The sequence below is a fragment of the Manacus vitellinus genome, unplaced genomic scaffold (assembly GCF_001715985.3).
Source record: "Manacus vitellinus isolate BGI_N305 unplaced genomic scaffold, ASM171598v3 scaffold_43_pilon, whole genome shotgun sequence".
Taxonomy (NCBI): domain Eukaryota; kingdom Metazoa; phylum Chordata; class Aves; order Passeriformes; family Pipridae; genus Manacus; species Manacus vitellinus.
This window is the reverse complement of record NW_021940560.1, coordinates 1,834,893-1,892,106: the sequence shown is the minus strand read 5'-3', so window position 1 is coordinate 1,892,106 and position 57,214 is coordinate 1,834,893. Positions and strand designations below refer to the sequence as shown.

General features: G+C 48.9%; 1 protein-coding gene across 1 annotated transcript; it reads right to left on the bottom strand.

Moving 5' to 3' along the window:
* Nucleotides 1–20,923: 20,923 nt before the first annotated feature.
* RND3 (Rho family GTPase 3) lies at nucleotides 20,924–34,268 on the bottom strand. The gene is made up of 5 exons (XM_008919888.4): nucleotides 34,057–34,268; nucleotides 33,858–33,945; nucleotides 27,060–27,169; nucleotides 25,477–25,611; nucleotides 20,924–22,723 (listed from the first exon to the last, which is right to left on the bottom strand). Exons 1-5 carry the CDS (start codon nucleotides 34,204–34,206, stop codon nucleotides 22,472–22,474), a joined length of 735 nt encoding a protein of 244 aa, XP_008918136.1. The 5' UTR covers nucleotides 34,207–34,268; the 3' UTR covers nucleotides 20,924–22,471.
* Nucleotides 34,269–57,214: the final 22,946 nt, after the last annotated feature.

The window sequence follows — 57,214 nt, the reverse complement described above, 5'->3', positions numbered from 1 at the left end:
GAGTGGAGGCAAAGCCTTCACCGAGCGGGTATCCTTCACCAGCAGGGTATCCAGCTCTGTTTGCATTTCATTTCTGAGGAATGAGGGGGGATGACACTCCCAAATCAATAGTAAATAGAGCCGGGTGTGTCATTGTGTGTCATCCTTCCCGAACTGACCAACGGGGCTTTTCGCGGCTCTTCTTTGCTTTGTCTCAGTCAGCTGAGCCTCCCAAAGGCCCAAATTAACGCGATCTGATGATCTGATGAAGGCTTGTTCGGCAGCACAAAGGCTCCCATTCAGAGAGTTTCAAGGAAACAATCCAAGGAAATGTTCCTTTCAAACACGTCTCCTCTGCGAGCGCATTCAGGCAGCTCCTGGAACTCCCAACACTCATTTAATCCCCTGTTTGTTTGGGAAGATTTATCTATTCAAGCGATCCTGATAAAGGGAGGTGCTCCAGGGCTGGTGAGGTTATCAGCACCTCGCCTACAACCTGTTCCAATTAGAAATTGCATCCTTAAAATCCTTTTGTCCTGGTGTGTTCTCATGCAGTCGGTCCTTAACGAGGAGATTCTTAACGAGACAGTTCTTCGCTGGCAATTAAAGATTTTTGTCCTTGAGCAGAGGGGTTGGGAGCACAGGAATTGAAAGGAGGGAGAAATAAAGCTCTTCGCTCAGGCTTTCATGGCCTGGGTGGCATCTCAACATCTCCATATCAATCCCTCTTGCTCTGCCAGCTGAGGAATATTTTTGCATTCTTCAGGCTCCCGGACCCCTCTCTCAAAACAAGACATCTCTGGAGATCTGTTTGCTCGGGCTCAAGGTCGTGTGTAAACCAGAAAAAATGGAAATAATCCTCCTCTTTGGGAAGTCCTTTGAATAAATGATTCAATCTGTTTCCTGACCAAGTGCTTTGAAGACTCCAATTTGTGGTGATTTAACAGCACTTGAGAGGAGAAGCCCAATAAAAAGCTCATTCAAGGTGGAAATCACAGCAGCTCCCGCAGATGCATATTTCAAACATCAGAATGGAATAAAATGACAGAGAGGAGTAGCAAGAAATAGAAAACAAACACTTCCATTTGAAGGCAAAAATAGAATAAAAACATTTTACGGAAATAATACAATTCTGCTTAACAAAACCAAGAATTGCTTTTATTTCTCTGCTGGTTTTGGATCCATAAACCAAGAGCCACCACGGTTCTGCTCAGCAGTGGTGTAAATATCCCCCAAAATTCTCTCAAGGGTAATGAACAGGTCGAAACAACGGGGCAAAAATAATTCCAGCCTTCCTGCTGGGATAACGTGCCCTGATAACACCCCTGGAATTCCACCCCCCCGGGAGAAATTCCCGCGGGAGAAAACTGAATTTATCCCTGGTGGGGGTTCCCCAGAGGAGCCAGGCTGTGGGTTTGGGGCAAGAAACTGGGGGTTTTTTTACATCATATCCTTCCCCTGAATTCCAGTGAAAGTCCCAGCTGGAGCTGGTTAAGTCTTGGAAAAGCTGATGCCAAAACGATAGGGATTTATCCAAACACAGGAAAGATTCCTCCATTTCCAATCAGGACGTGGCAGGAGCTGCCACACCGCAGGAATTCCCAGATTTGCGAAGGGAAGCTCCAACACGGGCGTGGCTGTGGAGGGCGAATTCCCAGCATCCCGTTTTTGTGAGCTTAAAAAAAAAATGCCTGGGGGGAGGTTGGGCCATCCCATAATAGCCAGGGGGATGTGGTGGAGCTCAGGAGGTTTTTTTCTCCAAGGAGGATTTTGTGTCTGTCACCTCTTCTAATTCCATGAGTTCTCCGGGCTTCCCAAAGTCTGTGTCTTCAGCTGTGCTCAGTTAAACACCACAGCACGCTCAGCCTCCCGTTTCACCCCTAAAATTCAAATTAAACACGGTGCTCTCCAGCTTAATTGGTGCTAAACCTGACTCACGGTGTATTTAAATATGGTTTGTCAGCAAAACACGTGCCATTTTATTTTATTTTATTTTATTACACTTTATTTTCAGTGACCATTATAAACACATTAATTGGGAGTTAAATTTCCTGAACTGATTCCTAGTGGTTGTCCCTGGCCAGAGGTGAGGAAAAGTTGAGCAAAAGGTCACTGCCAGGTTATTTGGGCTGGAAAAATCCACCCAAATGCTTCATTTTACTGACAAGCAACAAGTGGGCTTTGAGAAATACACTCCAATAATTCAGCTAATCCAGCTGGTGCTGGCACACCGATATCTTCACAGAAGGTTTTGCAGGCACAGAATTCCGTATCAAACTTGCATAAATACATTTGAAATTACCTCAGATAAGGGTCACAGGTATTTGACAACTCTTATTAAGCATTCCAGCTCCTTCTCCCTGTTTTCCTCGTGAGATAACCGTGAAAAACCAGCATCTCAGTGTCTGAGTCACCGCTGACTCACAAATAAAACTTGCTTTTTGGATAAGCCAAGCTCAGTCTGTGGCACTGGGAGACACCTCAGAGCATCTGTCTGCCCCAAGAGAAATCAAACTTCTTGGCATGAAGCTGCTGCCAATCCATTTAAGGAGCTGCTGGGGTATCAGCCCCACTCTACACCTGCTTATCCTCTCACCCAATGCTCTCCAGTGACGTGTTTGGGTTTAACAGCCACCAGTTTCTGGGGTGAAAGATGTTTTCTCCTCCTTTTTTTTTTTTTTTAAAGCTGCAAAGCTTCCTTGCCACAAAGATGCCTAAGGAATGCTGTGCCTCTTTGAGGAGGGACATTCCCTCCGGGATGGGCTGAGGGTTGGACTGGATGGTCCTTGTGGGTCCCTTCCAACGCAGCAGATTCTGGGATTCTGCGACTTTGGGATCTGCCAATCCCTTCCAGTGACATTGGGATCTGTCAATCCCTTCCAGCCACGTCACCAGCAGGATCTGGAGGAGGAGAACACAATCAGGCTGGGTTTGTGGGAGAAAACAGCAGGATGGAAGGTTCTCCAAGGAGCAGGAAAGCAAAGCCAGGGGCAGAAACTGGTCAGAGCCCCCTCCATCCCAGGTGATGTTCAGAGGGAGAACACCTTCATATTCAGAGGGATAACACCTTCATATTCAGAGGGAGAACACCTTCATTTTTGCAGGCAGTTGGCTGGAACATCACTGGTTGTCTCCTGAGGGCTCAGCTCAGAACAATCTGCCCTGTAAAAAAAAAAAAAGTCCAAGGAATAATTTTTAAAATTATACTTAAAAAGTTATTATTTCCTTGATTTTCTAATCTAGGCGTCCAAACTGCAGCGAGAGAGGGGAGAAGGGCTGCTTATCCCTGCTGGGAAAAGCAGAAAGTTTGGAAGATTTCATGAGGCTGGATCAAATCTAAGCTTCAGCCCTCTCTGGATCGATTTTTGTTAGGGTGGAATTATTTTTTATTGCAAGCTTTCCCCCAGTGCACCTTGTGTTGCATCTCTTCAGCCCAGGCTATTTTCTTTTTTTTTTTTTTTTTTTTTTTTATTTTTTATTTTCCCACTTTATTATTCCCTCTGTGAGTTGCTCAAGGCCAGGTCTCCCTTGGCAGTGAACAGACCCTCAAAGGCACTGGAAATTCCCAGTTGGAGCATCATTCCCTTCCTCTGACTCTGGCTCTCAGGCTCTGCAGAAGACCTTTGAACACTCTGGACTGTGAATTATGGTGGGACAAGGTGGTTTGGTGGAGAAAACCTCTGCCTGACTTTCACTGGAGCTCATCCCAAAATTCCCAGGTGCCTCCAGCCAGCAACGTTCCTGTTGTGGGATTAAGCAAATTCTCTTCCTGTCAGAGGATCTTCTAATTTAAGGGTTATTTGTGAACTTTATTGGAGCTGGGAAGTAGAGGGGACCAAGAATGAAGGGCTGGTAATGTCTGATATCCAGCTCTGGGGGGTTTTGAGCACTGAGGATTGGTTGTAAGGATGGCCCAAAGGATCAGTGGGAACACTGGCATGGTGACACCATCATGCCAGTGCCCAGCAAAAAGCTGGAAAGAAAACATATGGAAGAGCTGCCCAAGAAATGGGATTTTCCTTTTTTTTAATCTCATCTAGCAGTGTTTGAACATTCCAGGTTAGGAAGTGCTGTCTCTCACAGAAACCTCCCAAAAGCTTTGGATAATCTGGTCTCCAGTGCCCTCAGGAGGGTTCAAGGCTGGGTTTGCTCCTGTGGCCCCAGCAAAACATCCTGGGACATTCTGGGGTGGCCACAGGCACAGCAGGATGGCAGGGGGATGATTCAGGGATTGATTTTTCCCTGCAAACAGCCAAAGTTCAGGGTGAGTCACACCAAGCTCCTCCCAGGCCGTGCAGGAGCAGAGCTCTGCCCTTTGCACAGGGGCAACCAGACTGGGAAAGAGCAAATCCCTGGAGCTTTATCCACTAGAGCATCAGTTCACAGCCAGAGGGTTTTTCCTCTCGCAGCAATGATGAAATCTTGGATTGCATTGTCTTTTTACACAAGGCTGTCACACACTTTCCTAGAAGGAGAGCTTTTAAAAAGAGGAGAAAATGAGAGTTTTCCTCCAAGGGGTGAAAGTCAAGACCTGAGGGGTCACCCAGTAGTCCTTCAGCCTGAGAAAGTGCCGGATTTCTCCCTGTGATGTTTCCACCAAGGTTTTGTCTAGTCTAGTTTTCAGACTCTCAAGTGGGGAGGATTTACTGGAGCTCTGGCATCGCTCACTCGCCTCTCTGGGTAATGTTGAGGCTTCCCTGCCAACAGGGCTTTAATCTCCATCTCTGGGAGGGATTATTATATTTAGGCAGGAGTGAAATAAAGAGGGAAGACAAATAATCCACAGTGAAAGGAAAATAAGAGCTCGCCAAGCTCTGCTCGCCGCGAGTGAAACGGATCCCGGCGGGATTTGGAAGTGGTGGGAATCACAGGGGGGTTGTGACTCCCTGGGATCCTTCTGCTTGGGGGGACTGTGTTTTCCCATGGGCAGACAGTGAGAGGACAAGGGGGAATAGTTTTTAACTAAAAGAGAAGAAATTTAGATTAGATTTTAGGAAGGAATTGCTGGCTGGGAGGGTGGGGAGGCCCTGGCACAGGTTGGGCAGAGAAGCTGTGGCTGCCCCTGGATCCCTGGAAGTGTCCAAGGCCAGGTTGGATGGGACTTGGAACAACCTGGGCTAGTGGAAGGTGTCCCTGCCCATGGCAGGGGGTAGGACTGGATGGGCTTTAAGGTCCTTTCCAACCCAAACCATTGTGTGATCCATGATTTTGTGTGATGTCCCTGTGGGAGGGGTTTGAAAGGACATTCCCAGGACCAGCCATGGGAAAGGTGGGATTGGCTCCATTGGATGATATCAGCCATGGAAAAGAAAAACTCTAAAGGAACATCATTATAATTGTCTACTTTATTCTAATTCTACTTTTTCTTTTTGCTGTAATGATGGATTCCTGTGGGAGAGCAGGGAATGGGCACCTGGCACCGTCCTGCACCCCTTCCCTGCTCCTGAACCTCTCATTCCTAGGTCTGAAACAGAGCAAACATCAGCACAGCCCAGTCCCACCAAACCCATAAACCTCTGCCCCACTCAAGGTGAACACCATCCGTCTGTTTATTTGTTTGCTTTTACAATTAAATTAAAACATCCCAGGCAATTATTGCCTCGGAATGGCTTTGCAAACACCTTTTCCTGGTGGATAAAGTGCCACCGAGGTCACCAGATTGAAGGCAAAGCCCTGTCTTTGACTCTGCCCTTGCTGGAAGATTCCTGTTTCATTAGCACAGTGTTAATGAGGCTGGATTTGAAAGCAGGTGTTAAGTGCAATCAGAGCAGCTTTATTAGGCTACAAATTGCGGTGGAGCTGACAAAGGGGCTGTGCTCAGTTAACCTTTGCCTGCGTGCATGACTTGGCTGATTAAACAGCCATTGATAATGACCTTCAGCCCCGGAGCTTCTAAAGGTGAGGCCACACAGACTGAATGCAAATCTGCAGAGGCTCATCACCTTTTTCAATTTAGGAACCCAGACAATCACTTGAAAATTACGCTCCAGCCACGTTTACTGGTGCTAAACTGGGATTTTGAATGCGGGCTGAGAGAGGGGTGGGAACGTGGTTGTGTTTAACAGAGATGAATATTGAGGATTCAAGGGTGCCAACATCTGAAATGATGGGTGGTGGATTTATGGACGCTTTATGTGTCTATAAAAATGAAGATACAGGATGAGGGAACGGCCTCAGGTTGGAGCTGGGGAGTTTTAAGTTGGATATTAGGGGTAATTTCTTCACAGAAAAGGTTGTAAAGCCCTGGTACAGGTTTCCCAAGGCAGTGGTGGAGTCCCCACCCCTGGAAGGATTTAAAAGCCCTGTGGATGTGACACCTGGGGACGTGGGTCAGTGGTGGCCTTGGCAGTGCTGGGGAATGGTTGGACTTGATGATCTTGGAGGGCTTTTCCAACCTAAACCATTCCATGATTTTAAAATACAATTAAAATCTAATTTATCTCGTACCAGCCATGGATGCACTCACTGGCATGGTGAGCTCTGGAAACCTGGGGGGTGGATGAGACCAGGGTGGCTCTTGCCTGGTCACCACAGCCAGATCTTCTCCACCACCCCCACCCAGGGTCTGCCTCCCTGGAAGGATCCTCTCCTGAAGGATGGTGGCTGGATTTTGCTCCAGTTAAAGGAGATAAAGTCCAGTTGCACTTTTCTAGCTGGGATGGGAACAGTAAGGGGTGGCATCCTGGAAGCTGTGTTTTCCCTGCCCGTGTCAGCGCTCTCCAGGAGCACAGGTAGGGTGAGCATCACCAAGAAAAGGTCTTTTTCCAAAGAAACGCTTTTAAAAATCCCTGTGTTGCTTCCTGAAACATCCAGGCCTGTTGAGAGTGTGTCCATGGGGATCCATCAGGCATTTGGAGGGTCCCTGGGGGAGCCAAGCTGTCCCTGTGCCTGCCCCACACCGGCTGTGCCACCTCGTGTCCACAAACCACCCCCTTTTGGGGCACACAGACCTCACCTTCATCCTTGCTGATGTGCTCCAGCTTTGGAGCATCCCCCAATTTTTGTGTCCACTGTGTCTTTTCCCTCAGGCATGGCTCTCCCAGGCTGTAGGGAGGCAGCAGGGACAATGCCCTGGAGCAGCCCCTGCTCACCCAGCTGCCATGGGCAAATCCCCGCTGGCAGCCCCGCCGAGCTCCTTTCGCTCCAACAGCAACAGCAGGACATCACAAGTTGGGTGGGGTTTTTTCTAGCAAAGCTTCTTTTTTCCCCCTCTTTTCCCCCCTCCCAGGCCAGCTGCTGCCCATTCATCAGGAGCTGTGACTCCCATGCAGTGAATGAGGATGATGGATGAGCCCTGGCCGTGATCCCCTGGTGTCACCCTGGCTCGTGTGATGCTTGTTGGAAGGGGATTGGAGCAGCCTGGTCTGGTGGAAGGTGTCCCTGCCATGGCAGAAGGTTGGACTAAATGACCTTTAAAGGTCCCTTCCAACCCAAACCCTTCTGTGACTCTCTGATCCTCTGTGAGGTGATTAAAGGCGGGTGTTTGCCGCAGTCCCAGCAGGAAGGAAGAGGCAAAGCCATGGCAAAGCACCTGCTGGCCCTTTTCCCAGGGCCAGAGTGGACCTTTTCATGCATTTCTCTCCCAAATCCAGGCTCTTGGCTTGCTTTTAGGCTGCAGAGCCAGGCCAAGCTCTAACTCAGCTCCGCACTCGTCCCCCCTGCCTGGCCAAAGCCCTCTGCAAAGCTGATCCCTCACAGCCAAAACGTCTCTCTCCTCTCTAATCCTGGCACACAAGATTATCTGGGAATAAAGGGCCGTAATGAAAGAGGAGAAAAGCGGAGTTCACTCCTGGAAATGTCGATTGTGTCTGGCTGAAAGGCTTTTCAGGGCTGGGTGACACTCCGGTCACACAACATGAGGAGGCTGATTTATCCCGGTTTTCCCGCAGCAGCAGGGCGAGAGGGAAGCTCCTGTGGGCTCCTGCAGGAGCAGGCAGGGAAAAGCATCCTCCAGCACCACTAATGAAGGAGTTAGAAGTAAATTAAGTCTAGAGGCTGAAAGCCACAGGGCTTTTTTCCCCTCGCTGCATCATCCGTTTGCATCCCTGAAGGCTTGGAATGAGACTCTGGGAGGGTGGTGGGAGCAGAGATCCAGCTCCTCTGCTGATTTATAACCAGACTGTGGCTGGCAAAGAGATGTTTAAGGAAGTGCTTTTATATATGGAGGGTCTGGTATTCCCAAAGACACGCAGGGGCTGCTGCAGGGACACGGCCACACACAGGGCTGGGGGTGGTAGAGACAACCAGGCTGACCCCAGAAATGTTGATTTTTTTATGGGCTATGAGTAAACACAGAGATGAATATGATCGACTCTTCCTTTACAACTCTGCTGAGACCCACACACATCCCTGTGAAATACAGCCCACCATTAAATCCAGAGTGTTGGAGCAGCTCTTTCCCACCTCTGCTTGGGAGAAGAAGCTGAAAAATTGGCTGCAGGTCCCGTGCAAAGGGAAACACGCAGTGCCAGGCACAGCAGCATAAATCAGGCTTTAATTTCAGCTGTGTTATTCCTTCATTAGTTCATTTATTAGCTCATTGATTGAACCATGCCCTCCCAGAATATAAATGGGGATCTCTGTTAAGACAACTGTGCTCCCCAGCTTAGCTCTGCACTAATGTGGACACCACCTCTTGCAGCAGGGAGGAAAATGGCTTTTCCCTGCTTTAGTGCTAAGGAAAAAAATAAGGATTAATTAATTTTGGAGCTTCCAGAGCCAGATGCACCATGGCCATGCACAGCCCTTCCCCTGCCTGACATCTGCCCATTAAACTTTGCTGCAGAGACTCAGATCTGCAAATGTAATTACACTGCTCAGTTCTAATTTGAAACTCTCATTTAACAACTGACTTAGCAGCATCCAAACAGTTTAAGTCCCATGGTTAATGCATGAAGATACACGACTCCAAAATAAACTCAAACCCCTCAGAGACTCCCCTGCTGCCTTGGAAATATTCCTGCAGCAAGTGTGGAGCGAGGGGATGCTGGTCCAGAGGCTGAGCCTGGCTTAGAGCTGCTTTTCCCAGGAAAGGGTCCAGCCTGGGGGCTGTGGGGTTTGACCACCATGGCCCTGCTTTGGGACTCCTGGAGATCCATTTTTGGGAAGATGTCAGGCCACGGGGGATTATAAAATCAGGGAGATGTGTTTCTCCCATCCAACAGGTTTATTGTGAGTCACCCCCAGCAATGACCTCATCCTGTTTGATGGCAAACACCGGCCTTTGATCCCAGAGATCCGGGTCAGGTCGGGAATAGCTGGCTCTGAAACACACTGTTGGACACCTCTGAAGTGAGAGACACCTTTAAAAACCCTCCTTACCTTCTGTATCACAGGGACCAAAAGGAATTGGCTCAGTGCTATTCCCGAGGCTCACTGAGGCAGCAACAGAGAATCCCAGAATCCAAGACTGGGTTGGGTTGGAAGGGACCTTAAAGCTCCTCTTTTTGCACCCTCTGCCATGGGCAGGGATACCCTCCACTGCACCAATTGGACCTAAACCCCCTGGCATTTATTTCCTATTCATACATCTGCCTACTTCAATGTATTTTGCTGGTTTAATAATTTTCTAATTACAATCCATTCTCCTATTTCCATTTTTCCAATTTAATGCATTCCCCTGTTTCATAACACCCTCCTCTCTCAGTGCATTCTCCTGCTGTAACACATGCCTTGCCCTCCAGCTCCATCCCTACACTTTCCTCCACCTCCAAGCATCCAAAGAGCCTTTCCCTCTTTCCTCCACCTCCAGGATGCCCAGCAGCAGCATCTCCAGCTGTTTTGGGTGCTGGGGTGTGTCCAGGGAAAGGCAACAGAGCTGGGAAAGGGTCTGGACCGCAAGGAGTGACTGAGGGAGCAGCTTACATATTTATTTTTAAAAAGGGATATTATATCTATATGTGATAGATATATGTGTGTATATACACATAAAATACAATATATAGGTGTATAGAAAGAGAAAATACAAGATATCTATCCCAGGAAGGCTCTTCAGCATCCCAGGAAGGTGCTGCAGCATCCTGGGAAGACACTGTAACATCCTGGAAAGGTGCTACAGCATCCCAGAAAAGTGACACTCCTGGAATTTACACCCCTGAAACCCAACAGATGAGAGCAAGGGAAAGAAATCCCCCACACTCTGGTGCACCACAAAAGGAGTGGAACATAAATCCAAGGAATTCCCACTTTAAACAACTTATTTCTGGGCTGAAGTCTCCCAGCACAGCGAGGGCCACAAAATTTAACCGGGATACAAGAGAGGCTTCCCCTCTTTCCTCCACTTCCAGGCACCCAGAGAGGCTTTCCCTGGAACTTCTGCTGCCCCGAGCACCCAGGCCAAGCAGCGCCATCCTGGTTTTTCCTAAATCCATCCCGGTGTGGGGACCACCCGCTTCCCACCTCTGCTCCCGGAGCCGCCCGTGCCGGCGGCGGGTGTTTAATCTCCGGGAGATGAGTCACGGGGCAATGCCAGCCTCATCTGCCGGGAATGTTAAACAGAGGCTTTTTTTTTAAAAGGGAATGGGAGAAAGCAACCATCTGTCTGCAGGGAAACGTGCTGTTTTCCCCTCTTTCTGCTGGAGAGGGGACAGAGGGAGGGAGGCAGAGCCGTGCCAGGCGCTGGGTCTCACCCACCGAGAGTTTTGTCACCGAAGCCACTCCAGCCCCGGCTCTCTGTGTGCTCGTGGCAGGGGTTGTCATGACAATAGACCCCTGATAAAAAAAATCTTGGGGAATTTAATGGGGATTAAAGCTCCCTGGGTCCATAGAAGCGAGCCAAGATGTGCCGTGGGACTCGCTGGCACCTGCCCACGGGCTGCTCTTCCCGAGGCTCCATCCCAAGGCTGTCTGGGGTGGGTTTGTGTCTCCCCCCATCCCAGGGCCGTGTCCAGACTTGCCACTGGATTAGGGGGATGGTTTGCTGTCCCTTCAGAGCAGGAGGAAGGGCGAAGCCACGCTCTCCCCATGCTCCGTTTTAGGTTTAAAGCCGGATCTTGCTTTTCCTTTCTGCTCCTACAGCAGAAATGTGAAAGGGAAAAGAGTAGCTGGAAAATCACAAATGATTAATTGGGGAACATCCATTGCACGGAATCAGCTTTTATCTTTTTGCTTGAATCAGGGCCTGAGGAAAAGGCCCATCTCAGCAGCTCCTAAAAACAGATTACAGGGAGTGGGGGAACTGGCTCTGATTTATCTCAGTGCTCCCTCAGCCCATCCCACATCCCAAACCATCACAGGGCTCCAGCTCTGCTCCCACCCCTGCTGGAAGGGACTTGCCCAACCTGCCCTTCAGATCCTTGTCTCAGGCACAGCTGCCCTGACTCTGATGCTACAAAGCCAAAAGGAAAATACCCAGAGCTGTAAATAAGTAATAAACAAAAGAAATCCTTAGGACCTCTGTAAAATGGTTGGGAAAACCAAATCCCTCTTTTTCCCGGTGCTGGTGGCACTGAGCCAGGGCCAGGGGTGCAACAGGGAGCTGGAGAAAGGCACAGGCCACTCTGGGAGAGACAGTGAGGGGGAAGGAGCTCCTTTTGCAAAGGCTGTTAAAATTCCCAGCACACGTGAGGGATAGGCTGAAGGGTTGAGTTTATTCCAAAGGCTCCCTCACGCCTGATATACATTCGGGGCTGGCACTGGGGAGGCTTTCAAGTTAACACAGAGCCAGGGAGTTCTGGATAAAGGCAAATATTACCATCTGCTTTTCCTCAGGGTGGTCATTTGGGACACTGTGATCCCACCTCAACCCCAGCACCCCAAGCACCCCTGGCACAGGAACCCACACGGGTGGATCACACTGGTTTGCTCCAAAATGCAACTGGGAAAAGCTGTTTTCCAACAAATTGCATCAAAAAAGCTCTTCAGGATCACAGGTTTGGGTTGGGGGGGACCTCAAAACTCATCCCATTCCACCCCACTGCCATGGGCAGGGACACCTTCCACTATCCCAGGTTGCTCCAAGCCCTCACAGAGGCCTTGAAGGAGATGCCTGTGGAAGGGTGGGAGGGAGCAGGTCTCCTGGGCAGGACAAATTTTGGGGGAAAAAATTCCCTCTGCAAGATGCTAATGCAAATTCAGAGCCTCTGCTCAGAGGGAAAAGGTCTGGGAAAAAAAATCACATTCAGTTTTTAAGGTTGATCTTTTGGGGGGGCTTCGCTATTTTTTTTTCTTCTTTTTTTTTTTTTTTTTGCTCTTCCTTTCTCACTGGAAAAACGGGGAGTTCTGTGATCTAATTCTTTCCAGAATGACTGTCAGCTCCTGCCCCTCAGGAATTCAGCCAGGGGCTCCATGACCACTCTTCACTTCTGTGGGAGCACAATGAGATGGAGAGGGCGCTTAAAACCGTGAAAAGCTTCCAAAGGATCCTGCAGCTCTTCCCATCTGTGCCCGAGCAGCGAGGGCTGGCCTTTCATCTCCCTGCTTCCGAAATTTTAGGAGAATTAAGGGACTCCCTGCCTCTGGAAGTCTCTGCTCAAGCGCTCACGGAGCTGCTGTGGGGCTGGTAGGATAATCAGGAGATGGGGGGACACTGCTCTGTGCTCCAGGGTGGCCTGCCTGGAAATCCCCCCCCTCACTCCATGGCTTTCCCATCCCTCTAACTTGGAAAAAAACCAAGTGGCTCTGGGGGAATCATCCCGGGGTTTTGACAGACCTGAGTTATATCCCAGTTAAACCCTCGTGGCCCTCGCTGTGCTGGGAGACTTCAGCCCAGAAATAAGTTGTCAAAGTGGGAATTCCTTGGATTTATGTTCCACTCCTTTTGTGGTGCACCAGAGTGTGGGGGATTTCTTTCTCTTGCTCTCATCTGCTGGGTTTTAGGGGTGTAAATTCCAGGAGTGTCACTTTTCTGGGATGCTGCAGCACCTTTCCAGGATGTTACAGTGTCTTCCTGGGACCTTCCTGCAGCATCTTCCTGGGATGAGCCTTCCTGGGATAAATATCTTGTATTTTCTCTTTCTATACACCTATATATTGTATTTTATGCGTATATACACACATATATCTATCACATATAGATATAATATCCCTTTTTAAAAAATAAATATATAAATGGCTCCCCCAGTCACTCCTTGTGGTCCAGACCCTTTCCCAGCTCTGTTACCTTTCCCTGGACATGCTCCAGCACCCAAAACAGCTGGAGATGCTGCTTCTGGGCATCAGGGAGGGGGAGCAGAATAGACCCCTGTGCCCCACTGAACCTGAGCTGTGAGAGATAAACCCAGAATTATGATTCAAACTGGATATATCCTGCAAATATAAACTGCTCAAATGATCCCTGCAAAGCTGTTCTGAGATTTTTCTCTTCCATTTCTGCCATGAAATATATACTTTGGGGAAAAAAATAAAAGGAAAAAAAAAGTAGAAAAAGTGACTTTTAATATCCCCGAGTGCTGGAAACGTGAACATCTTGAAAATGCCTTGAAAAGACTGGAAAGGATCCAGTCCTGGAGCACAAAATCTCACGCTCCAACCTCCAGCAAGGGTTTCAGAGCCGTAGTCATGGTGAAGAGTTTGCAAAACCAAAATATATTGGGGGGAAAAAAAAAAAACCAGAAGAAAAAAGATGGGAAAAGGGGATTAAGGGCAGCCTGGATGGGAATCGTGGGAGGCTGCCGTGGAAATCTGTCAGTGGGGAGGAATCAGAGGCACAGAGGGGGATCAAAATACCTCGTGGCAGTGACCTGAGCAGCAGAAATAGGATCAGATTAATGGGGTAGGAATGTGCTCTGTGGGGGGATGAGTGGTGGAGACCTGTGATGACACGTGGTGTCCACGGGAGAGAGCAAGTACCCTGCCCAAAATTCCCCCAGACCAAAATTTCCACGGCAAAGTGGACCAGACTCGTTCAAGAGGAGTGGCCAAGTCCGAGGCTTTGTGTCAGAATGTCAATAACCTTTTAAAGTTTGGGTTGGAAGGGACCTTAAAGCTCAACCCCTGCCAGGGAATTGGGATCCACGGAGCCAGGATGCCACCATGGATGGGTGAAACCCTCTGGTGCTCTGTGTCCAGGAGTGCTGAGCCAAGTAAAGGAACCTTCATATTGAGGGGGGGTGTAAATCACAAAATCATGGGGTGGTTTGGGTCGGAAAGGATCTTAAAGATCATCTGTTTTCAAAGAGATGAACAGGCAGGGACACCTTCCACTATCCCAGGTTGCTCCAACCCAGCCTTGGACACTTCCAGGTTGAAAACTGTGAACTGGGAGCTGAGGATGGACCAGAAAAGGCATCCTGAGGGAATTGGCTGAGCATCATCCCCAGGCTGGCACGGAGAAGATGCCTGTTGGCTCCTGGGGGTGCCCACTGCCAGCCCTGCCTGGTTGGCACCACAGGGAGCGACTGGTATTTTCCCCAACGTGCCATATGCAGAAAACTGGAAAAAAGGGGAGGGATAACGACCTTTAACACTAAAATTAGAAAAGGGAAAAATAAAAAAAAATTAAAAAAAAAAAAAAAAAAAAAAAAAAAAAAAGGGAAAAGCAACCAACCCAAGCCATTACCACGGGCATTGTAGCATGAAACACAAGCCCTTCCTCCCGCAGCCACACAAAGCCGTGCCGGGCACACCAGAGTAATTAATAAAATGAAAGCCCCGGTCCTTGCAGATGGAGATGTGGGGAATAAAGGAGCTCCACTGCGCTGGGCTGTCATGCATCACATGCTACATCTGTTATGGAAATCAGGGGTGGTGGGGCCCTTTGTTCGGGCTAAAGCCCTCCCAACAGGGATTTGGCTGGAGTAGGTTTTCTTGTTATTAAACATGATTTCTGGCTAGTTGAGAGCAGATGCTCCTGCAGCATTTGGAACTAATAACCAACCTTCAAGTGTGCAGCATCCCTGAAAAGTCTGGGATCGCCCGCAAGAGCGATTTCCAGCTCGGAGCTAATGCGCTGCCCTGGGTCCTGCTTTGCACATGAATGGTGCCGACACCAGATGAGCCTTCTGGGCTCCCCTGCCAGCGCCCCCCACACCCCCTCCCAGCCTTTTCATGGCTGCGAGCAGAGTCACACACACACACACACACACAGAGCCCTGCCCTCACACATCCCCCACCGCACAAAGCCCTCCTCGCTCTGGAAAGGCACCAAACCCCACCCTCAGCATCTCCAAATCTTCATGAAATCACTCCCATGCACTGTTGGCTCAAGCCATGACCTGTGTGGAGCGGGGAAGGAGTGGAGCAGCCAGCACGGAGCTGCCTGCATTGCCCGGAGTCACTGGAGTGGGAATTGCAGAGGGAAGGGACAAAGGGAAGGCAACAAAAGCTCATCAGCCCATCCTTCCATCAGCACCGCGCTTTGGGCAGCAAGGTGTGGTGTTTTGGGACGGAATTTCCTTTGTCAGCACTGGAAAAAAGGTCCTGAGGTGTGGGATGTGCGACAGCTCAGTGTTTTTAGGGGTGTGTGTGCAGAGAGAAGGGTGCAGGTCACCAGTGTGACCCCAAATTTAGGTGTAGAAGCACATCACTGTGTGTTTGCTCAAAGTGGTGCTCCCAGTTTATCAGGGGTGGGTAAAGCTATGGAAATGGAGGTGGAGAAAGGGCATTTTGCAACCATGGAATGGTTTGGGTTGGAATCTTAAAGGTCATCCCATCCCCTGCCATGGGCAGGGACACTTTCCACTAGCCCAGGTTGCTCCAAGGCCCATCCAACCTGGCCTTGGACACTTCCAGGGATGGGGCATCCACATCTCTCTGGGTAGAAGGGTTTCTCATGGCTGAGATACCCCATGCAATGCTGCCCATCCATCCTGTCACCTCCCTGCTGGGAATTGGGGTGAAAAAGCAGGACAAAGAGCACCAAAACACCTCCTGAGCAGGACAAAGAGCACCAAGGCACCTCCAGGAGCAGATGAACACCAACAAACCAGTGATGTCAGCAAGCAGAGGGTGAGGGTGAGCTCACAGTGCTGCAGTGCAGAGGGCAGTGCCCCCATCCCCACGTCACTGCTCCCATCCAGGATTAGTCACCCGAGCTGGCAGGAGCCCAGGGAAGAGATTTCCCTAAACACCAGCCATGCTGTAGAATAAATGACTCACCGTCTGCTTTAAGGCAAGCCTTGAATCTAATTTGCAGCCAGGAGAAGGTTAATGGCTCTGCTCTGGGTAACTTGAAACTCGAGGAGCCACCTACAGCTCCCAGTCCTGCCCTGACTTCGGGAGGTCCCGTTTTTGGGGGCAGAAAGTGCCCTGAGGCCCCACAATTCGCTTTTGTTCTCTGCCCGTGCAGGAAGGCTTGTGCAGCCCGATGGCATCAGCACATTCCCGAGGAGGGGAACTGCATTCCCAGCACTCCAGCTCCAGTCCCTGCCCCTGCAGCTGTGGAAGGTGTAGGGAAGAGGCTGAGATTCAGCTCCTTTGCTGCCACATCCCCTCATCCCTCCGTGGTCCTCACCGCCTTGTCCTCAGCACTGAGGTCACACGAGGACCTGTCACAGCTCCTCAAGCAGCAGCTGAAGGTGCCCCAGGGTGTTCCAGCCCCTTGTTCACTGATTATTTTTCATGGTGACAACACACCCGGCGCCGGTGGCTGAACGAGCACCCTCTGCCCTGGGACACCCCAGGGCACCCCCAGGACCACCAGTGCCATTTGCTGGCCTGGATTCCAGCCTTGGGATGACACCTCAGAGCCATCCACAGTGTTCATTTATTCTTCTGCTCCTCGAAATTGTGTGTGTGCTGAAGTCAAGGCTCCTGGTGCTGAGGATGAAGCTTTTCTTCGGGTTTTCCCCTCAAAAAGCCACGTGGCCTTGGCAGAGGCCACGTACACAGGCCTACAGCCCTGCCCCTGCTGCTCACAGGCCCCCAGGGGCCATAACTTTACTCCCTACCTATATTTATTTAATAATATTTAATAATATGACCATTATTTCATTGCAAATACACAGAAACCCCACTTTATCTCATGAGCACCCTGCAGAGAGTTATTGACAGCTCCACGCCCCTATTTTATATTTTCCTAGTAAAACGTGTAAAATAGCTCCTTTCACCCCAAAGTGGCACCTGGAGGCTCAGAACTGGCCCCAGGGGGGCTGTTCCCACCCACAGCCAGAGGCTGCAGGAGCAGGACCCCCAGGAATGTGGTTTAACCAGGGGATGTCTCCACTTGCAGGGTGAGGAGCTCTGGGAGTGCCACAGGGGGTGGTTGGGGGGGCTTTGTTCAGCCCCTCTCCTTATTCCCATGGGATTCTGGTGCTGTTGTCACCTTCTGGACCCGGGGAAGCGGCCAGGGCACAGCAGGGACGTCCCTGTGCTACACAAAGGGGATTCACCCCCTTTGACAGCCCTTCTACAAATTAAATACAGGCAACTTCTTACCAACCTCAACAGCAAATTGCAAGAGGAAAAGATCTGGGAGAATCCACAGAATTTGTGCCGTGGTGTGTGTAAATAACAGGGAAGAGCTGGAGCTGGCAGGATTAGTCCTTCTGTGAGGTGTGTGAGCCTGTGGGCTGAAAAAGCCATTTCCCCGCTTGGCAGCTGCAGGAAAACTTCCTTGTTCACAGATCCTTTTGAAAATTGGATGAGATCTTTGCTCTTCTCCTCAGATTGCTTCTCAGCCCTAATCCTCCAAGCTAATTTAGGGAGGATAAAAAAAACCAAAAGAGACACTTGGTAGAACATCACTCCTTGACAGAGAACAAGGACCATCACAAGGCTCTTGTGGCAGGAGTTTGGTCCCCAGCACACCCTCACTGGGGCTCAACACGATCCAAGGACATTTAAGGGCCTCCTGGGGAGAAGAAGCAGCTGAACAGGCTGCAGGAAAATATAAAAAAAGATATAAAAACCATTCTGTTTGAGCTTAAAAACTGGCAACTGCTGCTGTTGCAGCCCAGGGACTGCAGCTCTGCTGCAACTCTCCGTGGCTTTTGCAGGAAAGCTGAGTTAGAACAAGAGCCAAAAGAGATGGAGAATCCCTGGGAAAGCAAAAAGGTTAATAAATCTTTTGTTCTAAGAAGGCAGTTTGGTAGGAAGAAATGCAATGATCTGAGAAGTACTAATGACTTGCTTTTCAGGCAGTAATCCCTCCCTGAGGAGAGGCAGCTCCGCTACGTGAGGATTAGGCAACAAAATGCCACACTGACAACTTTAAACTACTCAAGAGCCAAGTTATTCTTATTTCTCTCTGCAGGTCAGCCATGAGAACCAGCCCAAGAGACAAGGAAGGGGCTCAGTCTCCTTTTTTGAGCTCTTTTTCCCTCCTGCAGCAGCCCCAGAGGCAGGTCCTGCCCGGAGGGTTCAGCACCACCAGCCTGATCCACCAACGTGCCACGATAACTGTCTGTGTAGAGCTTTGAGGAGCTCCCAATCTGGGTGGAAATACCAGTTTCTGGAGCTCCCAATCTGGGTGGAAAGAGCCATAAATATCCACCCAGCAGCACAGCTCAGACAGGTTCAGTTTGGCGTCGTCACCCGCCCCCTCCCCTGCTGGCCCCGAAGGATCGCGCGGGGGCCGCGCTCGTGACAAACGCTCTGCAGAGCAAGGAGGTGTCGAGTCCCACGTCCTCGGCGCGGTGGGGAGGCTGCCAGCTCTATTTCTGCACCACAAACCGGCCCACCTTGTTTAGGAACACGGCTCTCCTGGGGATCCCCCGGGATCTGCTGCAGGGGACGGGGCTCGGGAACGCGCCGCGATTCCCGTCAGCGGTTGCACAACGCAGTCGGGTCACAAAAGAGCCAAAAGAAGGAATTGCACAAGTGAAGAGCTTTTTGGAAGGGAACCCGGTCGTGGCCACCTGCCAAAGTTGTTTTCCAGGGATCAAATGGTGCTGAAGTGAAACATCTGACCAAGTCCAGCCCACAAGTGGAAATACTTCCGATTTACCCCTTGCTCGCTTTGGCAACTGGGGAGCTGTGGATCGTCTCACTGGAGCAGGAGATCATCCTACTGACCCCCAAATCCAACTGGGCTCCTCCTGCGCATGTCACCTCAGCCCAGGTTCTTGTTTTAGAGGGGTAAACCTCCGGGCCTTGCCCCCCTGCTCAGAGGTTTCAACCACCAGCGGCCAAAGCTGGCAAGAAACATGTTCTCATGTGAACAACAAAACTGGCAGTTCTGGTCTGAAGGAAATGGTAAAACTGGGAGCAGTAAGAGAAAAAGAAACCTTGCCAAGGCTAGTGGCTTTGGACAGAATGAGCAGCTTTCTTTTTTAATGTTAAAAGAAAAATGTAGATAAATCAAGACATTTCCATCTTTCGTCCCCTCAGAGTGAAATAAAGGAGGGAATAAATTCCACTGTGCTGGTGGAATTAAAGAAGGGCAGTGATTAACACTGGGAAATTGAAAATGGGGTTTATCTCCTTTCTGGAGGAGCCTAAGGATGTTTTCAGAGTACATTTACCAGTACCTTCCCAATCCACCCCATCTGACCTGTGACCACACTTGGGTGTGACACAGGAGTGATGTAAAACCAAGGCTGTGCCCATTGAATGGGCCAAAAATTCATTACAAACTTTGGGGGGTGGAGGGGGGGGCTCTCAAAAGTAAAACTGAGGCTTCCAAGAAGTTATTCCCTTGTCCTAACCTACTCCTCAGCCTCACCAAGCCCAAGGAAGCAGCAGATCAGAGGTCGGAAAAGAGAGAACAGAGGATCTGCTGAGGGTCTACAAACTCCAGGAGAAGGTCTGTGGGTCATGTTGCTCTGCCAAGTGTGAACAAACACCAGCTGTGCCATGGGCAGGTGCCAGGAAAACCACCCAAGAACAACCTGGATTGGGGAACTGGTGATGTGGGACCACAAGGGTTAAGATGAAGACAAAAGCACCACTGAAATAGTGGCCCAGCTGCTCCTCCAGCACTTGGGAGTTCTGGTAAAGACACCAAAAACCTACAAGAGCACCGAGAGGAACCACAGAGCTAGTTAAATATTAATTGGGAACACCCTTTCTGGACAGAGATTCCAAGTCACTGAAGGAGGAGTGGATCTGTTTGGCTCCTGGTGACTCAATTCTGGACCAGTGACCTACAAGGTGTAGTTAAGCTCAGTAATCAGGAGCTCATCAATCTGACACATGGACTCACCTGCTGGAGAGACCAAAGGCTGAAACAAGACAAGTTCAGATGTCAAAGACAAGGGAGATTTTTAGGCATGAGGCTAATTAACCCCTCACTCCTGTAATTAGAGCATCTACAAACCTGCTTGGTCATGAGAAATGGGAGAGAAAGATCAAGGGCAGTGCAAGGATGTCACAAGAATGAGGGAGATAAACAACTGCTGGGATTTCTGCCTGACTTCAGAGATGCAGAGTGAACTCACAGACCTCAGGAGACCCAGAAGTGAGACAACTGGAAGCTCTCCTGCCTCAACTTCCAGCTGCCCCAACAGTGGCAGACAACAGGCACATCCCTGGGCTGGGAATGAGCCTTTGCTGAACTCACAGCACAACCTGAGCACATGAAGCCCCTCAAAATTCACCTTTAGAGGCAAAGCAAAGCAAACCACACTTGTTTTCTTGCTCCAGTCTCCTCTTCCTCTGGCATTTTCGGGAAATAAGTTGGATAAGTAACCCACGCTACACCCTAAAATATAATGTACAGGAGCCCAAAAGGCTGTTCAAGGGGAAGAATGATTCCCATTCAAATCACACCCCCCTTCCCAGCCTGTAGCTCAGCACAATTATGCTCAAATCACACAAGTGTTAATGAACTACCACACAAAGGCCATTTCCACTACAAGGCAATTACTTGTTTTTTTTTTTTAATTCAAAGAAAAAAAAATGGTATTTTAATAAATACTGCAGAAACATTAACCAAACATACAAAGTGACTTCAACAATTTAAAAAAAAAAAGTAATGAATGTCCTGCTTTATGACAGTTATAACTTATTTTTTTCCACAATATTTAAATACAGAAAGAAGCACTTACCAGCTATTTTGTAATACTGCCCTAAGAGCACTGTTGCATCAGTTAAAAGCTTATTATGGTGGCAAAAACGTCTTTTAGTGGGAAATAACCAGAATGGGAGTGGTTTTTTTTTTTTTTCTTCTTTTCTCAGCTGAAACAAAGTGCCAGGAACACACACACAGAACTGAGTTTTAATTAAGGAGTTAATAATCATGGCAACCCTTCACCTTTGCACAAGTGAACGCAGCTTTTAACACTTCAAAAATGAAGCATCACCCTTGGGAATGAAATGCTTGTCCTCCACAAGCAGCAACCACACTGGGCAGAGCTTAAGAGTCTCCTTCTTTTGAGAGAAGTTTAGTGGGTCAGGGAGTTGCAAACACACTTTAAAAAGGCTGATTTATTCAGTGGAACAACATTAAGCCAAAAGGAATTTGCCTCAACCGGTTCCCCCGTGTTCCATGACTGGTGTCTGGATACTTGTGGGTTCATTTGAAAGACTAAGGGTAGCATCCAGTTCCCACTGGGGACCTCTTAAGGCCTCACAGTTCTTCAGACCCCATTTCCTCACCCATCTGCAGCAGGAGATGGCTGCTCCCCCCCCCCCCCCAAGTTGAAGAGCATCACCAAAGATGCCCTGGTTCTGCTGGCTCATTTGCAGATTTTTTTGGGGGGGTTCCTTTTGCAACCACATCCCAGAACAGCCCTTCTCTGCAGGGTTTATCCCGGGATCCCTCCCAGCTCTCCAGCTCCTGCCAGGAGCACAGGAGGCTGGTGGGGCTTCTTCCCCAGGTGGGCAGTAAGGCTTTAGGGAATTCTCCTGGTTGTAAAACCAAGGATCATTAGTCAATCCTAGCTCTTAGCACCTTGCACTGGGACCTACAGCAACGTACCCACACACAACACCACGACTGGAGGCCACTGCCACCCCACGCCACGACCACAGAGAGGAACAGCGAGCCAGAGTCCTGCAAGGGGGGCAGGAGCTGTGCCCCCACACCCCCAAAATTCCATCCATTTCCACCTAGAATGCTGGGAATCCTCCAACAGGTGTCTTCATCCCCAGTGTGGATCACACAGAACTCCAGACTCTTCCCACACAGTGTTTTCCTCCAGGTGACACACGAGCCTCGGAATCCTCTCCATTTTCACAACGAGCTACTAAAAAAAAATTAAGATCATATCCTTTGGAAAACCAACTAGAAGGTCACAGGGGTAAGTTCCTTAATGAGAAGGGCACGTTAACAACGTCTTCATTAAAAAAAAAAAAAAACCCCAAACATTAAAGTATTATTTTAATGAAATCAAAGTGGTAGCATCCAGGAGCAGAGCGTTAATAAAAAGAAACGAGCACTGTCCACGACATCTCTCCTTTGCAGTGTTGTTTTCCCATTCACTCTTCTCTCAGCAACATTCAAACATTTTGTTTCCCTTTTATTCTTTTTTTGGCATTTTCTTCAACGTGTCATTTCCTGATGCCACCTCAAGAGCCTTTTTTTTTTTTCTTCTTCTAAGCACAGTCTCACCCACCAGGCGAAGTCTCCATTAAAGCCCCTCATTAAAACACCACGTGGCTTTTGTACTTCATTGAGCCTCCAACCCCCTCCTGGACGTTCTCCTCCTCCTCCAGGGAAAAATCCAAAGGTCCTTCACATCACTGTGCAACTCTTTGCTTTGTCCTTTCTCAAGTCTGTGGCCACTGTGGACAGTTCTGGCCTGCCGGGCATGTGTGAGATTCGCTTTGTCGCCCTCTGCGATTTGTTCCGTTTCACGTTTTTGTTTGTTTTGTTCACACAAGCCAAGGTGGCGACGTGGAAAATGTCTCTGACGCTGTTTTCTGACTGTAAGGCTGAGCATTCGATGTACGTGGCTGCTCCAATCTGCTTGGCCATATTTGCACCCTGAGGGGAAACACACAAAAAAGACCCAAAAAACAACATGTGATCAATACTAAGGTTCCGAGGGAGCCAAAGCAAAGCTCATAATTACTTTGCAGAGCTTTTTTTTCTTTTCTTTTTTTTTTTTTTTTGGTGAAAACCAAAGCCAAGTCTCCAGCAGCTAATTCTGCAAAATAAACAGTTTGGCTTCCCAGGATGAGTTGAACAAGTATCCAACCATTTAGACAGAAACTGGAAGAGGAGAGAAACTCTTGCCAACAAGTGCAAAAAGCCTAAAGAGTCTTAGTCTGGCCTATTTAGCACTCTCCCCTTAATTTGCCTGTTTAGCACTTTCACCTTTAGCAATATCACCTTAACATGGGATCAATACTAAGATTTGGAGGGAGCCAGAGCAAAGCTCACAATTCCTTTTCAGTGCTGAGGGTTTTTTTTTGGTGAAAACCAAAGCTAAAGCTCCCAGCAGCTAATTTTGCAAAATAAAATAATTGTGAGTTTTGCTTCCCAGGATGAGTTGAACAAGTATCCAACCATTTAGACAGAAACTGGAAGATTAGAGAAACTCAGTGACTTACAAACAAGAGCAAAAAGCTTAAAGAGTCTTAGTGGGGTCTCTTTAGCAGTTTCACCTCAGCTTGAATCCATGAATTACATGCTCCTGGAAAAGGTCTGGAGCTGGCAGCTCCCAGATTTAAGCCTATCTCCAAGGAAAAAATGGATTCTGGGCCTTAGGGAATAACCAGCTGCCCCTGTTAAAGCAAAGTTCATAGGGAAATGTGCTGTGGGCTGTTGGCTCAGGGATGGTTCTGTCAACATCTAACCAGGGAGTAGGGAAGAGATGGAAAAAAAGGACATTAGGGGTTAGAGGAGCCCTTCTGCTTTGAGTTTGAGGGCACTAAAAGTCAAAGCAGGGATGTTTGTTCCAGCAGCACAAAGAAAACAACACGTGACACCCACAGATGACAATGACCCAATATCCTGTTGTGGATTTTGCTCCTGGGACACAATACAGCATTATGTGAAAAAATGGAGTTGTCACAGTGGAATTTTACTTCTGGGGGATGAATCTTTGGTGAAGTTATGAAACCCAACCACATCCTTGACGTGCCACTCCTCACATATTCATGGGCACGAGCTGGTCCAACCCCTCCTCCTTGTTCTTGGCCAGGCTGATGGCACCAACCTCATCAGATCCAGTTGTCAATCCTCACTGTTTACCCTGCAGTGATGCAGCCACTTTATCAATTTGAAGTGGGAGTGGCTGATAAAGGAGTATTGGCTTGCAGGACAAGCCCTCCCCACAGTCAAACACCTCAGCTCCTACCAACCCACGCCGTGGAGCCTCGGCAATGTTTGCTCAGGTGTAGCTCAGTGGAAGTGGGTAACACACAGGAGGAGGGTGTCACCACCAGGCCTTTATCCTCCCAGTGCTTCCTTATGAACTCCAGAGGAATGGGAAAGCCCCACTAAGCTCTCTGATCCCATGTTGACTTAGCCAGGGGAGGGAATTTAAGATTAAGCCGTGTCTCGACCCCGGAGGACCCAGCGCAGGAGTGTTGGGTTTGTTTCGTGCCACCAGGAATTTGGCAGCCACAAAACACACCAAACACTGCTCAGTCCAAGCTTTTGCTTACAAAGACTAGAGAGGAAATTATGGGCTTCCCTGGAACACAAACAATTTTCCCTTTGGATGCCAAGGAGTAGCTCCTGGCTCAGCCCTTGGTCTTCAGCTGACTCCTTTTCCTCAGGGCTACAGGCTGAGCTGTGAGTCCAGGGGTGAATCCACCTCCAGGGGAAAAATTCCACCTGCCAGCAGATTTTTGATCACTCCCTGATCACTCAAGGGGTGAGACTCGGTGATTTTACTGAAGTACTGCAATTTCTCAATTTAAACATGCTGCAGGAGCAGCAGTAGCAATCCCATATTAGGAGCTGTTGGTTTGGGAATCTCAGATCGTGAATAAAACATCAAAAACTGGTTGATAGCACAGGATAAAGACACTGAAGTGGTTTCTGGAGGTACCACTCTCCCTCCTACAGGGTGGATCTGTCACCACCACTGTGATTCAGCTGCAGTGATCACACACATGTGAGTAATAAAGGCAAGCTGACCTCAGAGCCCAGTTTTCCCATTCCTGCTTTCCCACGACCTGATTCCTTTCCCTTTCACACCTCGATTTTTCTATCCTCTAACAGCTCCAGACTTCTCACTTCCCCAGCAGCTCAGAACACTTCCAAGAATTAAGGTGCTTTCTGGCTTTGCTGCCACCTTCAGAGGGGCTACAAGGTGCCTTCCCAGGTATTTTAAGGTATCAAGATTTTAAAAGGGACAGATTAGATGCAAACACCTGTTGTGATGACAAGTCAAATGAATGCCATTCAAACATAAGACATTTTGGGCAATTTTACCAATCTGTCAGTAAATAAGATGTGTCAGCTCTCAGTTCCTTTTTGGTGTCCTCAGGGGCAGAATGAGTTAAGTTTATTTACAATTCATTTAAAAATCTCTTGGCAATCATTAAGGCTACAATCTTATGGTGTTTAAAGCCATGATGTGTTGTGGGGCTGCAGGATTTCCTGCTGCATCCAATCTGTGGGCAGGCTTTGCCTTTGCTCATCCCTTTCGAATTCACCTCCTAGAGCACATCTCCTTTCCAGGATGTCAACAAGGGGGGAGAAACTGTTCCTAAAGATGGTTACAGTGACAGAAAAGGGGTTTATCTTCCACCCTTCAGTCCAAGGAAGGCTGTGGCACACACCTGGTCGTAGGACACGGGGGTCTGCCTGTGGTTGGAGAGCTCCACCAGCGTGGTGACGTCCGTGCGCAGATCCGACTTGCAGCCCACCAAGAGCATCTTGGTGTTGGGGCAGAACTCCTGGATTTCACCTTTCCACTGTAAAATTAAGTTGTTGTTGTTGTTATAAGCCAGGTGGTTAAATGTTTAAATCCACAAGCAGCAATAGATAGGAGATGAAGTTTAATAAGCCATGACATCCCACACAGAAATATTCTCCCGTAATTGTTCTGCCTCGGAGCTGATTTCTGAAGGCATCAGCTCCAGCACAACCCAGTCAGGGATGAAATCTTAGTATCTCACAAACTCATTCATTCCACTGACTTACTAAGCAAGAGGAAATGAGATTATTTACCTACATGAGTAAAGGTTTGCAGACCTGTTGCTTCTCACACCCAGCCAGAGATATTTGATATCTGGTGTCGCCACGTTCAGTGGGTCCTCAAGACAGAGCTACCACAAAATAAGCACTGCTAAATATTGGCTCAGGGCTAAATCCTCACACCTAGAACTGGACAAATCTGCCAAAGGTTCAACCTGTGAACCATCAAAATGCCCTTCAGACAGAACTTGTGATATATCCCTTGTTTTCCTCCCTCTCTACAAAGTCATTCTGAGAACACAAGAGAGCCAAAAATTCAGCAGTATGATGTGAACAGATGAGAATCCCTAATAGGTTAAAAACACAAGAAAGTCAAAAATTTCACAGCATAACCTGATCAGATGATAATCCCTAAAATCTAAGGTTATAATTTGGGTTTAAAAGCATATTAAGAAAAATTTACACAATGAGGCGACCTTATAGTAACCAACATTATCAGAGAGAATAAAACCACAGTTCTGGATGGTTCTTGGCACAGTTTGTAGCTGGGAGAATAGTTTTTGAGCGTTTTCTGTAGGCTATTCAGAGCATTGTATGCCACTTTATCCCAGTGAGACAAGAACCACTGGCCCCAGCTACAGAAAAAAGAGGAACTTCAGGTCATTAAGCCTTAAAAAACAGTGCAAAGTTGAGTCATGCTCAGCAAGGGGAGCACCAGGACCACCTTGAACACAGAGCCTGATTATCAAAATTCAATGTTTTCCCTCATGGAAAGTCTGACTCTGAATCTTGGGTCACTGAGATTGTATTTCCATGCCACTGCTTGGTCTGCTGGTGGCTTCCAGAGGCATTTGTCACTGGCTGAGGAATTATGTAAAGCCATGGCAGGAGTCCAAACCCTTGGCTGGCACGTTTTAACCACCTGTACAACACGGCCAAGTTTCTCAATCCTGTCTCTTACAGGAGCATCACCTGAGAGACAATTCCTTGCTGCACCTCACACCACCCTCAGCAACTCCCTGCTGTCTAAGGGCTGAGGAATGAGAATTTCCTTCAGCCCTCAACATCCATTAGCAGAGCTTTTGTTTCCAATTAATTCACCCCTTTCAAACAAACAGAGCTCGAATTCCAGCCCTGAAGTTTCCAGTGGAGGAACAGCAGCACTGATTTAAAGAGGAGAAAACACATCAAACAGTTTTATGCTCAAATGTTTCCCAAAACTTGCCTTTTTTAGGACACTGTCGAGAGTTTCTGGCCTACTGATGTCAAAGCAGATCAGGACAGCATCAGAATCTGGGTAGGAGAGGGGACGGACGTTGTCATAATAGGGAGACCCTGCAGGGAAACAAACAACATTTTTGTTAGTTTATATTTTATTTTCTGCACTTACTCGAGCTTATTCAGAAAGTTTAGAGAAGTTCTCAGTTAAACTCTTTAACAGCACCCAGCTGGTTTTTTTCTCCAACAGAACAGTATTCCCCAAACACTCATCATTGTTCATTTTCCCCACTTTCCTATTGTGTCTCACCTCCAAAAGCAGCAGCTTTCCCAAGTAATTCAGAGTGATGGCACCCCAGTGATCCATCTCCCACCAAAAGCCTCCCAACAACAAGGAGAGGGAAATAGGGTCAGCCTAAGTTTAAGTCCCAGCATTAACCTGCAGGGATTTGACTTGGGAGAACAAATCCTTGAACTCCAAAAGGCTTTCTCAAAGGAGATTTGCCACACTTGTGCTTCCATGGAAAAACAAAAACCACACAAAGCTTTGAAATTCAGCAGTTTTGATTTGTCTAACAGTTAATCTAAAACAAACAGCTCCAAGGGCAAAAAAAAGCATCATTAGTTGTCATGGATATTGGGAATTTTTAGATGAAATTCTTGCTTCCACTTAAAGCATTTATTGCAGGAGTCCAGCAGGAAGGAATCCCAGTCCTGTAGGCAGGCAAGTTGTCTGTCACAAAAAGCCTCATTAATCTGTAAACCAATAAATGCTTGCAATAAATGTTTATGTTTAGCCCATAAACCGGATTTTTATCAAGGAGATCAAAGCTAATTTAGTGATCTGGGGGAACAGATGCAGGCACAATATTGCACTTGGGGCATGTTTTACTTGCAGAGCTGGGAAGGGCTTGCTTTGAGAATGCTCAGGATGTGCAGAGTTACAAATACATCAGAAATGTCATTTTAATCAGCTGGTGAATCTGGCGACAGGTTTGGGGAAATAAAATCTTCCTTTTTTTTTTCCCTAAGAAAGAGGAAGCCAGCATCTGGTTTGGCCTGAAGTCTGCTGTGCTTCACCACCTGAGGAGAACCCATTTCTGATTTAAAAAGGTGCTTAAACCAGTTAAGTGGCTCAACAGGGCAAGAGCTTGGGCTTTAAAATGCATGCCTGGAACTTAAAACTCATAACACACCCTTATTTCTGTATTTATTTTTTTTTTCTCACGAGCCTCCAACCCAGCACAGGACACACTCAACAAAACCACGGCTTTTGGGGGGGTTATCAGCTAATTATGCCACCAGTTTCCCAGCTCTCTGGGACTAATTGGCTGGAAGGCCTCAGAGGCTGAGGGATTAGGGAAATTCTTTGAGTTTTTAAGTGACAGGCATTGCACAAGGCAGAGCAGGGGATGGTGTGAACAGTATGACTTCAGTTGGGCAGCTTCTACAGCACGGAAAGGAGTCAAGAATCCCAGGAATGTTGTTTTTGAAGTGAAGGGTAACACATGGGGAATGAAGCCTTACCAAACTAGGTAGCAGAAGGTAATTTGTTGCACTAGGCTGTTTTATTCAAATGCTCATCTTCATAAATGATGTCAAGCTGACAAAGAGGCAGCTGTCAAGAATTGCTCTTCACACCACAGTTAACTGAATTCAGCACTAAATGACATGTTGGGGACAACTCTGAGGGAGGTGACCCGTAGTAAACTACTCACTGGAGCTCAGCTCCGCTCCCAGGGACTATCAATAAGCATTTTCCCTACTAATTACTCCCCAGCTATCTCCAGCACTGCTATTACAGCTCCATCCTGCAGCCCCAGGGCCAAGTTATTCCTCCTGGAGCCCCAGGGGCCAAGGGAATGTGCCCTGGCCAGAGGAACTGCAGGACAATGTGCCATAAACTGGCCAAAGCCCAGCCCATCTCCCCGCTGAGCTCCAGCGTGTAAGGGCAGGATGGAAGAGCTTTAATGCCAAGTGGTTGCTGGCTGGAAAGGAGGCTCAAAAAAAAAAAAAAAAAGCCTCACCCAGAAACTAATTCCTCAGACACATACCTATCTCCTCACTCAGCAGGCTCCAGGGATACAACACACCATATATGTCCACCAGCACGTATTTATGTATACACAGAGTCACCACCTCCAGCCCTGAGACTCCTTCCCACCCCGTCAGCTGGAGCTTTGAGGGTTTTGCTCCTCAGCTTTTCCCTCTGGAGCTCTCCTGGTAAAGATGCTGAGCTGGGATAAATGTATTTTTCGAGGCCAAGAGGAATATCCAACACCTTTTCTCTGGCAGAACAAACAGGAACCGTTTAAACTACTCGGGCTGCAGGATCCACAAAGGAAATTTCCTGCTCCCATTCAGCAGCAATAACTGAGCTTTTATTGCTGTGCAAATAAAGAGGGGCTGCAGCTCTCACTGTGCAGGCCTATTCAGGCTGGCATTTCATCCTGGAGCCCAGAGAAACCCTCAGAAGGCAGGAATGCCAGGAATGAGGCTCACTCAAGTCTGAACAGACAACTCCAGCTCGCTCTTTTTCATGTTGAGTTTGCAGAGTTGAAGCCATGCCAACCCTCGAAAACAGAAGGAAAATGTAGGGCTGGAGCAGTGGTATTTGTGGAGGAAAAAAAAGAAAAATCAGCCTATTTGTTTTTGGGATCCTGCTCCTACAAAATAAAACATTTTTGGCGAGGACAACACGGGTGATTTTTCAGTTTTAGCAAGGAATTGCTGATAGTTCATCTCCCTCTGTGCTGGGAGTCTATTCCAGCTGCAACCCTCCTTTTTTTATTTGTTTGGCAGCTTAAATAATTTAAGGTAAAATACTTGAAACATTAAGAACGATCTACTCTTGAACCCTTAGATTTGGTGCAAAGTCCAACATAAATTTAGCTTTTAAACTGAAATCAAACCCCTCCCTAGCAATGTTGGTCTAGAGTAGATACTCTAGACATTTAAGCTTAGGCTTACATGTTGCTATCTTAATAAATAATAGAATTATATCATTACTAGCTAGAGAATACTGAATTTTTTGGTGGTTTGGCACTGCTCTAAGGTGCTAAATCAGGGAGAGCTGTTTGTCTGGAGGATCCAAAGCCACCAGCAGCTCCAAGCAGGAGGTTCAGCCCCACGTCCCACCACTTGCCCCTGGGCCTTCAGGCAAGTGATGCTCAGTAACAGGCAAGACTTTCCTATTTCCACACCACCAGGCTTCAGGTCTTTGTAGCCTTTTGGAGTCCAGTCAAGTGAAAGAACAACAGATGAGCAGCAGCATTTTCACTCCCAAACCCTTGGGCTCACTTAATTATCAGCTCCAGAGAAAACACATCAAACACACAGTGGCTGCTCCAAGGAGCTGATTCACTGCTGCTGGTTTTCCTCCTTCCAAAAAAACTTGGCTGGTCTGGAGTTCAGGTGATTTTTCTGGGCTACCACAGAACCTGTGATCTCCAAGCACACGAGGATCACAAAATCCAGGGCATCTTCGGCGTTCTCATCAAAGAAAACAGGACTCTGGGAGGTGATTTGATTTTAATTCCAATTGAAATGAAAAACAAAAAATAAGAAAACTAGTTACTGTTACTCTGCCATTAAAATAAGAAAATCACACGGTTCAACTTCCAAGTGGGACTGGAAGGCAAAGAAAGAAACTGGACATTTCCTTTAAAGTGGTTACTGCCAGGGAACTTTGGGAATTAGGAACTTTAATTCCTTTAAGTTTCAGTCTCGGGAAAGAGAGACAGCACAAACTTCATAATTAATATTCTGCTTCTCTATGGACACTGAGTACATTGTATACATCCAAATCCCAGCAAAACCAACTTGACTTAAAGCTCCAAGGCCCTTCTGGATTTAATTACCTGCTAATCCCCAGCAGTGCCCAAGTATTTCTGGCCCTGTTGTGAATTATTTTATTGGAGTATCCAGTGCAGTTTCCACGGTTCAAGCAATAAAAAAAGCCCTAAAATACATTTTAGGGAGACCCAGGTATGAATACCTAATTAATGTATGTGATTCCTATGCCACAGCTGCTGTTGTCCAAGCAAGAAATATAAATATCACTTTCAATGGAAAAAGCCAAAAAACTTGGTAATTAGATTAGACCATGACAGATGAAGATAGATAACTAATAGAGAAGTGTTCCACTACTGTGCAAGTACAAAATGAAGCTTTAACCTGGAGAAATTCTAACACTGTACCTCCCAAAACAAGCCCACAGCTCTCAAACAGCTCAAAACTACCACATGTTACCACAGAGTGGAATAATTTATGGTGCAGGGAGATTGCAACCAGACATTCCTGCTTTGAGAGGAGGCTTGGTAGTCCAAAACCCAATTGAAATTCAAGTTGGCAAGTGCTTCCCTTAATGCTGTGGCTAATTTAAATCCTTCTAATGACTTGCAGAACTAGACAGTACCAGAAAACATTTGAATAATGAACCTTCCCATTCCACTCTTTACTTCTAAGAGTGTGTTGTGTCTTGGATATGCCCATAGGAATATGAGACAACAACAGCTTCCCAATAAACTGCCAGTCAGCTCTAAACTTTCCTATCAGCTGCATGACTCCTAAACTTTGTACCTAAGGGTCCTCTAGTAAAAAAACACACTGTTATTATACAATAAAGAATTATAAACAGCAGGGCCTGTTCTCACCCTGACACGAGACTGTTTTAACCCACAGCTGGAAGTCAAGTATATCCTTCCAAAGGATTCACTGCAAAACCCAATTTTAATTCAAGGAAGGGAATAAAAGGTAAGGCAGCCTGTTAGATGCTCCCAGTTGGAAAAGAGTTAAAGAAAAGATGGATAACAAGCACTTGAAAGTATCTGCAATGTATTGCAATCAAATACCATCTTTCCCCCTCTTTCAAGAGATCCTGAAGCACCTCACCCTGACTCCAGCCAGGTTGCAATGGCCATGATCTTCCATTAGCACTTGGCAGTCAATCAGTCATATTTTTAAGTTAATTAGACCTAGCCCTGCTTCAAAAACGTCATTCAGACACATATTCTAATTCAGTAGAGGACCAGGACAAAGACTTGTAAAAATTAAATTACCAAGACTTGAAGATAATGCTAAAACACTATCTTATCTCCTGTTGGCTCTTATCTGCTGATGTGATTTTGCTCTGGGTTAATGGGTTTGGGGACTGCTGCTTCCTGCAGATGGTGAGAAGGGATGTTTATGGAGACAAAATTCCCCATCCAGACTCCTACAGGCAAAGGATCCACTCAGCAACACTTTATAAGACCAAGTATTGGCTTTTTGAAATATTTCCTCTTAGTTTTTGGATGCCAGACAAATTACCCACTTGATCTCAAGCTTCTGACTCAACCAAATTTTCTGTTAGTTCAGGACAGTCCCAAGAGGACAAAAGGCTGCCAAAGTGTTCCTTCCACTGTATTTGCCTTTTGAAGTGCTATGGAATATTTCATTACATGGGTGTCTCCAGCCTTTGACATCCAGATCCCAAACAGCTTCACCTGTGTATTTTAATAGCTAAAGATAAAATTTTCCAAAATAACCATTAATTTTTAATAAGCCCTCATTCCACGGTTAAAGCCAGCTTAGTAATGAGGATGAAAGCTCAAACCAGACACACTCTGGAAGTCTGCAAGTCTCACTTGGCATAAGATGAAGAAAAAAAATCAGCTCAGAGCCACGCTGATACTGGTTGTGGGCTGAGACTGCCTTTTCCCAGTAATCGTGTTGCAAGAATTTGGAATCATTTCCTCAAGAGCACGAGGAAAGCCAACCCGCCTCCTGAACTCCTTTTTTTAAAGAGGGATTAACATTTTCATTTCTGGTAAGAGAACTGCTGTCACATTCAGCAGAAATCGCTGCCTCCAAATTCAGCATTAACGGGCTGCCTGAAGAAGAAAGGGGGTTGTGTGTCCTGGCAGGTTCCTCCGGGTTTTTTTTCCTCAATCAGTTCTGTGGATAATGATGCTCCCACACCTCTGTTAATGGTTCATGGTGTCACTCACCCCTGGACACCTCAGAGTTCTCAGTTATCCAGAGCAGAGACACCCTGGCTGCCCACGCTCCTCTGCAGCAAGTTTGGGGTGCATCCTCACCCCCCTGGCTCTAAGCTCAGTCCAAATTATCAAGATCTAGGAGAGTTCATGTCTTAACATGTCTTAAAATGCCTTAACATGTCTTAACATGTCGACTGAGATAGCCAAGCACCAAAAACCTCAACCTTTCAGCCAGTTTTTGGCATGGGCACTGAAGATGCAACTGGATAAACGAAGAAGACCTTCAGCATTTATTTCATTATGTAGAAGAGGATGGTTCCTTCTGCATCCCAGAGGAACAGGGATAATAGAGGAACAGGGGATAAAGGCTAAAGGCTTTCCCTAAAAAAAGCCCTTCCTGCCCTTAAAGACTCTCTAAAACATCGTGGGAGAAAAAAAAAAAAAAAGTCCTGTATTTTGTAAAACACCAAGCAGGCATTAAGGAGGCCACAAGGAGCTCCGAGGCGAGCTGATGTCATTTGCCATCACCGTAAAAACACCTTTTCACTGTCCTACGAGGGTTTCCGGGCAGCAGCGGAGCGAAGGTGCCGCCGGAGCTGCCCGGCTGAGCTCGCCGCAGGCAGGTGAGGACACAAACCCCTGCAATGCTGACGAATCGTCCACACCCTCAGCCAAGTATATCCTTAAAGTACATCCCGGATTTTTTTTTTTTTTTATATATATAAAAAAGCAGCCAGGAGCAGCTGGATGCGGAGAGGGCGAGGGGCTGCGGGAGCTGCGGATCCCCCCTCCCCCGGTTCCCGGGATGCGAAGGGAGCGCTCACCCGAGGTGTCCCAGAGGCTGAGCTCGATGCGCTGCGTGTCGATCTCGAAGCTCGCCGTGTAGTTCTCGAACACGGTGGGGACGTAGCTCTGCCGGGAGACAGCGTAGGGTCAGCCCGCCGGCACGGACCGACCCCAACCCCGACCCCAATCCCGACCCCATCCCGGCTCCGACCCCAAGCCCGCTGCCGTCCCTCTCACCTCGGGGAAGCAGTCCTTGGCGAAGACGTGGAGCAGCGCGGTCTTCCCGCACTGGCTGTCCCCCACCACCACGATCTTGCACTTCACGTTCTGGTTGGGATCCATCACCGCCTTGCTCGATAACTTCTGGCTCGCTCTTCTTTCCTTCATTGATCTCCGCTTAGTCCCTCGGCCGGTCACGACAGAAGAGGAGAGGGGAAAAAAAAAAAATAAAAAAAACCCAAACCAAAAAAACCAACCCACGCCCCAATAAGTTCCTCGAAAAAAAAAAAAAAAGGTAAAAATATTTAAAAAAAGTGCCGAGGTGGAGGAATTGGCAGAGCCGCGGAGGCAACCGCCCGCCGCGCTACTCCGCCCGTCCCGCCTGCCGGTTCCCCGCGGCTCACTTTGTTTGTCCCCCCGCCCGCACGCCCCGTATTTATAGCCTCGCGCCCGCCAATCACCCGCCCGCCGCCCGCGCGCGGCCACGCCCCCCTCCGCCGCGGGCGCCGCCCGACGCACAGCGCCCCTGGGGGAGCGCGGCGGCGTGGCCAGGGCCCTCGGCCAGTGGAGGGCGGCGGGAGGGCGGGCCGGCGACCCGGGACAATAAAGGGCGTTTTTGTGGCGTTCTTTTTAAATTTTAGACAGGCCGTCCTTATGTGTCAGCGCTACGATTGGGAATCTGCGGTATGTGGGGCTGTGTGGCCTCCAGAGGGGCGGACAGGTGGTCCAGGGTCCCTCAGGGTGGTCCAGTGCCTCAGGCTGGGATGAGGAGGGATGAGAGAAGAGACATGAGGAGAGATGATGAGAACCGAGGAGGAACGAGGAGAACTGAGGAGGGGTGAGAGCTGAGACATGAGGAGAACCAAGGAGAGCTGAAAAGAACTGAGGAGGGCTGAGGAGACACGAGGAGAACCAAGGAGAGATGAGAAGAACTGAGGAGGGCTGAGGAGACACGAGGAGGACTGAAAAAGGCTGAGAAGGTCTGAGGGGAGCTGCGAAGGGCTGAGGAGAGTTGAAGAGGGCTGAAGAAGGCTGAGGAGAATTGAGGAGAGATGAGGAAACGTGAAGAGGCTGGGGAGAAATGAAAAATGCTGAGGAGGGCTGAAAAAGGCTGAGGAAGGCTGAAAAAAGCTGAGGAGGGCTGAGGGATGCTGAGGAGGGCTGAGCAGAGCCCCTGGGCTCAGGAGAGCCGCCCACCTTCAGCCTGGACTGCCCCGCAGGGCTGGCTCAGCAGGGTGGTGCTCGTGATGGTGGGAGAAGGGGCTTTGCCCCCAAAATATGGTCACAAGGAGCATGTCGGGATCTCACAAAAGTGTAGAATCATGGAATATCCTGAGCTGGAAAGCACCCACAAGGACCATCCAGTCCAACTCCTGTCCCTGCACAGACACCCCAACGATCCCACCCTGTCCCTGAGAGCATTGTCCAAACCCTCCTGGAGCTCTGGCAGCCTTGGGGCCGTGCCCACTGCCCTGGGGAGCCTGGGCAGTGCCCACCACCCTCTGGGGGAAGAACCTTTGCCTGAGATCCAACCTGACCCTGCCCTGGCACAGCTCCAGCCCTTCCCTCAGGTCACCAGAGAGCTGCCCATCATTAACTTCCTATTTTTCAGCTTCCTGGACACAACCCCAAGCCAAACTGGCTGAGGGCTGACATCATTCCTGAAGGGAGAGCCCCGAACAAGGGCTGGTTTGTGAGCGGCTCGTAACACTCCTCTCCTTCAAGTGCTCCTCTCCTCTCCCATATGGCTCTGCATGGCACACAGATGCCCTTGGAAAGGGCTGCCAGCAGAGGAGGGCTGGAGCAGAGCCTGCCTCCCCTCCTTGCTTAGACCAGGCTTTGCTCAGACCAAACTTTGCTCAGCCCAGGCTTTGCCTGGCGCAGCCGGACACAAGAGTGTCCTTCCTGAAGGTGGGGTCTTGGCCTTATCTCTTGAGTCATCCAGGTCACGAACTGTCTCCGTGTCAGTTCTGGGCTGAAACGTGAGCAATTCATCAAGTTTTACAACAACACGCTGAAAAAAGGACGCGCCACCATCCCGTGCATGTTTGACCATAGGGAGATGCTGCACTGACTCACACAGGAGAATCCCAAACATGACATTTCAAAGCTCAGTGCTGGTATTTTTGACTTTTCTGTGACGTGTCACGTCTTCATCTGGTCAAATTACTCATCTCTAATGAATTTTCCAAAGAATTTGGTTTCTGTTTGGAAATCACGAGCGAAACACTGAAATTTGCAGCGTGTGCCTTATTTGTAAAGCCTTGGAGCAAACAGATTTCCATCTCTTTTTTTTTGTTGTTTTTAATTTAAAGCTAGTCTCAGCTCTTTTGCAGCCTCCATCCAACCCTGCTGTCCACCAGGATTTTGGGTATATGGCGGAATGGGAGGAATAAGCAAAGAAACTTAATGCTCACTGCAAGCTGGGTTTCTCCCTGCTTTTCAATTGTCAATATCTGAAGAGGAGATAAATCTGGAAAAATACAGTTGTGTCAATGCTGTCAGGTCTTCTCCAAAGGGCAGAAAATCCTGTTTTTTCTGCCTCCCCTTCCACTCTGCACTGAAACACGTGGCAGCCTCGTGGGCAGGGGCAGGTGGGACAGAGCTCTGGAGGTCCTGCTCTGCCTCTCTGAGTCCAACATGCCAACAGAGCAGTATCTGTGGAATACAAGCAGGGAAGAAGACGGGGTTGAAAGAGCTCTTTGTTCATCCTGGATGGGAGCTGGGTGTGAACATCTGCTCCTGTTCAGTTCCTCGGGTACCTTCCTACACATGGACACAAGATGCACCAAAGCCGGTGCTGATGCTGCCCGTTCCTTGGTGGTTTAGCTTGGCCAAACCTTGGAGGAGGAACTGGTGCCCCGGGGCTGGGGGAGACATCTCCCTCACACAGCTCACATGGAAAATCCACCCTCATCCAGCTATGTGAGGAATGTGGAAACTTTAACGCACAAGAAACACTTACTCATCACGGGCAGAGAGCTTCCATCACCACTCTTCCCAGTGAGATCATGTTTACATGATTTGTTTTTTCCTCTCCAGAGCTTGCCAGCATCACCTTGCCAAACCCCAGGGATTTTGGGGTGCCCTGCAGTGCCCTGGGCACTGGTGACAATCAATAAACCACTTCCTGCCTGCTCAGAAACCTCCAGCTCGTTGTCATTCCTTGGGGAAGCTGCTCCAGATATGTTAATCCCCATAAAACTATTATTCATGTCATACTCTTAAGTTTAATGCCTTTTCCCATATCTCGATAACGCGGTGGGGGTTGGGGTTTCCATCAGTATTGTTCACACGCAGTCTGGATCTGGATTTATAAGGCAGAGAGGTTCGTGCTTTGCTCCGTTCAAATTCCCCGTTTTTCTCCAGATCTGATCCCAGACTTTCACAGTTTCTCCTCTTTCCATCCAAGAAAACATTCTGTGTGTATTAATAACACACACACAATCTAGTACTGGCGTGGTAATGACTCCCAATCTGATATAAGATTTCATGGGAATATCAAAATACGTTTTTCTGCTCTCACAACTAATCTGTCCGAACGCTTCCTACTGCTATAATAAATCAGCTGAGAACAAGTGCTTTCGGTTTCAGAGTAAGTGCTCCACGATTTAAATGTAAAATTGCCCTCCAAATCTCTCTCTCTCTCGTTCAACGCCAACTCCTAAAGCATCCATGGAAAGTCTGGAACAATACACATAAACCACGGGCCTTACACATCCCACTCCTCCTCCTTTCTGGCCGCAGCCAGAGGGGAGGCACATTAAAAGAACATTCTGAAGGTTCAAGGTCAGGCATTTGTGGATTAGGAAATGCGTGCTTCCTGTGTGTCGGAAGCGTGGGCTCCCTCGTGAGTACGTGGGGATAGTCATTAATTTCGGGATCACGGGTTATTTTTTTTTCCCCGGCTCCCATTCAGCCCACGGAGTTGTATTGTCACCTTAACGAGCAGCTATTCAGAAACATCTGCACCTCTCCCGGGCCGCCGTGTAATCCCTGCCTCATTTAGGGCCGCTATTCACAGCCGCCTCCTGAACACAGACCCATTTGTTATCTCTTCTGCGGGGCTTATCAATGTCATATTCGAGTTCTTAGCAGATGAAAAGAGATTATTTCTCGCTCTGCCGTGTGAGTGACGCGATCTGAGCCGGCCTGTTTGACGGGGAGAAGCGCTGAGGTCACAAGTACCCACTAATTCTGGTCCATTCCCAATCCTTAACCTTATGCAGATGTTGGAAACAGAGCTCCTGCTACTTTCCTGGGCAGCCAGGAGGGGTTAGACTTCAAATCAGAGACCGCATTGCCTGTGTGGGGAATTCTGTAGGGAATTCTCGCTCGAGGAAAAACAGGGTTTAAGCAGCTCGACTGCCACGCGTGGCTCAGACCCTGCCAAGGCACCAAACCCCAATTTCCTCCTGCTCCAGCGAGGGTTTAAAATGGATGATGGCAGGGTGAGAACGAGCATCTCCCGTTCCGTGATGTTGGTGTAATAATATGCAGGAACATCGGCATGAAAATCAATGCTAATTAGCTGTGAACTGAAAACAAAATGAAGCTTGACACTCTTATAATCCTGTATTTTGGCATTTAGAAATCTGTCTGTAGCTACACTGCCGAGGAAGAGCTGAATAAATTCATAACATTAGTTCGAGACAAGTGACTCTCCCTCACCTGACTGACAGGTCGTTGGGTGCTACAGCTTGGATGGGATATAAAGCTCAGCTATTCCAAGTTTCAAGAGCTGAGGGCGACGCTTTAACAAAATTATAAACCCTCCAAAATGCTTTTAAAAGGCAGGATATTAAGGCAGAGGACAAGGTATTTTAAAATACTGATTGTGGTGTGATTACTCATACACAAGCAGGAATCCCACCTCTCATGGCAGCCCCGTGCACTGTTGGCAGTGCCAGCAGCTCCTGAGATGTATCCAAAGGGCCCATTCCAAGATATTTATCCACATGGCATCAGCAGAATGGCAGGTGTGATGTTCTCTCCCCTTTACAGAGGGTTAGTACAGTGGATAAATGACTTTTCCAGGAGCACATGTGGAGACCACAGTGAAGTGAGGCGATCAGCCTTTTCCCATGTTTGCTCTCTTCCCTTCACACCACCCAGCTAAGGAGGCTCTGTAAAAGCCAGGAAAATTATGTGGGTTATTCACACATATATCTGGATTCTGCCTCTGGAAAAGCTTGCTGTGTTGAGAATAGGAAAATGGGTCTTTTAGGAGCCAGAGAAATGTTACCTGGGGCCACTTCTTAAAATCAGGGAATCCCAGAATGGTTTGGGTTGGAAGGGACCTTAAAGATCAGCTTGTTCCACCCCCTGCCATGGGCAGGGACACCTTCCAGGTGCTCCAAGCCCCATCCAACCTGGCCTTGGACACTTCTAGGGACAGGGCAAGGAGATTCTTGCAAGGGCTCAGGTTCAGACACACTCACTGTGCCTTAGGGCTGCTTGACCTTCTCATCCCACCAGCTGGGGAATTGCCTCAGATCAAAACTCCCCTGAAGCAGAACTTATTCCAGTTGGGTAAATACAGCTAAAACAGGCAAACTCCTGGATAAACACAGCGAAAGTATCTCATGCAAATCCTGCTGCTTGGCTGTTCCATTATGGATGATTTGCCGGCACTCACAGGGAGAACAAATCGTGCATCAGGGGTGTTCTGCCATCCATGGAATCACGTGCAGCTCAAGGACATTCCCTGCTGCAGGATGGTGCTGCAGGGAACAGCCTTCAGCGAGCAGGAACACACAGGAGAAGCCACAACTCAGCATTCTGAGCCCACAGCTGTAACTCCGGTATTTGGGCTGAATTCCTGATGCTGTTGTGCATTCCTGGCTCCGACAAAATCAGCACAAACATCTCAGGAAGCGCTTGGATCCACAGGGATCAAAGAGTCCGTGTCCTTAATCTGGATGACAACATAGGATTGAATTTCAACAACAAGGAAGGATTGTTTTGAGATTTATTTTATTCAAAGCCCCGTCGGAATTTGAAGAAACACCCAGAGCTGTATTACATTGATCTGGGTCTGAACTCTGATCTGAACCAGGTTGATCCAAAGATCCATTGAAATGTGTGGAGAAAATCCCATTGAATTTATCGTGCTTTGGCTCGGAGTGAAATGATTTCTAGATGTTGTTGGGGAACATCCTGCAGACAAAAAGATTTCCTTTTCAGTTCCTGGAGGTTAATTATGGAAATTCCTCGCAGAGGATCAGCAGTGCCAGTTGCTGGGGAGACAGTAGAACTATTTGATAGGAAATTCTAGCCTAGAGCTGCATAAAAATTTTCTGACTGGATGGTTTTCCATCAGAAATATTGATATGCTGAAGGCCACTTTCCTTTGCAGAACTCTTGGATTACAGTAAAATTTGGTATTAGAAAGTCTCCAATATGAATTCTCAGCTGAGGTTGCGCCATTCTGATTTAACCTTTTTTTTTTTTAATTAATATTAAATTCCAAGCTTTGTTTACGATGCAGTTTCTGGAAATGTATAGGAAATGAGCAAACTTGGAATATTTAGTCAAAGGACGGATGATTTCATTTCACAAGGAATTTTGAAATCTTTTAACTTTAATCCCATTTTGGGTTGGAAAAAACGAGTGAGGTTGCGTAACCCCCCAATTCTCACCCAGCTCTGACCAAAGGCAGACACTGGGAACAGCTTCCAGGATTAGGAAGCAGTGGATTAGGTCAGTACTGCGTGTCCTTACCCATTCCCTGCACTTCCCAGGGCTTCCCTGAAGGCAAAGCAGCTTTAAAGTGTTGCTGAAGAGCAGAAAACTCTGCATTGATAAATGTGTTTTCTTGGCTGCAGCACCACCGGGGTGGTTTCATTGTTCCAAGGAGGTTCAGAGTGTTTCTCCTCGCTGGAATTGTGCTCCCCACCCCTTCATACCACACCAAGCCTCAAATATTCGGTGAACCAAAGCTTTCCTGGCTGCACACACATACTTGGCATTCCTGCCCGTGTGAATGAGTTACAGCAGCAGCACAGACCCTCGGAAAACATAGCAAACATTTTTTTGGGGGGCCATTTGAAACTCTTTACACGCTTCAATGTTGATTTTTATTGTTGTTTTCTGTGTCCCCCCCCCGGGCATGGCCTTTCCCACCATTAAGTGGCAGGGACGAGTTCCGAGCTGAATGTCACCACTTGTGGGGCTGGGAGGGCTTGGAGGGCCACTTGTGCCAGGCTGGGATTAATCTGCCTCTGATCTGTGGAAAAACCTCAGGAATTTCATGGGGGAAAAGCAGGATGGCCACGGGCATCCATGTGGATAAACCACCCACTGTCTTGTAGCAAGCAGAGGGGATTGTATGTCCAGAGCCCAGAGCTTCTGTAAATCAAATAACAGAGAGGAGAAAAACCCTCCATGGGAAGTGCTTTGCAGTGCCATGCTGGGGTTTGGGAGATACAAAGGCATCCATGGGATTGGGCAGTGAAATCTCTGGCTGAAAAATAAGAACAGCAAATGTTCAACCTTATTAAACTTCCACTGGAAAAGCAAAAGCTGCTCGAGCAAGTCCTTGCCCTCAAATTTCTAATTAACTGGAATTGTTGAGGCAGCTCCTGCGTGGCCGAGGGATCTGTGCTCTGGGAGGAGCTGCTCTCCAGGGCTCTTGGAGGGAGGCTGCAGCACAAAAATGAGATTTAAACCAGGCCCCCGGGTCAAACAGGACATTTCTGGGTCACGGTGGCCCTGGCCTCGATTTTCACCCGTGTGCCTGCAGCCAGGAAGATAAAATGCAGAGTTTTGCTCCATTTCTCTGCTCACTTCCAGATGCTGGAATGGTGTGTGGAGGAGTGCAACTTTTCCAGGATCTGGAGCTCAGAAAGCACCAGGATGGATGGATGGATGGATGGATGGATGGATGGATGGATGGATGGATGGATGGATGGGTGGATGGATGGATGGATGGATGGTGGGCATCAGGCTGGGGGTCCCACAGCTGCCACTGCCATCCCACCCCACAGCAAAAGCCTCTCCCACCTCAGCAGCTCCTAAGCCAGATTATCCTGGAAAAGTGCGAACATCTGTGGGTCACACTTTGACTCCCTAATTAGGCTAATTAGGGAAGTGTTGGTTGCAGCAGGTTTCACACACTTTCCACCCTGAGATTTTCCACAGGCAGGGAAAGTCGGTGGCTGGAACTGCATGACTCAGAAAGGACTAACTGGTCTTCTAACACCTTTGCTCTTTGGTCTTTTGTCGTGAGGTGTTTGCAAATGAATCATTCAAAGGTTTAAATGTCTTCTTCCTACGCTGCTGTTTAATAAATAGAACAAGTTTTTTTGGAAGGTTACAGGACACAAGGGCTGGTGGAGCAGCTTCACTTTGTTCTCAGCTTGGTGTGAAGTGTGTAGGGAAGGAAGGGTTGGAGGGATCCTGCAGGATGTTGCTGCTCCATCCCTCCACCTCCAAACCCCACAACGCAGGGCAAGAGGAGGGATCCAGGCATTTCTGAGCTTTCAGGAACAGCCTGGAAACCACAGCAGGGGTGTAAATCACTCCAAAACTCCCCTTGCCTACACTGGCTGCATTAAAAATTAATTACTGAGCTTAGTTATTTCATCTGGAAGGCAAGACAGAGCAATAAGAACCAAATCCTGTCCTCAGATAAAACCATGACATCAGCTCGCACGGGGCGGTCTGGGAGCCTCCAGGAGCCTCCAGGAGCCTCCAGGAGCCTGGAGCTGAGCTTTCCCTTTGCATATTCCATGCTCAGCACATCCAGGTGAGCGGCTGCACACGCCTGGCTGGGTTTTCATGCCCAGGTTGGATTTCAGCTGGAACATGTATTAGCAAAGTCAAAGGAAAGCCTCATTTTTTCGCCATAAAAGGTAGGGAGCGAAATTCCAGAGCTGAATTAACATGTCCTGCTGCTCCTCAACGTGGGAAAAGAATGCTGTGTCCTCCCACATATCTGCTTCCCATCCCAGGGCTGCTTCCCTCTTTCCAACTTGCCTGTGCAAGTCAAACCTTTACTGCCATGAGCCAACAATTAATTATAAGGGTATAATCACCTCTCATAAAGAAAGACCCAGGCAGAAGCCAGGGCTGGTGCTCTCAATGCTTACATAGCTTTTCTCCCGCTGTATTTTCCAAATTAATTGGAGTATTCCATAGTTTTCACAGCTCTGGGGGGACATCTGGCACAGAAATCTCATCTGACCTCCTGCCTAAAAAAATAATGATGGGGAGAGAGGAGTATCCAGCAGCCAAGGGTGTTCCTGCCACGCTGTGGGGGTTTGAGAGGGTATTCCTGGTGGGAATGGGATCCGGTGTAGGGTCATCCCTGCTTGAGTGCACACACAGCACCGCTCCACAACTTAATCCCTGTGAAAATCAGCAGGGGATGGATGGCAAATCTCAAAGAAAAAGGGAATTGGGAATTGAGCTTTGGAAGAATGAGGATGGTCTTGGAACAGTTTTCTCCTGTGGAAATGAGGATGACAGAGAGGGCAATGCACTGGCAATAACTAAAAGCTGACTTTAGACACTGAAATAGGTACATTTTCAGCTTTCTGGAATCTTCTGGTCCAAGGAAAAAGAAATTTGCTCTGTTCCTGGTTCTCCTGCCAGTTTTCCAGTGGGATGTGGGGCAAGCCAGTTCACGTCTCCGTGCCTCTCTCCTTATCTGAACCTCGTAGGAACTCCCAGGCTCACAAGGGCACCGGGAGGGTGAACCCATTGCCACCTCCTCCAAAAGAGCTCTGCTGCCTCCTGGGAGCCTGGGATTTGGCTGGAAAACATGCTGGGTGCCTCTGCTCCCTCCCTGATGGGTCCTTGGGCACTGCTGCCAGAGGATGGTGCATTCCAGAGCTGCTTCCTCCACTGCCCTTCCACTGACTGGCAGATTCCATGTTTGTCCCCAGGACAAGGAGACACTAAATCTGAGATGACCCTGGTAGTGGGAGGGCAGAGGGAACATCCAGGGAGCAAAGCCTGGGCCAGAGGGTCGTGGTGCAAACCTAGAATGTTCCAGGAAAACCAGGAGCACTCTCAGCTGCTTTTCCAAAAGGAATGGCAGCTGGGAAAGGGCAAGATCCACATGCTCTGGAGGGTCGTGCCAGTGAGCACAGCCAGTCCCCTGGGCTTGGGCGAGGAGGGTGATGGCATTTGCTGCCTGGCATCCTTTCCCCAGTGCCAGTTTAACCACACCTGGAACCTGTGGGTGCTCCAGACAAGCCAGTTCACATCCCTGGCGGTTCCAAAGCCGCCGTGAATCGAGCCCAGAGAATTCCTGGTTTCCTCGATGGAGGATTTACACGTGGTGTTAATTCTGGGGACACCAGTGCCTGGCCAGCATGGAGAGTGAGGAACTGCACTGAGGGGGTGGCAGCTCCCTGACTGACAGCAGGGATGTCCCCTCAGGGTGGCAGTGCCACCAGCACAGCCGGGTCAGGAGCACCCAAGGGCAGCACCAGGTTACTCCCTCCTGTGCCAGAGCCCTGGGGCAGCACAGCAGCAGCTCCTGGTGGAGAAGCCTCTTGGCATCAAATAACAACGGAATTACTGGAGAACCAGGAGGATTTTTCTCATGTTAAATCCTACCTGTGCCCTGGTCTGAGCAGATGTGAGGGGGCTGCTCAGGGCAATCAGAGCCCTCAGGACACAGCTATAGTTGAGGGCATTGGAGCTTAGCAGGGTTGTAGGTGGAGAAATCAGCTTTGCTTGTTGTGCAACTCTGTTCAAAGTGTTCCCAAAGGCACGAGGTTGCTTCACCTCTGGGGTTAAGACCTCTCTCTTCCAGCAGTGGGGACTGTCCAGGGAGCCCTCCTGTACTGCCCATCCCTTCCCAGGGCAGAGCATTCATCTTGTGAGCCATCTCCAGAAGCTGCTGATGGAGCTGGGTTAATTAATTATTTAGTTGGCTCCCCTGGATCCCTGCATAGGAGAAGCTCAGTCACTGCTTTCAGTGATGCCCCTGCAATGCCAAAAACGGAGGAGCATCTCCTGGGGACCCCTGAGCTCCAGGGACCTTTCAACCCAAAGAGATTTATACTCCCTGACTCCTTCATCTTACTCAGCCTTGCTAAACCAGCCTGAATTTTCAACTGGGTGGGGGGTGAGAAAGGTGATTAATAGGGGTGTGGAAACCAAGCTGAGCGACTCCCATCATCTCAAACTGGTGGTCCAAGCATTTCGTGGGGAAGACAGAAATCCTCAGGATCCCAGCAAGGAGCACCTGGGCTACCCCACCCCCCCCATGTGCTCCCAGGGCACATAAACCCCAGGGTTTGGGGATGAGCCAAGGGGGTTTTTTTGCCTAGGAAAGCCCAAGCTCTGTCAGCAGTGAGCAGTGGGCAGAAGGACATTCCCCCTGTCCCTGTGTCAGCAGGACACCAGCCCTGGAGTACAAAGCTTGTATTTATTTAAGACACTCTCCCCCAAGTGCAACATAAGCAAGGAGAGTGGCCTGGGCCACGAGCCAGGGTGCTGGCGGGGGGATCCCTATCACTGCTCTTCCTTCCTCTCCAGCAGGTGGGAATCCCCCCTCCCAGCCCTCAAGCCCTTGACATCAGCACATTCCCAGCAGCTCTCCCGTGGGCACCATGTTAGCTTTGCACTGAGTCACCCTTCAGCAAACAAGAGAGATAAGAAAATGAATGGCAGGGGGCCAACCTGCACAGATGCTGGGTTATTTTGAACTCCACAAACGATTTATGTGCTGCAGGAGGGACACTGGCATCTCATCCTCCCAAAAAAGTCCCTTATTTCTCCCTCTTTCTCAACATTTTCCTGTGGCAACCCCCCCGTTGTGCCAACACCTTCACCGCGGGTACCCCAAAAACACAGAAGGGCCAAACCAAATATTTGGTGGAGAACTAAAGAGAGTCAAAGCTCCAGGGGGGACAAGAAGAGGTTTTGTTTTATGGGAAAAGCAAACACCGTCTTCAGGAGCAAAATGGTGTTTTCCCTCCTGGAACCGCCTCCCCGAAAATGAGGCCAATGCGGTTTTCATTTGCAACACTAATTTGATGAACTCCAGCGGGTTAATGATATTGCTGTATTTAATTAAAGCAGTCATTAGTCTTGCTGAGTCCTTCCTCCCTGTGAAGGGCCTGGTGCTTTGGAAGCACTGCCAACATCCAGCACCGGAGCCTTGGGAGGTTTGGGTTGGAAGGGGCCTTAAAGATCTGCTCATCCCACCCCCTGCCATGGGCAGGGACACCTTCCACCAGCCCAGGTTGCTCCAAGCCCTGTCCAGCCTGGCCTTGGACACTTCCAGGGATCCAGGGGCAGCCACAGCTCCTCTGGGCAATCTGTGCCAGGGCCTCCCCACCTTCACAGGGAAGAATTTCTAACCCTACCCTCTGGCAGCGGGAAGCCATTCCCCATTGTCCTTCCCTAGTCCAAAGTCCCTCTCTACCTCTCTTGAAGTGTGAGACAGGATGATTTTATGGGTTTTACCACCCCATTCCCTTCTTTCAGTACCCACACGTGTTTTTTGAGTGTCACCAGGACCTGATGGGCACTGGGGCTGTGAAGCTGGTGTTGCTTGGCCCCTGAGAACTGAGACAGCAAATGACTGTGGCCACGACATGGGAGTACAACCCCAAATCCCTGTTTCAGCCCCAAATCCCTGTTTCAGCCCCAAATCCTTTTTACAGCCCCACCCTTCGCCAGGTCAGTGTTTGTCCCAGCCCAAGTCCAAAGCAGGGACCTGGTTGCCCACAGTGTTTCCTGGGTGCCATCCAGCTCGGGTTGGGAAAGCAGAGATCCCACGTCCAGTGCTCGCGGGGGGACACGGCCACACACCTGCAACTGCTCCTCATCTCTTCCCAAAATTTACTGACTCCAAAGGGGACCCTGAGAACTCTGGAAGTCAGATCAAGTGATAAAAACCCTGGCAAGCCTTGAGCAGCCATCCCAGCCTAGACCTGAGTTCTCCCCAGCCTTCAAATAGCCCAAACACAGCAGCTGCTGCCGCTTTTCACGGAAAGCATTTCCTGCAGGAAGATTCCAGGTGTGGCATAGCTCTAAGCACAGGTCACTGCTGGGGTTTACCTGGCACCACGGGTGTGTTCCCAGACTCTGGTTACCCTGCACACCAAGTTTCTGAGCTGGTTGTCACCTCAGTGCCTCGGTGGTGACTCTGTGCTAAATGACTTCCAGCCCATGTTGGTGCCATCTCCACTATGTTTCTGCACAGGGAAGCAGTGCTGGGAATGCTGACTGATGGAAAGCTGAAAGACACCTGCAAATGTCCCTCTGTCAAAGCTGGCAATGAAATCTCTGGCTTTATTCTACACCCTAAAAACCCTCGACTTGCTGCTCAGGCTCAGTTTGGCCTCTCCATCAAAGGTTGGACTTGATCTTGGAGGTCTTTTCCAAATTAATGATTCTGTGGGCAGGAATATCATCCCATCTTCACCTCTTACAGAGGATGTTCTGGCTTGTGGTGATTAGTTTTCCAGTCCAATCCTGCATCCCTGCTTGCAGATCAAAGCCTTTACTAGCAGCACTTTCTTTGCTTGGAAACTACACATTCTCTCTTTTCTCATTTGAATTCTCTATGTTAATTAAAGCAGGAAAAAAATAATAATCTGCTATAAACCAGCGTGGTATCCATCCAGGTTCCCCATCTCATGTCACATGCTGCTCCAATGCTAATCCCTGTGGGATGCCTGCCAGGAAACCTTGGGGGGTGAGGAGCCTTAGTGGGTATCCGGGACACAGAGATCCTTCCCCAGGGACATCCTGCAAGAGCAGTGCTTTAATTCTCATCCCTAAGTTTTCCCTTCCTGCCATTAAGTTAATAAGCACATTGTTATGTTAAGTGCATCTTCATTTTTGTAGGCACAATACACCAGGCATTTAACTCTGGGGGAAGATTATAATCTATTTTAGTCTGTGTGACGAACACCAGGTGAGATCAGGGCAGGTGACATAGAAGAGGGGTGAGTTGTTGAGTACACACAAGCTTTTTTAGGAATAAAAACATTGTTGAAAGGGTTCAACCCAAACAACTTCACAGCTGTTAATATGTCTCTGATAATTTAGATTTACAAGAGCATGGAATGACAGGACAAGGGGGAATGGCTTTGAACTGGGAGAGAGTAGGTTTATACTGGATATTAGGAAAGGATTTGTGGTGAGGTCCTGGCACAGGAGCTGTGGCTGCCCCTGGGTCCCTGGAAGTGTCCAAGGCCAGGTTGGACGGGCCTTGGAGCAACCTGGGCTGGTGGAAGATGTCCCTGCCTGTGGCTTTAAGGTCCCTTCCAACCCAAACCACTCTGTGATTCCGAGTCAGACAAAAAATTTCACAACAAAGCAATTAAAAGAAAATATTAAAGGAATATTAACCATTAATGTTGCCTTTACCTCATACTAGTTTGGAAGGGGCTGCCCAGGGAGGTTTGGAGTGCCCAGCCCTGGAGGTGTCCCAGGAAGGCCTGGCTGTGGCACTCAGTGCTCTGGGCTGGGGGACAAGGTGGGCATCGGGCACAGGGGGGATCCATGGGCTGGGAGGGCTTTTCCACCCTAAATGATTCTGGGATTTACACACCTTGCCTTCATTTGCCTCAGCAGTCCCTGACACAGAGCACCAGAGGATATCACCCATCCTGCCTTCTACCAATGAGCCTCCGTGGATCCCAACTCCCTGGCCCACAAGGATTTTCCCTTCCAGCCCCTCCGCCTGCAAATGGAAGAAGGTTTCCCTTGTCACAGCCCAACTCTGCATTAGACATTCATGCATTTAAGGCACACACACAGGCTTGTAATTAAATTCTGGAATATTTTAAGCACTTGTAGTGATTTGCAGGTCTCCTAACAGCTCAGCATATGTTGCTTTCATAGTAAGCTCGTTTTCTGACAGCTGCCTGCGTGGGCTCCCGGTACTATCCCCACCCTCCCGTCAATGAGCCGCACACCGGAGAGGGGGAGCGGCAGGGACAGGTACCATTCACAGCCCCCAGCAAATCACGGCCCCTCCTCTGCCCTGGAGCAAAATCCTGGTGTTTTCCCGGCTGGAATGCCGAGGTGAGACCCGTAGCTTGAGTGGTTTAATCAGAACATGGATGGGGGGCTGGCAGGAATTCTGCCATCTCCCAGGCTAGCGTAGGATCCTTTGCCATGGTTACACGAGCCAGGAAGGGAAAACGAAAGGTGGGGGATACTCAAGTGTTATTTCTTCCTTTTTAAGCCCAGACTGTTAACAAAGCCCGGTTCCAAAACCGCGGCAGGAATGTTAACGGGCAGGAAGAGCTCGTGACTGTGAGCACCTGACCCCAGCTGGGACACACACCTCACCTTCTTCCTTGGTTTTTTTTCTTTTCCTGGAAAGAATCTCATCCTCATCTACCACCTGATAAACATTGCTACTTCTTCCTGTGTGCTGGTGAGTCCGCAAAGCTCAGCTTCAGCTCGGCTCCCCTCGGGGTTTAAGGCACGGAAGAGAAGCTCTCTTCCAGAATCAGGGATGCTCCTACGGGATAGGAGAGGATCACTTAAGCCTGTCTTTGCCAGTGGTGGTTGTCAGAGCACAGCATCGAGGGGAGATGTGGTTCCTGGGGGATGTGGTTCCTTGCTCTGATCCCCGTGTGACATCGAGATGATGCTGCGTGAGGGCATTTCCCAGTTCAGAATAACCCTGCTCAATAATATAATCAATACTCAACGAAAAAAAATAAAATAAAGTATCTACCCAGAGCACAGCTCAGCATGTGGCTCTTTGGGTACCAGAAGGTGATGTCCCCAAGCATCCAAGTGTCCTCCCACAGCCCAGGAACAGCCTCTCCCACACGGAGACACTGCCTGGTGTTCGAGCACGCTGGAAATTGTTGTGAAAGCCCCTGGGGCCGCGGGGTGAGCGCTTTAAATATAACTCAAAGAGCACATCAAAAGAAGTGACACTCGCCGGTGTCATCCCGAAGAGCCACCACCACCTCACCCCCCCTCACGAGAGCTAGGAACCCGCCTGGAGTCAGGAGGAGCATCCACACCCTCCCGCTCAAACACCCCCCGGACTTCAGGGCTTTGCTGGTTCAGGCAGCCCCCGAATCTTTTGTTCTCCCCCTCGGAGCTGGGAAAAACTCCCGTCGTGTTCCTGCTGGGTGGCAGCTGGGCCAGCCCCGAGGTATTCGGGGTCGCGGGGTCGCATTTCAGGCGATGTCATTTGGGATGGGCAGCGCAGCCCGGAGCTACTGCCGAGACCGTTCCCAACACGCTCGGTGTGAAATCTTCCCAGACTTTCTCAGGAAAACTTTGTAGCCACATTTTTTTTTTCTTTTCTTTTCCCTTTTTTTTTTTTTTTTTTTTTTTTGGAACAGATCATTAACACCAAGCAGGAAATCTGCAGGCTCCAGGCCAGGTTTTGTAACGCCCCCAGAAGCAACGCGGGGACAGGAGTTTCGCCTTGAAAAACCCAAATTCGAACGAAAATGGTAACATTTGGGCTCCCTTTTCTTCTGCTCTTCACGCAGCAAAACTGCTCTGGAGAATCCACACGGATGCAGCTCGTCCCCAAATAACTTCTTTAACTCAATCTCTCTCGTGTGGGATTGCTGCCTGCATGGAAATTGCTGCTCTGGAGGGCTGGGGAAGGCTCTGGAAACACAAAATGCTGGAATTGTTCAGCCTTCCCCACGCCAGCCCAGTGTGCTCCAGGATCCCACACATCTCAACTTTCCCCAGGAGCACGTCTGGCTGCTAAAAAGAGGGAAAGAGACAAAAAAAGGGGCAAAAATTTTAGCACATTTCAGGGAACAAAGTGGAAAAAAACCCTTTTAGCTTGGCAGAGTCAGCTCCCATCCGTGCTCTGGTGTGAATCCATGGGGCAGAATGTAGGAGGAGGAAGACCTGGGGCTCTCGGGAGCAGCAGCACTCGCTGTCCATGCCCAGGGCACGAAGATCTGTGAGGAAGAGCTGCCAGCATGGTACATGAGGGTAACACAGCGTGCCCAGCCCTCACCCACGGCTCCCAGCAGCTGCTCTTTTTTGTTTGCCTCCCCAGCCCTCACCTTCACATTCAAATTCAGCGGCGGCTAAATCAATATTTAGTCTTTTTTTTTTTTTTTTCCTGGTCGGGAACCACTCCTGAATGCTGATATTTAAAAATATGAGTCTCGTTGCCCTGAGGAGCTCTGGCTGTGTGTGTCTGAGGAAGAGAAAAGCTGCAGGGAGGGCTGGGGATATATTTAGCCACGGGTGTGTTTGCCTGCAGATCCGAGTCCCAGAAGGGTTTTGGTTCTCCCCGCCTCGTTGCATCGCCTGGGGACTGAATCAGCCCTGGTTTGGGTGAGAGGCAGAGGAAGAGGAGATGAATGTTACCAGCCCATGTAATACATTTATAAGTGGAGTAAGCCAAGCAATAAAATATTCCAGTCTGGTGCGAAAATCCCTGAGTTCAGAGCTCAGACTGGGCGGGGGAAGCAGAGAAGGTGGGTTGGCATTGGCTGAGGAGAGTTGTGGGTGGGTGAGGGTCCCTCCTGCCACCCCTCTGTGCCTGCATGGAGCTTCCAGGACAAGCCTTTGCAGGGATAAAGCAGCTGCAAGGAATGCTACACATCCATATTTATGTACAGGCTCACAACCTCTAGGCCAGGAGCGTTCTCCTCACCTGCTTCATGGAATACCCTGTGATCCTCTCCCTTTTATTGCCCTTAGGAGTGTGAGATCAGACACTGGCTGGTGTTTGGCTTTGTGTGCACCTGCCCTCCTGCCTGATAAGGGCTCATATACCTGCCCTTCTGCCTGATAAGGGCTCATATACCTGCCCTGCTGCCTGCTGGGAGGCCAAAATTAATGGGATTTGGCTCCTGCATCCCCAAATCCAGCACATCCCCTCGGTCCCAGCACTCCTGAGTACCCAGCATTGCTTCCCTGGGCAGCAGGGATGTGCTGCTTCCTCACTAACACATTTTGAGGGGGGTAGAAAATGCTTTGGCAGTTTTATTTCCTACCTTTATTTCCTACCTTTTCATTTCCTACCTTGCAGGACTGCGGGATTTTGACCCGTGTGGCTCCATCAGTTGACTTCAGTCGGTGTTTGAGCTGAGGTTCCTTTTAAACTGGGCACAAAACCTGCACCTGAGTGCTCTGCCCTGAGTCCCCTCTTTAAACAACAAGAGAGGGAGGAGGAAAATGCATTTCCATTTCTCTGCCCTTCCCTTTCCCTGCAGCCCTGGTGTGTGTTTTGCATCCACCCCGAATTATTCATGCCTTCGGTATCTTCACCACATTTGCTTTATGATGAACTCATAAAACATAAATATTCTGTGCTCCAGAGGGATTTTTATTGTATGGTTGCAGGGTACTTAGCAAGCACTTCATCTGGCTTTCTCAGCAGAGAGAAGCCCCTGGAAAGGGATGTGCAGGGGATGGGATCAGTAGAAGACAGAGATGGGGTCCCTGTACTGCAGCACTGGAGCAGCTCCTGGGTCAATAAACTGATTTTTTGCCTTTTTATTAATGTACTTAATGCCTCTTTTTTTATATATAGATAGTTTTAATAACCACAAAGTTTAATGAGGGGCCATCAAAGTGCAATTGCAGGACATTCAGAGGGCAGGGGCAGGAGCCATGAGATCCCTTGGCCAGGGCAGCAGCACATGAGGTGAAGGAAAATGTCTGGGAGGAAAATATGGGCAGAAAATGAGAACTGGTGACTTAAGGCAGGGTGTGTTCACTAAATGTAATGAAGGAAATGCTGACAGAGCTTTTTTGCACTGCAAACCAAGTTAAATATGACCTAAGTGTCTCACAAAATATACATATGTGTTCATATACATGTTGCTTGGGTGAGAAATGCTCCAAGGATTGCCAGGGTGGGGAAGGTGGGATGGAATGGGTTGGGCACTCAAGTTCCCTTGGGATGGGGAGAGTGGGGATAAAGAAGGCAAGAATCACACTTAGGGCTCATTTAGGCTGTGGCAGATGGAGCCACAGGGTTTGCAAATGCTCCATGCAGGCACAGGGATATGGGATGGGGGGTTTATTCCAGTGTCCCAGCGGAAAACCTGGAGCCTCCTATTCCCGGTAAAGACTTCTGGCAGTGACAGACGTGCAAAAGCATTTCAACAATGTTCTTCAAACCACCTCAAAATGTTTTCCAGGCTGGAGCAAAGCTGGCCAGGCTGCCACAAACACCTCTGAGATGGGAATCTGCCCTCGTGCCGGGCTGGCTGCTGAGCAAACCTGCTTCCTTTGCTGGCCCAGCAAATTCCTACCCCGAAACATAGAGGGGATGCTCCTAAATCAAACTGAGAGGCATCACCTCCCCTGGTGCTGAGCGGGATGTAGGATTTTATTATCATTTTCTTTTGGATTGAGTCATTTCCGTGGGCTCTGAGCCTCCCTGTAGCCGGCCACCCACCGTGGATGCCGTCACCTTTTGTCATTTATCCTGTGTGTCCTCAGAAATCTGGGCTTGGGACACAGCCTGCTGTCTCTGGGCAGGCTCTGCTAAAGCCTCTCATGAGTTTCTTGTGCCAGGTGCGTGTGCCAGGTACACCTGGATATGTATTTTGGAGCCATGGAAAAACATTTCTCCTCCTGCCTCCACAGCATTGTGGTCCTAGAGAAGCCACCACGCCAGTCACAAGGAGGAAGGATTAAAGGTGCTTTTGGGGTTGCTCCAAAATCCAGCTGGCTCTGTCCTGGGTCTCCCTCCCAAGTAGCAGCAAAGCCCCTGGATTTGCAGTTCTGTGAGCCCTGAATCACTCCCAGGATGGGATGTGGGGGTCCCTGGTGCTGCCACTGCAGATGTGATCACAGAATATTCACAGTTGGAAGGGATTCATAAAAATCATCAAGTCCAGCTCTTAAATGAATGGCCCATACAGGGATCAAACCCACAACCTTGGCATTATCAGCACTTTGGTCCTTGTTCCCTGTGCTGTCCTGTTTGTCCAAAATTGTCCCAAATCCATCCCAACACAAACACCCCTGAGCTGTGGAGCTCAGGAAGGGAGCCTGTGGGGGGGTAGCACTGATGAAGGTAAAAGTGCCAGCATTGTTCACCTCCCCAGGGTTTTTTTGGTTATGGATGAAAGATCCAGCTTCCTTCCAACTTCTGTGCATCTCCACTTCTGTGTGACCCTGAATCCTACTTTTTAAAATAGCAGTTACTCATGCACAGTGTCCTAAAATACACACCTAACCTACTTTAGCAAGTTCTCTGCCAAAGGTGTCACCCTGCAGTTTGAGGAGCGGGATCTGTGGAGCAGGGTATGGCTGGGGGTCAATCTCCTCCTCCAGAAACCTGCTGAGAAGGTGAAGCAATGATTTTCTTTTCCCTAAGGATCAAAGCAGTAATTGGAGCTTGTCAGGAAATCCAGCATTTGGTTTTGTTTTTGGGACACAAACTCAGTGGTTTGTCCAAACCGCAGAATGCAAAACTCTGTTGTTAATCCACCAGGAATGGTCTGCCATGAAATTTCTGGGCTTTCTGCCTCCCATCCAGCCCTGGGAATGCTGCCTGGAAAGGGTGACAACAAGCCCCCAGGCCCAGCTGCAGAGGGATGTGCCCTGGGGAGATGAATGAAGCAGAGTTTGATGGTTCCAGTGCCAGGTATAGGGCCTGGGGCACCTGAGTGACATCCAGCTCCCTGGACATGGGAGATGTTGGGTGTGACTATCTCAAAGCTGCTGATGCTCATGGTCAATTTGAGGTGTTCTGGGCAGAGATTTGGGGCTCATTCCCTGTGCCCCAAGTGGTAGCACCACCTTGGGTCTGGTGATGAAGCAGAGCCCGGACATTGGGATTAGGTTGGATCTCAGGGAAAGGTTCTTCCCCCAGAGGCTGGTTGGGCACTGCCCAGGCTCCCCAGGGCAGTGGGCATAGCCCCAAGGCTGCCAGAGCTCAGGGAGGGTTGGGATGATCCTCTGGGGCACAGGGGGTGACTCTTGGGTCTGTCCTGTGCAGGGCTGAGGGTTGGACTGGATGGTCCTTGTGTGTCCCTTCCAGCTCAGCACGTTCTGGGATTCTGTGATCAGGTTGCAACGATTCCCTCTCAGTTTTCCTTCCTGCATTTGAACTCACATTTCTAGAGGTGAAAACACTCGTTTCTGAGCATTTTAAGGCCCTATTGAGGTTTATGAAGCATTTTCACCCAAACTGCAGGAGAGAAATACAGCTTTGGGAAGAGGAGCAAAGACCTTCAACCTCCAAGGACTGATGAGCATTTCCAGAACATGATGGGTTTATCCAGGTCACCTTTTTCATTCACACCCAGTAAGGAAATTAATGAAGCTCCCGGGGTTATTACTGCTAATTCATGACCTATTAATGGCAATAAAGCTCTAAGAAAGCACAAGAGGTATTTTGCTGAAGGGCTTTTAGTGGTTTGTCTTAGTGATTTGGACCCCCATTTGGGAGAGAGGAATTACAAGGTTTGATCCCTGCCCCAAGGACTGCTCAGAGTTTTCTTGGGGAATAGCATGAGCAATCCTGACACCTGAGAAAAATGGTGATTGGGTGATTAAAAGCCGACTAATTTAACTTTATTTAAAAAAAACGGATGAAGGAAGGAGCTGTTACTGCTACAGAGGTAAAGGGAAAATGACAGGAAAGTGGAGCAAAGGTGAAAGGAAGGTTAATTGAGCCTGACTTTGTGAAGATAATGGGATTCTTAGACAAAGGAAATGGAGATTGCATCTGGATGTCAGCAAAAGCAGGTTGCAGTGGCACAGGGAGGAGGTGGGAAATTAGGGGGTGTCAGATTCAGGTAAGAAAGTGGGAAAGGGCAGGTGACAACCAGAGGAGCCTTTTCCTTTGAGAAATCCATGGGAAACAACAATATTATTTTCCATTGTGGTATTTCCAATGGTATGTTCATTGATGACCATAACAATAGAAAAAAGTGTGGGGGTGGTGTTTGCTGCTGAAATTTGTGCTGATGGCACAAACTGAAGGGGAAATATGGACAATTTGGGACCTTGAGGGTTGAATTAATGCCCTCAGGGTCTCTCAGTGAAGACTTGAGTTATGTGGCAGGGCTGCATCTGTTCAAAAGGGTGAATGGGGAGAGTTCTGCCTGGTCAAGGGGGAGGAAGAAGTCCCAGGACACACACAAGGATTTCAGCAGCCCTCACCTGAGATGTCACACACAACTCTGAGCTGGTGTGTTCCCAAATGAGCTGTCCCAGTGCAGGACAAACTGCAGGAACTTGGTGCAATTTGATCTGCCAAGATCTCGGCAGAGTAAAGTGAGAAAATCTGCCTCCTGTCCGGGGGTGCATTTAAGGGCCAGATATCAGGCAGGGGTGAGGGTTTTCTCAAGCCATGGATGAGTGAGAGAACACAAAGGGAACTGGAGGAACCTTCAAGAGCTGAGGTAAAACCAGCAGTGGGGTTGCAAAGCCCACAGCAGTGTTTTGGTGGGCAGCTGCCCGAGCCAGGGGATGACTCCGAAGGAGACTCTTTGATGTGGTGCCTGCAGCAGTGGAAGAGTCCATGATAAACCTGAGGAGCCTTCAAGTTGGACCAGAAAAACCTGAGATCCTGCCACCCACCCTCCAGTGGATGTGATCCCTGTGTGTGATAAGGAACACCCAGGGGAGGAGTGCACAGGAGGGGGAGATACTGTCGGGGTGTCTTTGTTCCCACGGTCAGCTGGGTGCAGACAAGATCACCCCCAAGAAACAGGAATAATTGTCTCCAAGTGGGAAACACAGCCTCCATCTCCTCCTCCTGTGGCAGCATCTAAGAGTTGACTTTTAGGTGTCTCAGGTCTCAATAACTTAATGATTTTTGAGACTGGGGAAAAAAAATTGAAGAATTTATTGTTGATAAAAGTTCTAGTGATGACTTGCTTTTTCCTGCGTTTTTCCACAGCAGCAAATCAGATCAGAGGAAAAGGAGGAGGGGATTCTCACCTTCAGTCTCATGAGACCCCTCCTGCAGTGCTGCCTCCAACTCTGGGGCCTCCAATATTGGAAGGATTTGGAGCTGCTGGAGCAAGTCCAGAGGCCACAGAGATGCTCCAGGGCTGGAGCCCCTCTGCTCTGGAGCCAGGCTGGGAGAGCTGGGGGGGCTCACCTGGACAAGAGAAGGATCCAGGGAGAGCTGAGAGCCCCTTGCAGGGCCTAAAGGGGCTCCAGGAGAGCTGGAGAGGGACTTTGCAGCCGCTCCTGGCCTGGAGATTTGCAATTCCAATGTCCCACAATCAGCTCAGGAGGCAGAATTCCTGCCATGAATCCAGGGAGAGCTGAG

Excerpts from the sequence above, each read along its gene's own strand:
- RND3 (XM_008919888.4), bottom strand. The coding sequence starts at position 34,206 with ATGAAGGAAAGAAGAGCGAGCCAGAAGTTATCGAGCAAGGCGGTGATG. Across the intron at positions 33,946-34,056 it reads CCAAGGACTGCTTCCCCGAG|AGCTACGTCCCCACCGTGTT; the intron begins GTGAGAGGGACG and ends GTCTCCCGGCAG. Across the intron at positions 27,170-33,857 it reads CAGCCTCTGGGACACCTCGG|GGTCTCCCTATTATGACAAC; the intron begins GTGAGCGCTCCC and ends GTTTCCCTGCAG.